At 32.8% G+C, this 72,089-nt stretch overlaps 5 protein-coding genes and 5 pseudogenes across 7 annotated transcripts; 9 read left to right on the top strand and 1 right to left on the bottom strand.

The window, feature by feature from the left end:
- Nucleotides 1-15,527: 15,527 nt before the first annotated feature.
- Nucleotides 15,528-18,214, top strand: LOC114721370 (WRKY transcription factor 6-like). The gene is given in 7 exon segments (XM_028907196.1): nt 15,528-15,990; nt 16,101-16,205; nt 16,328-16,480; nt 16,578-16,605; nt 16,608-16,912; nt 17,033-17,146; nt 17,356-18,214. Coding segments are annotated over 7 exon segments (1,605 nt in total). The 5' UTR covers nt 15,528-15,693; the 3' UTR covers nt 17,959-18,214.
- An 11,121-nt stretch (nt 18,215-29,335) lies between these two features.
- Nucleotides 29,336-34,079, top strand: LOC114721374 (aspartic proteinase A1-like). Of its 3 annotated transcripts, none has more exons than XM_028907200.1 (14): nt 29,336-29,396; nt 29,931-30,263; nt 30,642-30,702; nt 31,315-31,382; nt 31,519-31,631; nt 31,750-31,918; nt 32,030-32,069; nt 32,204-32,268; nt 32,490-32,609; nt 32,753-32,817; nt 32,920-33,067; nt 33,288-33,395; nt 33,651-33,739; nt 33,894-34,079. In XM_028907200.1, exons 2-14 carry the CDS (start codon nt 29,940-29,942, stop codon nt 33,976-33,978), a joined length of 1,455 nt encoding a protein of 484 aa, XP_028763033.1. In that variant the 5' UTR covers nt 29,336-29,396; nt 29,931-29,939; the 3' UTR covers nt 33,979-34,079. The 3 variants fall into 3 exon arrangements, with proteins under 3 accessions (XP_028763033.1, XP_028763032.1, XP_028763031.1); XM_028907199.1 differs by having other exon boundaries at nt 31,315-31,409; nt 33,663-33,739; XM_028907198.1 differs by having other exon boundaries at nt 31,315-31,409.
- Nucleotides 34,080-39,856: 5,777 nt separating this feature from the next.
- On the top strand, nt 39,857-41,222 carry LOC114721362 (mitogen-activated protein kinase kinase kinase 18-like; annotated as a pseudogene).
- A 2,595-nt stretch (nt 41,223-43,817) lies between these two features.
- On the top strand, nt 43,818-45,752 carry LOC114721372 (S-type anion channel SLAH1-like). Its single transcript, XM_028907197.1, has one exon. The coding sequence runs from the start codon at nt 44,761-44,763 to the stop codon at nt 45,667-45,669; it is 909 nt and encodes a 302-aa protein (XP_028763030.1). The 5' UTR covers nt 43,818-44,760; the 3' UTR covers nt 45,670-45,752.
- LOC114721373 (B-cell receptor-associated protein 31-like) lies at nt 45,667-51,727 on the bottom strand (annotated as a pseudogene).
- A 518-nt stretch (nt 51,728-52,245) lies between these two features.
- On the top strand, nt 52,246-53,483 carry LOC114721361 (probable F-box protein At4g22030; annotated as a pseudogene).
- Nucleotides 53,484-56,976: 3,493 nt separating this feature from the next.
- Nucleotides 56,977-58,221, top strand: LOC114721359 (probable F-box protein At4g22030). The gene has a single exon (XM_028907181.1). The coding sequence runs from the start codon at nt 56,977-56,979 to the stop codon at nt 58,219-58,221; it is 1,245 nt and encodes a 414-aa protein (XP_028763014.1).
- Nucleotides 58,222-62,333: 4,112 nt separating this feature from the next.
- On the top strand, nt 62,334-63,408 carry LOC114721358 (probable F-box protein At4g22030; annotated as a pseudogene).
- Nucleotides 63,409-65,231: 1,823 nt separating this feature from the next.
- LOC114721357 (probable F-box protein At4g22030) lies at nt 65,232-66,359 on the top strand. The gene has a single exon (XM_028907180.1). It carries the CDS (start codon nt 65,232-65,234, stop codon nt 66,357-66,359), a length of 1,128 nt encoding a protein of 375 aa, XP_028763013.1.
- A 3,167-nt stretch (nt 66,360-69,526) lies between these two features.
- On the top strand, nt 69,527-70,643 carry LOC114721376 (probable F-box protein At4g22030; annotated as a pseudogene).
- The last annotated feature ends 1,446 nt before the right edge of the window (nt 70,644-72,089 follow it).

Below are 72,089 nucleotides of genomic sequence, written 5' to 3'. Positions count from 1 at the left end.
TCATTGAGGTTAAACTTGTCGTATCTACTCATTCAACCTAAATGGTATTATATGAGTTAACATCAACGTAAACCTCAGATTCATAATTCAGAAAAATTAAATGAAGGGTATATATTCTCTCTCTCTATATATATATTTATATAATTGCATGTCGCTATCTATTTTAGACAGTAGATGGTTGGAGGTGGATAAGAGTCGACTAAGTTCGGTGCAAAATAGGGTGTAATTAATCCACCTGTGATCTTATCCATAAACTATGTATAAGTCGACGGTTTGATCCTATTTCTATGTAATTTTTGTTTTAAGAATGACAACACCTATTTATTAGTAATGATGTTTTAAGAATGACAACACTTATTTATTATAAATAACTTACTTAGCTAGTTTCTTTAATCTATTCAAATTAGTCAATTAGCCTTTATACGACTAAGGATCGGAGGTAGTATTATTAAGTACTATTACAGCATATGGGTCTTGTGCTTTTATATATATATATATATATATATATATGTAGAATCTAATTAAGACATGAGCCACATAATTTATCACTTATTAGGAAGATCAAATACAACTTGTAATATATTATATGAATTAATGATGTCGGTTTATATATATTTGAATTCCCCCTAGCTAATCTAACACTCTTCATTGCTTCTGGCTGCGGATAGAATCACTCCTTTCAGAAACTAATACATATCCGAAAAAGTAGAATATCAATAATTCCGCATTCTGAGGAGGATTTGCCAAAAAGGGGTTGGACTGATCAAGTTATTAGGGGTAGGGGGTTTAGAGTTTGTAGTGTGAAAGGAGTTAACATGTCTGAATGTGATGAAAGATAGCCAAACAACAAACAAACAAAAACAATCAAACAAAGTCAAAATTGGGGAAACAGATAGTGTAACTATTAAGATAATTAAAATCTTAACAATTTTGTTTATATAAACCATATGATAACGACTTGACTCTAGAGAGGCCGAGCTCTAGAAGCAAAAGGTAATTAATATCATTGAGGTTAAACTTGTCGTATCTACTCATTCAACCTAAATGGTATTATATGAGTTAACATCAACGTAAACCTTAGATTCATAATTCAAAACAATTAAATTAAGGGTATATATTCTATATATATATATTTATATATAATTGCATGTCACTATCTACCTTAGACAGTAGATGGTTGGAGACGGATAAGAGTCGAGTGAGTTCGGTGCAAAATATCATGTAATGAATCCACCTGTGATCTTATCCATAAACTATGTATGAGTAGACGGTTTGATCCTGTTTCTATGCAATTTTTGCCGTCATACTAGAAACTGGAAATGGACAAAGGCAAATTCATGTGTTGACCGTTCTGGATTTGAGGACCAACTGCGGGAAGAAAAGGGAGGGGGGGGGGGAAGAAACAGACAAGCAAGCTAATTGTAGTAGGTTTGATGACGAGGAGCAAAAGTCAGATAGCTATCTTTTTCGTGGCAACTTTTTTAATGTTTAATTCGCATTGATTAATTACCAAGTCATCGTAGATTGGCCAATTGTGAAATAATTAAACTCCAATGAGAATTAATAGCTAAATAAGTACTTATTAAATGTCTGTGTATGTGTGTATAATATATATATATATATATATATAAAGAAATAGCTCAATTTTTGGTGATATAAATGACATCTATATAAGTTTTTGCAATGTGAGAAAATCAAATATGACGACGAAAGAAATAAACATGGTCTGATGTCGACGAGCAAAAGTCAGATGGCTATCTTTTTCGTGGCGACTTTTTTTATGTTTAATTCGCATTGATTAATTACCAAGTCTGGAAACATGGTCTTATCGTAGATTGGCCAATTGTGAAATAATTAAACTCCAATGAGAATTAATGGCTAAATAAGTACTTATTAAATGTGTGTGTATATATATATATATATATATATATAAAGAAATAGCTCAATTTTGGTGATATAAATGATATCTATATAAGTTTTTGCAATGTGAGAAAATCAAATATGAAACTGGTCGTTCGATTGGCAAATCAGTGAACTGAATCTTAGTCCAATTTCAAATATATTAATTACAAAATCAGTCACAATTAAATATAATTGACAACTAATTTTTAAAAATTAAAAGAATTGTTAAGTTAGTTATTTATTAAAAAAATATGTGTCGGTTTTCTTAAAATATTCGTTATAATCGTTTGCAGATGTAACTATTGTCTTGATAAAAACCCTGCAACCAATCAGAAGAGTTTATTAAGAAAAAATAAATTTTGAAAAAAATAAAGTAAATTGAGGTTTTATATATAAAATCAAGATAAATTTTTTTTACTAGCTCTTACATTTAAAATTGGAAGAATATAATTTTTTTCTTGAAAAAAAAGGATGAAACTTATATATAATTTTTTGCTTCGACCCCAACAATTTCAATGCAGAATTGAAGTAGTCAAATAATCGGCTTTAATGTATGAGTCAATTATTTGTCATCATCATTGAAAGAAAAATTATATTAATATGGATAATAGAGCAGGGAATGCAGGTAGCTCATTCAAGTTTGGCCTATCTAACAGCTATCGGTGCCCAAAAAAAATTAAAATTAAAATTAATTAAAGTCAAAGTTTTCACATCGTCAAAAGTTGTCGCTGAAATTTCATTGTCCAAACTAATCGAACTAGTTACGAAATATGCATCAAACCCTTACTTAATTACATTTCTATCTGTGACTATATGTGTGTGTGAACACAGAAATATGAAAAAGTATGACTTTTTTTGTTTAGCCGGAAAAAAAAGCTAATTTCGATACAATTTTGAAACCGGACTCTGGATGAAAACTCTGTTTAAAATTGAACGTAAATAAGTTGAATTAAGAAAACTTAGTTCATGTGTTTGAACCTTCAAGAACTAAAAATAATTAAGCTGTATGCTTTATCCATAATTGGATTTCTTAAATGAAATCATTAATTAGGGGAGAAGAAAGAAAAGCTCTCTGCTCTCTGTCTGTGTGTGTGTGTGTGTGTGTGAATCATTTATGAAACTGATGTGGCTATTCTCTTGAACTTGCTAATTGCTATCATTCACCACAAAGACATATAGAATATTTTCAGCTTTCAAAATCATGATCGTGGAAGAGAATAATCAACCTCAATATAAAACTATGAAATTTCCTTTACTGAAAATTAGAATCGTATATGCAACTATTGCCTTGCCCAGTCATAATATGAAGGATGTTGTATGAATATCTTTGGCCAATTTTTTTTTTGGAAACATAATATATGTGCAAAATTTTAATTTTTTTCGTTAATTTTATAATCTAAAAAGCCACTAATTATTAGATAATTAATTATGACTTTAATTTTTTTCAAAAATAAGATAAAACCAAATGTCAATATCAAATAAATTAATTTTAGTTACACTTTTATGAAAAATTATAAAAATTTAAATTTAAATGTTTAATAATATATTTTGGCATTTATATTATTGCATATTGATAATTTAAGAAGAAACTAAAGATAGATTTTTTAAATTTAATAAAATACAAATCAATATATATATATATATAAGATATAAAGTCTAAAAATTTCGTACTTTTGATGAACTCAAAAAGGGGGGCCAATGCCACACGCGCGCACACATATATAACTAGTGAGCATATATGGTTGTTGAGTTTGAAATCTCAAATTTCAAATAACGTGCCATATGTACCATATATATATTAATAGTCAAATACTGTTCACCAAGCACGTTGTTTTATTCCTTGAGTGACATAAATATACGTTGAATATCTATGACGACTATGTTCATTGGTCCATCTTTTTAATTATTTCTCAACTTTTTGGCTTCAGAGATGTATATACAAAGTGCTCTTCATTTTCCTCGTCAACATTAGACAAAGGATGTTTTTTACGACTATTGGAGCTTTTATTTGTTTGGTAATAAGGTTGCCAAGTTTAACAAACATAATAATAATCATATATATAGATATATATATATGTGTGTGTGTGTGTGTGTCTCTGGCACGGTAATTTGTAGGGGGAAAAAGGATATGTAATATACATACATACATATATGTGATAGCTCTTTACAAGATTGAAGATTAATGTTGCACGTGCTTAATTAAATTACATGTAGTTTTCCCTTGTCACAATTATTCCTTGAGAATTGTACTTATCAAACAGGATTTAGGAAGACAACAGGGGAGTTGAGCATTTGTCACATATAATTTACATTAAAATCCATAAAAATGATACACATTCCTTGATTTTAAACATATATAAGAGTTAGTTAATCATTTTGTTTTGATTCTAAATATAAAACTTTAGTTAATAAGTTTGTTTTGATTCTAAATATAAGACTTTAATTACTTTAATTTGCCTCTCAAATTTATAAATTTTTCTCTCCAAACTATTTGTATTAATTACATATATTAAAGATGTTTATATCAATAGGGGTAGTTTCGAATAATGCAAATAATTTAAGGAGTTATTTTAAAAAAATTAAAACACATGTTTTATAAATAACTAATTTAACTGATTTTTTAATTTTTATAAATTAGTTATCCAAACCTTACACTTATAATAAAAGGAAAGGAGTAATTAAAAATCTTAAATAAACACATCACCACACAAACACTCACATATATGTATATATGTATTGGTTGAGTTTAATATGGAGATGTGTAGCTGGTAAAAAAAAAACAATGGAGATGTGTGAAAGCATCTTATAGATAACGCCCATCAGAATTATATATTCTATGAATAGTCAATGTTCACCCAAGCTGGCTGTCTTTTCCATTGTTGAATAGGAGACTAATATATAAATATATATATATATATATATATATATATATATATTCAAGGATAGATCCATCTTTTTAAATGTTAACTTTTTGCTTCCCATTCAGATATAAATGATCTCTATTTTTCCCAGTCAAGGTAAAAGAAAGGACGCTTTCCATTGTAGCTTTTTCCTTTGTTTGGTAAGGTTACCGGAAAATATCTATCCTCTCACTCTCATATGCGATATGCCCATAGATTCGCACATTCTATGTAACTTAGCACGATGTAATTTTGAGAAAATAAAAGCTAATAATCCATATTTAATATGAATGTTATATTCCCCCCAATTGAATATGATTTTTTTGACGAATATAGTAGTAACATAGTGTCAACCATAATCCTATCAATAAGAGCGCCAGCACCATTAATTATATAGTTATTACTTATCTAGTCCTATTTATAAGATAGAGAGAAGAAATTTTTTGGTCATATTTATAAAATAGAGATAGAAAATTTTCATATGAACGTATAATTTTATCTTTTATTTATTATTATGTTAAAATTGTCTTTATGAAATATAATATATATTAAATAGGGATAAGATTAGAAAGTTATTAAATTTCAATACAGAGTTTAAAGTTTTTTTAAGTTTGTATAAAATATGTTGAAAATAATTTATAAATAGGATCAAAGAAGTATATCAACAAAAACCCAAACGCTTGCCTATATTTTTATCAAATCACAACTATTTAAGTCGCTAAGAGATCTCTCAAAGAAATAAGCACAAAGATACATTATGATTTATATTATTTTTCGTGGAAAGTCTCGTTCACACACACACACCCACATATATATCTGAATATTATTATATTATTATCTTTCAATATTATTATTTTTTTTAAAAATACTTACAAGTTTAATATATATACTTATATGAGCGTACAATATTAATCTGCTATTTCAAAAATTAAGATCATAATAACTGCAAGAAAATAAAAATAATATATTATATTCGTTTAATGTCATTTTCCCCCTAATAAAAAGGCGTCGAAGAGACAAATTTAGGGTATGTTTAGCTCAATCAGAGGAAGGGGAGGGGAGGGATTTTAATGGAGGGAAGGGGAGGGTAGGGGAGTGAAAGGATTTTAATATTATCTTGTTTGGATTTATAAAAAAAGAGGGGAGGGGAGGGAAAAATATTTTAATATGGACAATTTTGCTCTTATTTTATTTAAGGTGTAGGCATAATGGTCACAACATGACAAAATATAAACATAATGGTTACAACATGACAAAATATGGGCATAATAGTCATAATATGACAAAATATTACTCTTTCCCTCCAAATCCTCTTAATTTTGGAGGGGAGGGGAGGGGAAATTTTAAAAAATTTTCCCTCCCCTCCTGAAATTTGTGTGTTGCCAAACAAGGGGAAATGATTAAAATCCCTCCCTCCCTCCCAAATCCCTCATACCAAACACACCCTTAGGGTATGTTTGGCTCAATGAGAGGAAGGGGAGGGGAGTGGAAGGATTTTAATATTATCTTGTTTAGATTTATAAAAAAAGAGGGGGAGGGGAGGGAAAAATATTTTAATATGAACAATTTTGCTTTATTTTATTTAAGGCATGGGCATAATTGTCACAACATGACAAAATATAGACATAATGGTTACAACATGACAAAATATAAGCATAATAGTCATAATATGACAAAATATTGCCTTTTCCCTCCAAATCCTCCCAATTTTGGAGGGGAGGTTGAGGAGGGGAGGGTAGGGGAAATTTTAAAAAATTTTCCCTCCCCTCCTAAAATTTGTGTGTTGCCAAACAAGGGAAAATGATTAAAATCCCTCCCCTTCCCTCCCCTCCCTCCCAAATCCCTCATACCAAACACACCCTTAAGCAAAAGAAAAACGTCGCAAAACGTTGAAATTTTACCTACAATGCAGGGGAACATGCAGAAAAAGTAAAACATAAAAACCTTTCGTGTTTTCTTTTAAATTTATTTTCTTTTTTATTTGGAAAAAAAAAGTGATGATTCGGTCTAATTAATCATGCATGGTTTGGTTTAATAAAAGTTTCCGGTCGTGCTGATCAAAACGTCGTTGTGTCCTGTATTAGTAAGCAAGGAGACGCAATTAATTAACTAAGGTCGTCGTGATTAATTATTAAAATTTGACTAAACTAATCTTCCAGGTGGATTAATGATGATGGAACACGAGTGTTTTTTTGACCAAGACACATGAGTTCAAAAATGTTTTACAACTAGTTTTCATTAAACAATTTTCCTTAATTAATGAGATTTTTTTTCCCTTTAAAAAATAGATGTAAATATTAATCTTTTATATATATATATATATATATATATATTCTATGCAATGAATAGATCTTAAGATTATCTTTCAACTTTCAGCGTCACAAGCCACACACACACAAAAACTGGCACACTTAGAATTGGTCCATGCAGAGACGTGATTAATTAATATAAAATATTTTTTCATTAGTGTAAAATACTTAATTTCATTTCTCTTGAATTCAGTATAAACTACAAACTCTTCTAATTAAACACATTATATTATTAGACCACAATTCTGACTCCAGTGATCGGAAACATTTTTTATAATATGTATTTTATTAATTTATAGGAATAATTAATCTGTAAGTCCTTATAGTTTCAACTAATTTTGAATTAGGTCCCTATAGTTTTTTTTTTCTTTATAAGGTCCTTATATCTTCACCTGTTTTTAATTAAGTCCTTATAGTTATTTTTTTTTATCAAGTCCTTATAAGTTTACCTTATTTTTAATTAAGTCCCTGAATTTTTTATTATTTATTTTATAAATTCTAATATTACTATTCTATTACCATAAAATAGTATATATTAGTTTATATTAGTTTATAAACTATAATATTCTAAAAATAATGAATTATTATAATAATTTTATTTTTTGCCAGCAAGAAAATATTAATTGTTCTAAAAAAATTTCCTGAATTAATTAATTATATTACATATTTTTATTATATAATAAGTAATTTAATTTCATTATCAATATTTTATATTTCAGTATTAATCTATTTAATTAAGTTTATATTTAATTAATAAATGAAAATTAAAACTACATGGACCTGATTAAATTTAGTGAAATTATAAAGATTTGATAAAAAGAAAAATAAATACAAGGATCTAATTCAAAACAGCTGAAAGTATAAGGATTTTATAAAAAGAAAAAAAACTATGGGGATCTAATTCAAAATTGGTTAAAACTATAAGAACTTACAGATTAATTAACCCTAATTTATATCTAAACTGTGATTTAACAGTTTTTTTCAACTCGGCTCATCAAAATGAAGATCTTTTAAAATTATAGAGGATTTGTTTTCACACTAGTTCAATTGGATACGCCACCTCATAGTTTAATATTAGCAGCTTTTTAATACTACAATACATTGATTAATATGTTCTACCTCCGGTCCTTCATATAAGACTTCATTTGATTTTTATTTTGATCCTAAATATAAGACCTCAATCCACTTTGTCTCTAATATTTATACTTTTTTTTTCAAGATAGTTCTTCTAACAATAATAATTCTATCCAATAAACTTAATTAGTAAGAATATTTTAGGAAAAACAATACTTATTTATCACAAATAACTAACTTAACTTCTTTCTTTAATTTTCTTAAATTAGTCAACTAGCTTTTATAATTAGGAGTGGAGGTAGTATATGTTTTCACGCACCGCTCTAATTCAGTTTATAAGTTAGAGAAAAAAGAAATTTTTTGGTTCTAACATGAGCATGTCATTCATTTTTTTGTGACTAATTTTTCGATTTACCGCTTATTAAATATTGGTGTATATTTGATAGGGACAAAGTTGGAAACTTATTAAGCTTGTAGATGAAATTAATATGTTTTAGTGTTTTGATTAATTCTAATAAAATATATGGAGGTGGCTTATAAATGGAATGAGAGTGGTATGTATAAAATTTGAAAAAGGCCCTGTGAAAATCATATGTCTCATTCCTTTGGGGTGAATATTTTTCCCATAATAACCTCAGAAGTTTATCAACAAATAATGAACTTAGCATCATGGGAAATTGGAAAAATTAAACTATTTTTTTTTACATATAAATTGCGGAAATTTGATCTATCTCCCATAATTATTGCAAGTTGCATGAAGCATATTGAAGTTCCAAGGTTTGAACTTTTTAAATACAACTTCAAAAAGAAGATTGTTTCATATAATATTTAAATAAGTTAGCTTAAGAAATCGGGTTATAAAATTCAAAGAAAAACACGATACATATATATTGTGCTGGAATTAAATTTACGTGCCCTACGTTGTATTGGTAACACCTAGGGAAGTTTTCGTAGAGAATTCGGTGGTCTTCAATGATATATAATATATATATTTATATATTTATATATAGTCCTCAAGTTGTTAGATTTGTATAAAAAATCAAGTCAACAATCAATTGCACCGATTCAGCGCTCATATGAGTATCGTGTGATCATTATTATAATAAAATTTATTGAATCACTTAAAATTTGAATGATTAAAATTTAAAATTTTTAATTTACAACTTTTTCCATGACAAGTTTATTTTTTGAAAGTATTGTTTATAAGATTATCTTTATTTTAAAATCCGATTTGATTAAAATAAAAAAATGTTTAAAATATAAACAATTTTTATATTGAATCTGAACCACGCAAAATCATTTTGGATCGTCTAGATTTAGATGATCACTCTATGCTCATCTTTTTTACTATGAGAACATAATAGAAACCTCCTTTGTTAATATAATTCATTGACAATATGCTGGCCTCTATCCTATTATCAGATAATGATTATTAATTATTAAAATTTTACTGTAATTTTGATATTTTCCTAGAGAAATAAACACCACTTTTGTTTTTGTTAGATACAAAATTTATGGATATGCGTATATGTTATGTTACTTTAATCTCTAGAATAAAGTCGCTTGTATTTATTCACTGCTGAGGTGGAAGCAGCCGGCTGAAGACTCTGTATTCAATTTCGCCGTGGGACCTATGGCACTGGAACGTGTTCGTTCGCCTTTCAGTTCCACCCTCATAAATACCCTTTGACTATGGATTCAATTTTTTTTTATGGAAAAATTTTAGGAAAGGGGTCGGGCTCACCCACGATCCTAGGCAGGCTCCTAACGCTTGATCCACTGGGGCCTGTCCCTATGAGTACGGGGTATGACAAGCAAGCCCTTTTTTTCTGACCCAAAGGTAGGAATCACCCAGCTTCACTACGCTTGTGGAGATACCTCCCCCAGCGCCGCGACTGGAGCCACAACAAAGTGGCACTCCCCAGGATCGAACCCCCTCCCTTTGGTGAGAGAGTCCGACCCCTTCGCCAGCTGAACCCACTATGGATTCAATTTGTTCTCGCTTTGGGTCTTCTCTACATAAAATATAATATTATTCTTTTACTTTTATTTATAACATATTTTTTATATATTTTATTATAATCAACAAAAAATTTTAAACCTCTTTAACAATTTAATAATTTTTTAACTTTATTCTTATTTAATATACACATTATTTTACTACTAATTTATTATCCAATAGATAAATTTTCCAGCTGGATGAATTTAACCACCATTAGTACTCAATATGCTATTTTCACTTTCATGCTTTTTTTAACCCAAAAAAAAAAAGTTAAATGTGAAGTGGATTCTATTTTTTCACCAAATTAAAATAGGTTTCAATTATATTAAATTCGTGTAGTAATAAAAGTCGTTTGGATTCATGCTTGCTTTTTAATTCATGGAAATCATTATATGCATTACATGATTATAAATCATAAATAATATAATATCATTTCACACAGCTTTAATCCAAGTAGCTAGAGGACATAAAACTTTTCTTTTGTTTTCAATATCAAATAATCACTTGCCACTATTAATTTATATATGTCAAATTTATACTCGTCACCTTTCAGACAATTGCCTCATGATCATTAGATATAAAAACTTACCGACATTGTAAACAATCCAATTCATTTTTCAAATTTTGAAATACACAAATAAACATGTCTAGTTAAAAGCTACATGTAAACCTAATTAATGAAAGAAATTAAAATATAAAAAAAAGGGAAAACACTGTAGTCATATTGACCCCAAGTCTTCATATATGCCACTCTAGTAACTTAAAAAATTAGATGCTTTGTATATGATAAAAAAGAACTAATCATATTCACATATTAACATTTTATTCAAATTTTGATTAGAGAACAATGAAATTCATCTATATCCTTTATGTAATGAGAAGATTCAAATCTATAATAAACCGATAGAGTATCATGAATTTGTACAATATTTTGTTAAAGAACTAGAATATGTACACACACTCTCTTAGTTCTATTTATAAGACACTTACAACATATCTTTATTAGAATCAATAGAAAAAATAAACCCCATTAACTTTGTCTTAAATTTTACTAAAATTAATATATATAATTTAAAGGTAAAATTGTATATTCATGTAGTAAATATAATGAGTTGATTTACATTTAGAACCAAAAAATATTCTCTATTTTTCCATGTGAATATGATCAAATGATTCTATTTATAGGAGGGTAATTATATACACACATTGTACTTTCTCGGGGTTTAAAATAGGAAGCCTATTTGAGCAGTCATTTGTTTTGATTCTAGATGTTCTTTTAATATCAGTTTTTTGTACATTTCTCATTTAATTTTTATCTAAACTATCCTCACTAATTTCAGAGTTTTTCTTATTATCTTTATCACCGAAATTTAAAAGATGGAAATTTTAGAGAAAATTATAAATATATTTAATATAGTACTTCTCTATTTTGTTCCCAGGTCACTTTCAACATGTGTTTCTGGCATTAAAAAAAAAGCCACTTTCAACATATTTAATCTAAACCAAGAAAAACTTCAAACCTTATTAATTTTAATTTTATTTAAAATGTAATAATTTTATAACTTTATTATTATTTAATATATGCATTTTTAATAAAGTAACAATCCATCCAATAATAAATACAGAGGAAGAAAAGTATGTTGATGTTAAAAGTTTAATAACATGATTTATAAATAAAATTTTTTATCTCTGTCTTATATAAATAGAACTAAGTGTGGGTCGAAACGTGAGTCACAAGTTTTCGCCAATCAAGTTATTTAGTATTAGAGTCCGTTTTGAAATAACTTATACCTAATTTTTTACTCATAATTTATAAAATACGAAATAAATATATAATGAGAATTTTATTTTAATTTACATTAAATATTCTTGTAAGCAACCTTGAGCTAGTTGTAGGAAGAAGATGGGGCGACAACAGGTGGAGTCAACACAATATGAAACGAGGCTTGCGAGGGGGATGCCGGTGAAGGGAGGTGGGACCCAGCACAGAGACAGGGTTGCTTGCTCCTCCGGTATTCGGTCACCTCACAGGAGGGCGGGGGAATGTCCGTCAAAAAGGTTGACTTGGGAGATTTACTCACAGTGAAGAGAGAGAAAGAGGGTTGAATTGGGTCACGTGGGACGCGCCGCACGATTCGGGGCGGTGGTTTTAATTTCTTCCTCTCATTCATGACGCGGTCAATCCCCTTTCTTCACGCTGTTTCATCCTTTCATTTCTGGTCCCATCCTCCGGTTTTTTCCAATTTTTTTTAAAAGAAAAACTCTAACTATTATTAAGCCTCGTTAATATTAAAAAATATAGTTAATTCATTAAATGTATTTTTAATTGAATTTTTTACAATTTTACCCAAAAAAATACAAGAAATTACATTTAAGGATTAATTATGTATAGACAAAATTGACAAATAAATATTAATTATTCTTCAAGTGACTTATATTTTAGACTAAGTCATTCTTCTAAAAGTGACTTACATTGTGAACGGGAGAGAGTATATTTATATATTCCTCTAGTCCTTAATTATAAGACATAATTTGAGAGTCAATGTTGTCTTATATGTAAAATCTATTTCATATATTTATTATTTTTTTAAATTAACCTATTAATATTTTCCTAACAATAATCAAGTAAGAGAGGAAGGAAAAGAATTAACAAAGATAATTATGATATTTTAAGAACAAAAAAGCATATCATATTAATTAATTTAACTAACATCCTTAATCTACTCAAATGAATTAATTACGTCTTACATTAAGTATAGGAGGACTATGTTAGTTGAATTAAGATATTCAACATTCCTTTAAATAAGCTCTCAAATTCAATCTACTTTTAAGATAAAAGCAGTTTTACCAATTATATCAAATTGGCTCAAATTCACATTAGTTGATGCTTGATAGATCACGATCAACGAGGTTGGTGAATCTAAGATAGGAGATATCTCTCAAAACTCAAATTAAATCACACACACACACACACACACTCTTGTTTTTAATCTACAAAGTTCAAATTTAAAACTCTCCTCTGCGTTTGTGCTATGATGTTGTGGGACAGAAAGTCGGAAATATGTATTAAAAGAAGTGGGAAAAAAAGAGAAAATATAATGCTCTTTCGATCCTTAATAAAAGACTTATTTAATTAATTTGATTAGATTAAGAAAATTAGCTAAGTTAATTATAAAAAAATAACATGTTTTTCCTAAAACACCATAATCATCTTTCTTAATATCCTCCCTCACTCTTTTGATTTTTTAATAATGATTATGGTTAAGGGAGTATCCATAGGGTAATTTAAGAAAAAATGATAAATATAAGAAACATACCTTATATTTAGAAATAAAATCAACTCAACAATCAGGTTTTATATTAAGGACCAGAGGAGTACATCCCAAAATTTTTTCAGAAAATTCCTCAAAAAATTTTCTAGCTAAGCTATTACAAAATTTATTGTCTAGTTAAGGTAACTAAAACTTGTTTAAAAATCAAAACGTAAGAATTTTTATTTAACTGTGTGTAAAATGGTTGGCAAAAAAAAAAATTTGTGTGCAAAATGTAAGACATTTGCAGATAATTAAATATATGTTACAAAGTAACATAGCTGAAAATGACTTGCATCGACTCAAAGATATGAATTCTTAGCACCTTGGGACAATAAATTTTACAATGGAAAATTTTTCAGTTGTTTTCCCAAACGTTTTCATCGCAAAACAGGGAGATCATTGTGTTTTTCTTTGAAAAAATTTACATACCCATTCCAAAACTTTTTTAATACATTGCCTCTTTTTTGAATCACTACATATGAGTAAATTATTAACCCAGAAAGACCTGCACTCATTTAAAAAAGATTACGGTTTCTTTACCTTTCTTCATTCGTAAGTCTGAAAGTTGAAACTTCATTTGATTGGAGCATATGTCAAACCATTTGAATTAATTATTGTTGTTGTTAATTTCTTATTATTTGCTTACATTGATGTTTTGTATATACTAAAACAATTGCCATTTTTCACGTACTAAAATAATAATTTATTTCTCAATACAAAAATTATATCGTGATTTCAGCCATATTTTACGTGTAGTAAGAATTGGAAAATTTATTTGAGCAACCCATCCCATCATCGCGTACATTTCCAATTTTTGATACAAACATACATTTTAAATTTCTTTCTTTTACTTGTTAACATGTTCAAAATAAAATATTTAAATACAAAATCATATATATATTATCACCGGTTAGGCGATTACATGTAACCCATCAATATACGAACTGAACAAAATAACAGCATTTCGGGGAACATCATATTTTTTCTGGTAAAAAAAAAGTATCATATTTTGTTAAAAAAATATTTTATCTTTCCATCTCTTAATTTTTAAATTTCATAATTGCTAGAGTACACAGGTCATATAACTTTATATCAATTTTCAGTTTAATTCCATAATTTTAAAAATTATTTTTTTCAGTCCTTTCATCCTAATTCTGTTTGTCTCAAATAATAAATTTTTATAATATTACTATTCTGAAAATTATACTTAACATTTCAACAATTAACAATATTTTATCAATATTTAAAATTTGGATAATAATTTTTTTGTTAGCGTTATTAGGATTAAATAATTAAAAGAACACTTTATAAAATTAAAAAGAATAAAATAGAATCTTATATAAAGTTAAACAACTAAAAAATACATTTTATCATTTTCTTTTAATTGCAGCATTTTTCTTAATGAAATGTTTTAAGGAAAAATTGGTAAAAAAATCTCTGTTTGAAAATTTAATTGGTTAAAAGGACCTGAATTTGAGCATGTGTAAATATGATCCATGAGAGCTACATATCTTCCGTTATATGCAAATGACTTCCGTATTGATAATTGTTGTACATTATTAGTGATATGTTGCACACAGTGAAAGATATATTGCATTCACGGATCATAGTTACACTTGCTCAAATTCAAATCCTTTCAACCAATTAAATTTTCAATAAGGAATTTTTTACCAATTTTTTCATGTTTTAATTGCAGCATTGAGCATGTATAAAGTTTGACCATTGTCAATTGAACTGGTGTAACATGAACGAGTTGATATAAAAAAAAAAAAAAGAGAAACTAATATTCAAAATGAATCGGTGATTCCCATTAATGGGAGCCCAAATGCCCCTCTCAGCACACAAGGATGAAAGAGAAATTAAAAGTGAAGAGGTTACCTTGTGAGGACATTTCAGAGACTGACGCACCATCTGACGCAATAATTTTTGCTTATAACGAGATATATCCCTTTCCCATTTGATCCTTCTTCTTCCCCAGCCCCTTCTTATACCCTTCGCCATTGCACTTTGTTAAAATCTTCATTTTCCCACACAAACACGACTCTTTTCGCAGGTTTCTCTCTAGCTATACCAGCTTATATATCTCTTCTCTTCATGATTGATCCTTGTTCTTTCTTCATGGAAAAAGGGTACCCTTGATTGTTCTTCGTTATTTTCTAGTCTTTTTCTCGTCATCCGAACAACCCCAAGTTATGAATTCTTCCTCCAGGCTAGCTAGCTCACCCAACAATAGGATGCTTCCTGGTTTGGGATTCCCAGTGAATCTCGGTTGCGTAACGGAATCTTCTGATCACAGTAATCGGAAGGTCCCCAATGAAGTTGATTTCTTCTCGTCTTACACGAGCAAGTCGTCGTCGTCGTCAGCAGCATCAGTACCGCCTGCTCGTGAAATTCATCATCATCAGGATGTTAGAACCCTTTCCAATATATCTGTTAAGAAGGAAATTCCTCAGACTCAACCAGTTTCTCGGTCTAATTTGGATGTGAATGTAAGTTCTCTCTCTCTCTCTCTCTCTCTCTTCCTTTTATATTCCTCAGTTTTCTTTTGATTCATTATTAGCTCCAATATCATTGATTTGTTTGTAATTTTGTTCTGTAGATTGGTTTGCAGCTCCATACTGGTAATACCAGGGGTGATCAATCTACGGCGGATGATCATGGCGTCTCGTCAGGTGCAGATGATAAGCGAGCCAAGAGCAACGAGGTATATAATTTTAATTAACTGTAGAAATAAAATGAATATTCTTTTTTTATTATTGAAAGTAATGAATTAAATATGAACTTATGTATATATATATATATATATATATATATATATATATATAGTTGAAACAGCTGCAAGAAGAGCTTCAGCGAATGAACACAGAAAACCAGAACCTGAAAGAGATGCTGAGTCACATGAGCAATAACTACACCGCCTTGCAAATGCATCTCGCTGCATTAATCCAACAGCGACAGCACAATCAACACGACCATCAGGTCATTATTCATACGAATCTGTCTCCAGTTACAGATTATATATGAAAACTAGACACAACATTTAACGTCGTCTTATTATTGTTTTGTGCTGATTTAGGTTGTTGGAAAAGGCACTGAGGAGAAAAACAGGTGGCGAGGCAGTTTCTTGAGGTTGGAGGTGGTAGTGGCGAAGCAGCACAGGAAGCCGATGAGGACGAAGTGTCCAATTCTTGTTCAGATGAAAGAACTCAATCTGCTTCACCTCATCAGAACAACAATATTAACGGTAAAAGTGAAATGGGTAGGGAAGAGAGTCCGGATTCAGAGTCGCAGAAAGCTTATAAGCTTCAGAAACTGAACCCTTCTTCAAATTCCATGGATCAATCCCCTTCAACAGAAGCCACCATGAGAAAAGCTCGCGTCTCAGTCCGTGCTAGATCAGAAGCCCCCATGGTGTGTTCATATATATATATATATATATATTATCATCCCCACCTGATGAACATTAATCTATCTGATATCAGTTTACAGTACTGAAAAATTCTAATTTCATTTTCTGATTGACTATTGTAGATCAGTGATGGTTGTCAATGGCGAAAATATGGACAAAAAATGGCCAAAGGAAACCCGTGTCCTCGCGCTTATTACAGGTGCACCATGGCTGTTGGTTGTCCTGTTCGCAAACAAGTAAGTTTCTCAATCCAACAAGCAACATCTCATATTACACGCACGTTATAAGAATAGTATCTTGTCGTGTTATATATGGGGTATAAAAATTGAGGAAAAACTGTCAAATGGCCTTTAAACTAGTGGACAAATAGCAGTTTGTGATTGTGAATTTGATCCCACTTAGCTTGTAACTTTGGCTCTATCTAAATAGTTGTTGTTGGTGACAGGTTCAGCGTTGTGCAGAGGACAGAAGCATATTGGTAACAACGTACGAGGGAAATCATAACCATCCATTGCCGCCGGCAGCTATGGCGATGGCTTCGACGACGAGTGCGGCTGCGGGCATGTTACTGTCTGGTTCAATGTCAAGTCCAGAAGGGATGATGAGGATGAACCCTATGTTAGCCAGAGCCATTCTTAACCCTACTTGTTCTCCAACCATGGCCACTCTTTCTGCTTCAGCTCCTTTCCCTACTGTCACATTGGATCTAACTCACACGGGCAGCAACAACGACAACAACGCAATAATGCAGTTTCATCGCCCTAATACGACACCGTTTCAGCTTGTTCAACCATTGTACAACCAGTCCAAGTTTTCTGGCCTTCAGTTGTCACAGGACAGGCCAATTCAGCAGCAGTCTTCCCCGTCTGAAACGGCCAGTAACGCCGCCGCCGCCGCAGCCATCACTGGTGACCCGAACTTCACGGCAGCTCTCGCGGCTGCAATCTCTTCCATCATCCAGGGTAATAATCAGAACAACAACGGCGGAAGTAGCAGCAATCCACATATCCTCAACAGTACTTCAATTAGCAGCTTTTCTGGGAATTAATTAAGTTGTAGGATCTCTGCTTTTCCCTTTTTTTTTTTTATTATGACAAATTTGATTTCATTTTTTCGTCATAGGGAGGAGATTAAAATCGTCTGAGGAACGAAAAACTGTTTCATTGTATTCTTTCTTTCATTGTTTCATTTGAAATAGTCTGTGTTCCAATTTTTCTTAGTGAATAGATAGAAGAAAAGGGGAAAAAAATAAAATGTTGCTCACGTATCATCTTTTATTTTAAATTTCTTTATCAGCTTTGATGCTTCAACTCTGAGAACAACTCAAAACTATTATTCAGTCAAATGTTATCAACATTTCTTTTCTTGTTTTAGATGGTGATGGATGAGCATATTTTACCAAAAAATAATAATTATTTAGGGAAAAAAATAGTTGGATATTTGAATTTTTCTGATTGGTCAAGGAAAACGGCGATTACTACCATTTTTGACGTTGACACGGAAAATGAATGATGGTGAGGTGAGAGGAGACTTTCCTAACAACTACGTTTGACTCGGAAATGGGCGAGGAATCGGATCCGGGTTGTGCTGTAGAGGTGGTGGCTATATTGATTGGTCAAAAGAAGAGATGTTGTTGACTTTTAGTGCACTTTCACACATGTCAGCCGAACCTTAATTACCGACATAAATGAATCACGTGAGGCATGTTTAAAAGTTGACAGTATATGCCACAAGTTTTACACTTAAACACGAGCTGTGTCTTTTCTTTTTCTTTTTTGGCAGCAACATGCACGCGGACTCACATACACATTAGGCAAGGAAAAAAAAAAAAGCCGAGAAAAAATAGCAAAAGTATAGGTTGTTGCCAGATTGATAGCTTGATAGTGACATGGTAATTAGCTCCATGTATATCTGATACTTAATATAAGAGTTAGTTAACTAATTTGAATAGATTAAATAAACTAGTTAGGTTAGTTATTTGTAATAAATAGGTATTGTTTTTCTTAAAATATCTTTACTAATGAAGTGTATTGACTATAACTATCATTATTATAAAAACTATTTTAGAAAAAAAGGATAAATATGAGAGATAAAGTAGATTGAAGTTTTATATTTATAATCAAAATAAAAGTCAAAAGAACTCTTATATTAAAAATATAGGTAGTAGTATTTAATTTTATTTCTAAAAATTGAAAATAATTTTTCTTCTCATCATAGATGATTATACAATGATTTTGATACTTTGTTGACGGCAAGTCTAATCTATTGATTTTTGAAATATGTTGTCAGAAAAATCCTTTGTAAACAAACCCAAATATATGCAATTCAATTTAGACAGTTAACACTTAAAAATGAAAGAGAAAAAAATAAGGCTTAATTATAAAAATATTTTGAAATTACTCATATGCCCTTCTATGACAAAATAAGTTATGAAACTTGTTATTATCAAATCAACACTTGTTATTCTTAGTTCACAATTTATTAATTAACTAAAATAATAGAGAGAAAAGTTATGAAACTTGTCATTTCCCAGTTTAATATTTGTTGCTGTCAATTTAATACTTATCATTTGCTGTTCTATTAAAAGATATATGGGTAATTTCATAATATTTTTAAAATACCAGTTCAGGCCTTACTTCTTTCCCTGTCATTTTCAAGTGTTAAGTGTCTAAATTGGGATTTTATATATTCAAGATTCTTTATAGGAGATTTTCCTTATATTATTATAATGCTATTTATAAGTTATTTCCAATACATTTTAGTGAAACAAAAAAAAAATCTTAAATCTCATTAATTCTAGAGAAATTTTCTTTAAAAAAAAAAACACTTAAATAACCTCAATTCTTACTATGGTAATTAGATCACATGACTTAAAGAAGGATTTTAAAATGGAAAAATTAATCTTTTGATTCTCTAACTATTAATTCGGATATGACTCAGTCCCTTAAGTATGACACATCGCAACTCAGTTACTCAACTTTTAACTCAGTTATAACATAGTACTTAATCTTTTCTCATTTAATAAATCAATCCTTAACACAGCTGACTCCCCTTTGAGTCATCACCCAGTAATCCTATATGGCAAAAGATGCTGCTGACTAAGTTCCAAATAAGCTCCACGTTTCATCACTCATCCCCCACCCTCTCCCCCGAGGTACGCCGGAAACAGCCCAAGCCTCCCAAGGCCGAGCTCTGGAATTGCAACATAAGAAAATACGTTGCGAGTCTTATAATTTTTTTTAATGAATGTGTCCTTTTAATTTATCTCACGATATGTTTTTACCACCACTACTTGCAAATTCTATGTATGCCACCTCTTGCTTCACGGACTTCATCAACACATTAAAAATGGGATCCCAAAATTATCTGAGGATCCCTATGTTCTTGCACACTACAAAGATGTGAATCTAGGAATTGTCCAGCGGCCACCACTCTGTCACACATATACATATATACTGCCGAGTTGGAGCTTGAACTGTTGGAGCGACAAAGTTCTTCGGTGTGATGTTGTTTTCTGAGGAAGCAGGGGAGAGAGTGGGTGATGGAGTGATGAAACGTGGAGCTTACATGGAACCTCGTCAGCAGCATCTTTTGCCATATAGGATTACTGGATGATGACTCAAAAGGGAGTTAACTGTGTTAAGGATTAATTTATTAAATGAAAAAAGATTAAGTATTGAGTTATAACTGAGTTAAAAGTTGAGAGATTGAGTCGCGATGTGCTATTCTTAAGGGGCTGAGTCATAACTAAATTAATAGTTAGAGGACTAAAAGATTAATTTTTCCTTTTAAAATTTTATGAAATAACTCTAATGCCACTTTTATTAAAAACCTAAAGAGACACTATAAAAAAAATGTTTTTAGCGACGAAATTTAATAACAGAATTTTTTATTTAGCAACGGATTAGTGACGAAATTTGTTCTATCACTAATTCCTTTGTTGCTAATTGGATTAGGGACGAAAACTTACCGACAGAAATTTTTTGTTACTAATCCGTCGCTAATTATTGATAAAAATTTTTATCACAAATTAGCGACGGAATTGACCTGATTTTTGAAAAAAAAAACTTAAAATGCCACACATGGGCTCTTTATTAGTCACCGCGTCATTGCTGGTGATGACCATCGACCACCTCCCCGTGTCCCTGCCACCTTTGACGACAACCGCCACATGTTGCTGCCACCTCACCTCTGCTGTCACATGTTACCGCCCTCTCACATGTCACTTTGTGCCACCACATGTCACCGCCACATAATTCCCTCCTCAAAGTGATTTCTCTATGGCTCGACCCCAGAATCTCATATGCGCGCGCATGTGGTTTTACCAGTTGAGCTGCAATGGACTTGTTGACTTATGTATAATTATATATATAATATTCTTTTGCACAAATAATTATATATACATATATATTATTAAAAACTAAAAATAAACTATATGATAATTTTAATCATAATTATTTTAATTACAAAATAATTTTTAAATATTTGTTTTACTATTTATTTTATAATGTTTTATTTTTTGAAAAAATATTTTTAATATAATTTTAATTTCCAATGACGCAAATTTTGAATTTTAAATCATAAATAGTTTTTCCATAAATATTTTTTTAAATTTATTTTTTAATTAATATTGATAAGATATAAAAGTTAATTATATACGTATTGTATTACATTATATTATGTTATCTATATGTGTTTTATATATTTATATATTTGATGAAAACTATTTATAATTACTCAAAAAATCTTGTTATTCAAAAAATAGCTACTATAATAAAATCTAATAAATTATTCTATATAAAAAATTAAATGCTTTAAATAGATTATGATAAATAATATTCTCCTACTTGTATATGTATCCTATGTAATTTATTTTCTTAAAATTCTTTGTATATACCATTTGTTTTTGCATTAAAGACCAAAATCAATCTATATCATGGGTATTAATTATATTATGATTAAATTTTATTGTTTAATGATTAAAATTCAAAATTCACTTCAATATTAGTTTGTGTTCATATAAATTCATTTTTTGGTTTTTAATTTCTACAATATATTATATCTTTTAATATATTGGACATATGATAAAATTATTTCTTTCTTATATCAATTTGTATAAGAAAGTTATTAATAATCAACAAGAATTGATTTTAACGAAATATAAACAAGTTTTCTAAGAAATTGACTTCCTATTCTCAGTATATATCTAACAATGATATGAATGATGATACCTTCATTAACAACAATTCCACAAATATATCAATTTATTTTACAATTAAAAATATATTAAAATCATTATATTCTTAATTATGCTATTATATAAATTGTTGTAAGATTATAATCTAAAATAATGAAATTTAAAATTAGTGACAGAATAGAATTACCTACGGAATTAGTGACGAAAACTTCTGTGACAAACAATTTAGCAATGGAAAAAATTCCATCTCTAAATATTTACTAACGGATGTTCTGACGGATTAGCAATAGAATTTAGCAAAGGACAAAAATTCCGTCGCTAAATTTAGTGATAGAATTTTTGTCGATACCGTCAAAAATTAGTGATGAAATAATTTTTCGTCGCTAATTCTGTCAGTAATGAGCTGTTTTTTGTAGTGAGATGAGAATTTTCTATCATTCTCACATTGTGTAAGATCTCTAAATGAGGAAAACTTGACATTTTATATTACAAAGTCAAAAAATTGATGAAGCAATGATGAGTTAGTTTTTACCTTAAATATTTCTCCTTTAATTATGATAGTTTCATCCTAATAGAAAGTTGTTACTTTAGAATTCAGACATGTTAACTATAACATGAAACATGTTAATTTTAAGATTGCATTGTGATTAAGTTTTATTCAAAGACTTATTACAAGTGTATTATGAGAACAGAAAGTTGCTAATTTATCATTGAATCGTGTTTAACTGTGAAATAGAACATATTAATTTTTATGGTTGTATTGTGATTCATTTTTATTCAAAGACTTATTGCAAATATGTTATGAAGACAAAATATTGTGAATTTAGAAGTGAAACATATTAACTGTGAAACGGAATATGTTAATTTTTAAGGTTGTGTTGTGATTAAGTTTTATTCAAAGATTTATTGCAAATATGGTATGGATATAGAATGTTGTTAATTTGAAATTGAAATGTCTTAATTACAAAATGAAACATGTTAATTTAGATTTTTTTTGTTTTTAATGAAAGGGTAATAGAATCATTTCATAAAATTTTAAAATCCCTCTTTGAGTCATATGACTTGATTAGAAGTTTGATAGATTTCATGACCCAAATAAGAATTTGGGTTAGTTAAGTGTCTTTCTAAGAGATTTTTTTATCTTAATTCTATCTTAAAATTTATAACTTTCTAATTTTATCCATATAATACATACACTCAATCATAAGAGTACCAAGTCTAATGGATGAAAAATTTATACACTTATATAAAAAATTTATTGATGTGACTAATAAATAAGATAAAAATATATTATGTTTGTGTGTGTATGAGTTAGTTGAAGGATGTATTGTTCCAAATATAATATCTTACTTTTCTTAGTCATTTTTTCCCACATTACCTCTATAGTTAAATTCTTATATGATGTATATGTTATTTCCTCCTATCTTTTTTTTTTTGCCAGCTCCTCCATAATCTCATAGTGTGATGAATTAATAAATTAATTAAAATTGGTTAATGGGAGCAATGTGTAAGAAATATATTTGACGTCGCTATCTCCTCCGTCTTTGGCCACAATGGTGGCAGCAGCAATCCTAACGGAATTTACGATCGGATGGAGGTTTAGGGGTAATTACTCATAAGTAACAGTGGATGAAGAATTTAGAATTTTCGGCTTTTATTTGGTACTTTTTTTTTTTTTGCATGGAGGATTAAGATTTGTGCATGGAAACTGAAAGTATTTTTTATTTTTTATTTTATTTCTTTATTTAATAAAACTAGATTTTATATTTAGGACTGGAGGTAATACCATACACTACAAAAAAAAAAAACAGCTAATTAGCGACGGAATTTGTGACAAAAACAAATTCCGTCATTAATTTCTGACAAAATTTGCGACCAAAAAAACTGTCACTAATTTTTGACAGAATTGTGACAGAAATTCCGTCACTAATTTTTTTGACGGATTAGCAACGGAATTTTTCTGTTGCTAATATTAGCAACGGTATTTCTGTCCATCACTAACTTCCGTCACTAATTCGTCAGAAAATCCGTCAGTAAATATTTAGCGATCAAATTAGTGACAGAATTTTTTCGTAGAAATTTCCGTGCTAAAAATTGTTTATTACAGAAGTTTTTGTCATTAATTCCGTTGCTAATTCTATTCCGTCGCTAATCTGTCACTAATTTTAAATTTTGTTATTTTAAATTATAATCTTACAATTAAGAATATAATGATTTAAAAACATTTTTAATTATAAAATAAATTGATATACTTGTGGAGTTGGTATTAATGAAGATATCGTTATCATTCATGTTATCATTATCTATATACTGAAAATAAAAAGATAATTTCTTAGAAAACTTGTTTATATTTTATTAAAATAAATTTCTCTTGATTATTAATAATAATTAAAAAATATAATAAGAATATAATAATTTCTTATACACACTGATATAAGAAAGAAATAATTTTATCATATGTAAAATATATTGAAATATATAATATATGATAGAAATTCAAAACGATTTAACAAATTTATAGGAATACAAATTAATATTGAAATGAATTTTAAATTCCAATCATTAAATAATAAAATTTAATCACGATACAATTAATACCCATGATATAGATTGATTTTAGTCTTCAATACAAAAACAAATGGTATATACAAAGAATTTTAAGAAAATAAATTACATAAGATATATATATACAAGTAGGAAAATACTGTTTATCATAATCTATTCAAATCATTTAATTTTTTATATAGAATATTTTATTTGATGTTATTATAGTAGTTATTTTTTGAATAAAAAGATTTTTTGACTAATTGTAAATGATTTTCTTCAAATATATAAAACACATATAGATGATATAATATAATATAATATAATACATATATCATTAAATTGTACATCTTATCAATGTTAATTAAAAAATAAATTTAAAAAATATTTATAAAAAAATTACATATGATTTAAAATTCAAAATTAGTGTCGTTAGAAATTAAAATTATATTAAAAATATTTTTTAAAAAATAAAACATAATAAAACAAATATTTAAAAATTATTTTTTCATTAAAATAGTTATGATTAAAATTATCATATATATTTTTAGATTTTAATAATATATAATTGTTTGTGTAAAATAATATTATATATATTTAATTTTACATAATAAGTTAACAGATTTATTGCAGCTCAACTGGTAAAGCCGTACGCGTGTATAGAGAAGGTCCCTGGGTTCAAGCCATGGAGAAGTCATTTTGAGGAGGGAATTATATGGTGGCAACATGTGACAGGCAAAGGTGACATGTGATATAGCAGCAGAGGTGAGGTGGCAGTACACGTGACAGGCAAAGGTGACATGTGATGTAGCAGTAGAGGTGAGGTGGCAACACACGTGACAGGCAGAGGTGAGGTGGCAGTGACACGTGAAGGTGGTCTCCAGTGATAACGTGGCAATTGGTAGAGGTGCCACGTGGTATTTTATTTTATTTTTTAAAAAATTGAGTTAACAATGGATTAGCGACGGAAAATTTCCGATAGTAATTAGCGATGTAATTTTCCGTCACTAATCAATTAGCGACGGAACAAATTCTGTCGTTAATCCGTTTACATCGCTAATCTATCACTAATTCGTCACTAATTCCATCACTAAATAAAAAATTCTTTCACTAAAAGCATGTTTTTTTTGTAGTGATAACAGAAGTTATCTCTTCATTCTTTGTATAAGGAATATATTCTGCTTACGATAAAGTTTTAACATCTTACAAAATACAATGTGTATAAAAAGAATACACAAAATTCATCTCTCAGTCTATATCATCGCTTCAATACTATTTCTTTTAATGTCCTTATTAGTTTCCTTTGCATCTCTTTCATATAAGCTTTCTCTGAATACACTAGCTCTGCTTCTTAATATAAGAATTAGATAACTAATTTCAAGATATTAAGAAAATTAGTTAAATAATTAGTTATTTTGTTACAAATGTGTGTTGGCCCGGCCAAAAAATTCTCTTTAATTATGTGCATTAGAACTACTCCTTAGTGACAACCTCTTACAATCAATAGGGATATTTTGAAAAAAAAAACGAAAGATAAAGTAGATTGGGGTCTTATAATAATTAAAACCAAATTTAACCTTTTAACTAGCTTTTATATTAAAAACCCAGAGATAGTATTAGATAATAATGCAAACAAAAATCGGTCTAATAAGTAAATGATTCACTCATAATTTATAATTGGTTGTGTGTTCAAATTGATTACTAATGTAAAGATTTTGTTTGTGAGCAATTTATCAGTGCTTTAGCCTAAATACATGCTCTAACCCTAACGGACACTTGAGATCTAACTCAACTCATCTAAGTAAATGCGTTGCAATCAAATTTAATTTGTAAACTGTTCGTAACATCAATCTCCTTGTTATTATTTTAACCTTCAAATAAAAAATTTGTCACATCTTGCGTGTTAATTATTAGTTTAAAAGTAATTAAGGGCAATGCCTTAAGTAGAACAAGTAAATTCACGTCAAACATTAAATCTAGGTTAAAGTATACACTTAGTCCTTTAATTTCGTATCAAGTTTCAATTTAGTCCCTTAACTTTAAAAAACATACATTTAGTCCTTTAACTCTAAAATTATTAGGTTTTAATGATGATTTTCTGTAACAATCATGGATGTTTTGAAAATTAAACTTAATATGTTAGCATTCGAAAATATTTTATCAATTTTTAAGATCTTAATGTTATCATTTTTTAAAAATTTTTTTAGGGTTAAAGGACTAAAAGTATGTTTTTTAAAGTTAAGGGAATAAATCAAAATCTTGTACAAAATTAAAAGGCCAAATGCATGCTTTAGTCTTAAATCTATTGATTTTGTTCTCTATAGTATATTTGTCAAATTTTTTTAATCATTATTACTAGCTATTACTACCACTTCTTATAAAAGAAGAAAAGGCTGAAAGTATTCGACTAAATATAATCAAACAAATGCAACGGATTCATTTTTGGATTCTCTGCATTTGAAACTACCGTTAAAAAATAACTTTGTAATAATATTTGTACCATCCAGATTGGGGTAGGATAATGTATATTCTGATTTTGTTACTTCCTTTTTTTTTTTTCCGTGTTATAATTTTTTTTTGCTATGCATACATATCCTTTTATTAAAATCAATTATATTTAAAGTATTATTGATATTAAATATAGATACCTCTCTTAATAAAAATTTAAATTTTAGTTTTACAAGTGACTAACTTTTGTGTTGATTTGTTTGAAAACTTGATTTGGTTTGGGCTTTGAGTCCCAATCTGCTTATTGGGCCATAATTGCTTTCTTATTCAGGCCCATATATTACAGACACAATAAAAAAATTAGTAAATTTGTTGATGCTTCAAATATACTTTTCTGATGCTTAATATAAGATCTAATTAAAGAATTGATATTGATTTATATATAAGACCTATTTCACATCATCATCAATTTTTTTTTAAATTAACTTTATTGATATTCCCTTAACAATAATTAAATAGGAGAAGGGGGAAGAAAATTAAAAAAGATGCTTGAGGTGTTTTTAAAAATCATATCATATTAACTAATTTAAATAATATTATTAATTGATTTAAATTAGTTAATTAGGTTTTACATTAGAGATCGAATTTTCCAACCTTCCAATATATATATATATATATATATATATGGATCTACCAAGAAACAATACATATGGAAAATACTTAGGTAAGTGTATGTACACAGACGAAATAAATCTTAAAATTATTCTTATTATTTTCTTAATTTCACGTCAGCAGTAAAAAAAAGCTTGATTTGAAATTAAAATTTTGATAAAAGTAAAGTATAATAATAAATATGAAGACGGCCCCGCTTTTTTTTTTTTTTTTTAATTTTAAAATTTACTTGATCAATTCAAGTTATAGAACTAAACAGCCATAACCTACTTTAAAATCAAAGAAGAATAAAAATTAGTTCGATAAAAGCATTAATTTTTGTTGTGAAAAAAAAAACATTAATAGAGTATATTGTGATTCTGAATGATTGAGTTTCGTATATAATGATTGAAACGAATCAATGTTAATTGTTGCTTGATACCCTCTTTGCCAACCTTATTGGGATCAATTGCTTGCAGCTAGAGAACACGACAACATAATAATAATAATAATAATAATAATAATAATAATAATAATAATAATAATAATAATAATAATAATAATAAAAGAATTCTCAATAATAAAAAAGGATCAAGGAATATATATATATGTGTGTGTGTGTGTGTGTGTGTACTACGGATAATATTTGGTTTCTGTTTCTCACTTCTTAAAAAAACATTTCATTATTTATTTACTCTAAAGAAACTAATTAAATCCAAACCATGCTATTCATCTGTTCACACTACTTTGCACATTTATTCATGGTTTCTTTTTTATTGGAACCAAAAGTCCACAAATATTAAAATGTGAGAGGAAACTTTTTAGTTTTTATGTCGTAACTGCAAGAGTGACCTTTGCATGCATATTTAAAATAGAGTAAAATATTTTTTCCTTTAATATTAATAATTATTTGTAATAGATTGATATTGTTTTTTTTTCAAAATATCTCTAATAATCATGTGCATTAGAACTAATAATTGGCAAAAAAATTTTAAGATATGTAATTACCATAGAAACTATTTTGAGAGAAAAATAGATAAATATTGGATACAAAGTGGATTGAGGTCTGGAGATAGTATATGACAAAATCTGATGTTTGATTATCTAATATCAAAATTTAAAATTAAGCATTAATTCAATGTGCAAATATACAAAAAAAATTTATACTCACAAAGCCAATGATTATATATATTGCACGTATAAATACTGTATAATAACTTTTGTATAAATAATTATACACAATGAAAAGGATTTTCGTTAATGCAAAAAGGATCTGAATATATAATTTGAAGCTGGTGAGTGAAACAAGCATTGAGAGGAAAGTGTGGGCAATGTGAAGGAGTGTCGTGCTAGCGAAAGCAACGTAAGCTTTCAGTTAATCCAACTTATTTTAGTGTCATATATTCCACGTCACCTCCATGCCCACTCATCACCGTCCGACGTCCGTTTCATGATGAAGCGGACGGCGGGGATTTCAGGATGACACCGAAAGAGCGCTTTTCTGTGGGTCCCACCTGCCCCTGCATGAAACATCACTCCCGGGTTTTCCCGGTCTTTAAATTCTCACCACTTCCTCACTTTCCCTTCCACTGCTCTTCATCTGTGCTCCGCCATTAATTCTCTCTTCTCAGCTTCAGCAATAATTGGTTAGTACATTTTTCTTTGTGGTTGTTTCTTTCTTCTCATCTTCTTTTTCTCTTATGATCATGAATTCCCAAGGCGAAATATGTTACATGCATCTTTTACTTTAACTTGGACTCTTCATACTGTTTTTTGTTTTTAATTTAAAAGTACACATGATAACTACATGAGATTACAAGCAGAATCGAACCCGCAGTCTCGGATAGCTTTATGGCATTAAACTAGTAAGATCAAACCTGAAACTTCACATTTATATATCCAGTTTTATGCCACTAGGCAGGTCCAGATTTATGCGGTCAGGTAGGTATCAACGACCTGAGATTACAAGTGAGAATGAACCTACAATTTCTTATTCACGTAGCAACTTTAGAAGAGAGATGAAACTCACTTCACGATGGACATTTATTTTGCATATACAAAGATTTCAACTTTATTTTTTATTTTGATTTGTTACTCTGCGATTTGAAGAAAAAGAATATTGTTGTACAGCTTTGGTTGTGATATATGTTTCTGAAGGTGGTGATGATGATGATTGACAGGACAGGGGAATGGAGATGGGAAGAAGCAATAGAAATGCGCATGTTGTGATGCTGTGTTTGTTTGCATGGCTTTGCGTGGGGCTGTGCGCTTCTGATTATAATGGGCTTCCAAGGATTGGGCTGAAGAAGATGAAAGTGGGCCGGGCTTTCCTCAGAAAGTACGGTCTTAGTGATATTGATGAAGCAGAAGGTGAAATTGTGGGACTCAAGAATTTCTTAGACGCTCAGTATTATGGTGATATCGCCATTGGTACCCCTCCTCAGAAGTTCGCTGTTCTTTTTGATACCGGCAGCTCCAATACCTGGGTCCCATCCGATAAATGTTTTACCTCTGTGAGTCTCTCTACCCCCCCCCCCCCAAAAAAAAAAATAAACACACACACACACATTCACACACGCAAACATACTTGGATCCTCAATCAATGACGAGAGCTCGTTGAGTAAAGGTAAAGAAACAAAGATTAATTTTTTGATGTGAAATGTCATATATGTCCTAGATAAAAATTGATAATGAAAAGAAGTAGTGTTCTTGCTGAGCAATGATGATTAGAGGATGTAATAATCATTATGCATCTTGATTTTCATTTTCATGCAACGGAAAAGGATTTCTCTGATAGGTGGGGCCTACGAATGTGGCTATTTGTATCTTAATTGTGCGTTGGATCAAACCATATGAATTGCCTGATTCTAGCACTTTGAATTTGTGTGCAGCTTTCATGCTACGTCCATGCCAAGTACAGGTCTAGCCAATCAACAACGTACAGGCCAAATGGTTTGTCTCCAAATCCTGCAATTCCCTGACTTCCCCGACTCCATCTCTTCGCCCTTTTTTAAGAATTTGTGGGTTTATTTGTATTGTGTATATATAGACGGAGTAATGTTTAGGTAATTGATCATAACTCCATTTTTGACTTGAAAAATCAAGTTTATTTAGAATGGAAAGTGAATGTTCATAGGAATCATACTGCTAATAAATTGTGAACAATAGAGTTGTGACTGATACAGTTTTATCTCCAATCATCTATAATTCGAGACTCATGCATTACACAAAGCTCCGGACACAGAGCTGTGAATAGTGCGGCTTCGTATAGTTTCTATTAATTTGTGAGGCCAGTTTGAAGTGGGAGCTGACTTTATCTGTAAATGCATGCTACAAACAAAAATTAGCACATTTGTTTAAATATATATATATATTGAAAATAATGGAATAAGTGAAAACGTAACACATCAGATGCAAACATTGATGGTGCTGATTTAATTCTGAGTTTTTTTGTATTCTAACATAGCAGTGTTTGGGCCACCGGACATTTTGAAAGTACAGAAGGGCTTGTCGGGAATTTTCCTCTTCCCATTTGACGCAAGAATTTTCCTTTCTCCATTGTAGGGACTCCTGCTGCAATTCGATATGGTAGTGGAGCCATTACTGGTTTCTTCAGTTATGACAATGTCCAAGTTGGTGGCTTAGTGGTAAAGAACCAGGTAATGGCTTTATCAGTGCCTTCTCTCTTATGTTTTCTCTGTTTTGATATGATTTTTCATTATACGTTAATTACTACGCTGATGAAGTCGACCTTTTGCTGCCAATCAGGATTTCATTGAAGCAACTAAGGAGCCTGGCTCTGCATTTGTGGCAGCCAAGTTTGATGGTTTGGTAGGACTTGGTTTCCAAGAGATATCTGTTGGAAATTCTGTTCCTCTGTGGTATGTTTTAACATTTAAATTTTGATTCATTAGATTTATTTTTACTGAAGCCAAAATTGACACTCAGTTCAGCCTCATTCATGAAAAGGCTTACTTACTAAACACTTGTCTGTTTCAGGTACAATATGATCAATCAAGGTCTGATTAAGGAACAAGTATTTTCATTCTGGCTCAATCGAAACACATCAGATGAGAGAGGGGGTGAGATTGTTTTTGGTGGTGTTGATGCTGCTCACTTCCACGGCAAGCACACTTATGTCCCTGTGACACGAAAAGGCTATTGGCAGGTTATTCATTAGCTTTTTCTTTTCTTTTTTCCGTTATTATCTTCTTGGCATTTGCCTGTATAATTTTTCCTTGTTCCTTTTGCTGATTGCAATTTTCTGTCCTGTTAACAGTTTGACATGGGTGATGTGCTTGTTGCTGGTAAACCAATGGGTATGTGTAGGAAATGAATCAGTAGAAATATATATATATCTATATATTTGCTTACGACTTAGTAGTGTTTCTATACATGGCATTTAATGTTGTAATTGATTGATGGTTCTGACTTTGTATATATTGTGAATCAGGATCATGTCCCGATGGCTGTGCAGCAATTGCAGATTCAGGGACTTCTTTAATCACAGGTCCCTCGGTATGATCAAACTACTTATATAGTTGTTCCTTTTCATCACTTCATTTCAGAATTTAGTTTTCCATATGAAGTGTGGATGTTTCAGAAAAAAGTCATCCGAGGTCTTGCAATTGTCTGAAGCTCAAATGTCTTAAATGCACTTCCAAGGGAAATGCTTTGACAAATGCTTGTGAGCAGCTGGTTTCTGTTATCATTTATCACAAATGGTTTTGTTCTCATAGGATGCAATTAATGCGATCAATGAAGCCATTGGGGCTTATGGAGATGGAGTTGCTAGCCAAGAATGCAAGACTGTTGTTAATCACCATGGATCAACAATCCTGGACTTGCTTTTAGCTAAAGTATTCAGATTCCAGTTCATTCCTTCACAGCCTGGTTTCGCTTATCAGAACTTTAAATAAATTTTGTTAATCTATTAAAAAGAAGGATCTTATCATTTTGCAGAGGATGAATCTTGATATGGATTTTATGTTTACTCATGTAGGCACAACCAGAGAAGATATGTTCCCAAATTGGATTGTGCGCGTTTGATGGGACTCGTGGAGTTAGGTAAAGCTCAAAACTCAAAAGATAGTACCCTTTAGGGAAGTTGCATCATTTTATTTTTAATATGATTGATATTATATTGAAGAGTCTATATATTGTTTTCAGCATGGATATTGAGAGTGTGGTGGATAAGAATGAAAGAAAATCTGCTGGTCATGTTACTTGTTCTACCTGTGAGATGGCTGTTGCTTGGATGCAAAACCAGCTGAGGCACGATCAGACACAGGATCAGATACTAAGCAATCTCAATAAGGTCAATTCTACTTAAGTAGTAAACATCCGGCGATTTATTTGTTGATAAAACACAACGGTTCTAGTGGGATAAGGCCTGTTGTTATTGTTATTGGTGATAATGTGTATGATCATGAGATTATGTCTAGTTTTCTTTTAAAGTTTTGTGCTGTTAATTTCTTGAGGAAAAGTGAATGAAGTTGAGTTTGGACTGAGTTTTATACCTTGTGGTGATATTGCAGGCCTGTGTTAAACTGGGACAAGCACTTGTTGACTGTGGAAAGATCCCTTCAATGCCTACTGTTTCCTTCACTATTGGCGGAAAAACTTTTGACCTTTCTCCCAATGATGTAATATTCCCTGAATGTTGTCTCTTTCACATGTATAAACAGAACAGATATTTAAAACTAAAACTTTTACTATCAAATCGCATTCATCACTACAAGATGGAAGCCCCTCATCATCCTTGTTTTTCCCGATGAGAAAATGAATCATCAGTAAATAAAACAGAGAATGAGGCAAAGCTTCTAGTCTCATTGTCTTCAGTTTCTTTCCTTACCAAAATTTCTCTGTTGTACTAACAAATCCCTATTGTTTGTATTCAGTACATTCTCAAGGATGAAGAAGGTGCTCAAGTTCAATGCATCAGTGGTTTCACTGCTTTGGACGTGCCTCCTCCTCGTGGCCCTATCTGGTACATACCCCATGACTGTGCCCTATCTACATTCTGTTAATTTTGTCTTCAAACTACCACAAAAAATTAACTCTCTTGAAAACACATGAACACGATGCTGATACTAAGAATTTGATCAGATTCTGACATGATGATTGATCTCTGCATAATGCAGGATTCTTGGGGATGTTTTCATGGGTCCCTATCACACAGTGTTTGATTATGGTAACTTGAGGGTGGGATTTGCCAGAGCTGCATGAAGAATATATAAATATATATATATATATATATATAATATGTTCATGAGGTGTCTTGTGAACTGCTAATGTTTCAGTTGATATTGGTTTATGTGTGTATCTAAGCCATGTATGTGTGATTAATATCCATTGGATACAAGAAACATCATTAAATTAAGGGGTAATAAAAAAATACAACTATTTTGAGTTGGGATTACTTGAAAGGCGTCTAACTATATTTTTTTGTTGATGAAGTTAATGGCGATGCTTGAAATCTGAGCAACTTTGGAATATTCCCTTCTCTAAGAGAAGATTCTGAGAAATAAATTACTGCTTCTTTAAATAACATTGCATCGTCCATCGTTAATGGCTTAAAATAGGACAAACGCTCCATATTATGGTTGTAACTAAAGAACACATTGTTCCCAATATTCTACAAGAACAAGATCTGGCTGAAAATAGGACAAAACACTCCATGTGAATTTAAACTGAGTTTGATCCCATACACGTTTGACTGTGTCCATCTTTCTTTCAAAATCAGGTTGGCAAGCCAATATTTATTTCTTTGTGAAAAAATGATTGTTTTGTGCTATAAATATGACAAAATTAACACTAATTTAATATAAAATACTAAATTCATCTGAACCACTCTTTTGAGGTTAATTTAATGTTTAATTGAAGGAGCAAAGACAAAACAATTCACTAAATATAATGGTACTTCTTCCTGTTCCTAGCACCTCCCATTGCCTTGTTAAAACTGTCAAAACTAAAAAAAAGGTGATTAAGTCATTAAACTTGTTTGAAAATAAGTATTTTTAATTTACTCATGCAAAACCTTGAATTACATCTTAAGAGGTGAAAAAGAAAACTATATCAAACTTTAAATAGGAGCAATATTAAAATATGTAATTGATACCTCTTTTTTGTTGTTGGACATTTAATACCTCTTTTGATGGCTTATGATAATGGTCATTCAATTCTTCTAAAACGTATCTTATGATAATACCGAGTGTTTGGATCTACTAGTAAAAGGATTGTTTCCTCTTAACCAGAGGTCTCAAGTTTGAGTCCTGAAAATGCATCCATGTAGGTGGTAAAGCCTAACCACTCAAAAATATTCTTCTCGACTCAAGTCCGAATTAGTTTGTGTTCACAGAGTTTTTCAAATGGCTTGAGACACCAGATACTCTAAGGCAAAAAAAAAAAAAAAAGGAAAAAAGAAAGTGCCTTGTGATAGTTACTAGAATAGTAATACCTTCGGTTCTAATTACAAGATCTTGTTTATAGATTACAAATAAGGTTTTATAATCAAAACTAGGGGTAGTATAATATTGAGAAGTGTGGAGTTACAGTATCATTGAAATCCTACATAAACATTTAGAATCTTTTGATATCATCCAAACAATAGCCGGGGTGCAAAGTTGTCCCGAATATAGTTGGAAAGGAGCTGAAATGTTGAAGAATAGTTCCTAACCTTGCTGGATAAGTCATCAAAAGGCAAAGCAAGCAAGGTCCTGTTTCTGGAGAATCAAATGACCAGTGATGATAATATATAAAATTATATTTCACTTTTCAAAGCCATTTTCATTTTTTTTCCAAAAAAAATAAAAATAAAGCAGTAGATTATGCTTTTGCTTTTGCATGTTACAACACGCTCCCTTAGTTGTTGTCGTTATTTGAATTGAAAGAGGCTAAATGAAGGATATGAGATTGAACCCAGGGGACGTGCGTGTTTTTCTTTCTTTAGTACTGATTGATGAATAATGCGTGTTTTGTTGCATAGTCATCGGAAAAAGGACAAAGAAATTCATACGGCACTTTGCGTTTATGGACGACACGTGATGGCATTTTCTTTGGATTCCATTTTCAACCTCCAAATCCTCCCGCTCAAGTCAAGTTCAGTGCTGATTAATATCCAAATATTCATGTTTAAATCCATAAGCATAATTAATAAGATATTACTCGTCTGATCCTAAATATAAGAATTTACAGTACAAAATATGTCTTACATTTAGAATCGGAAGAATATTTATTTAAGGCTAATATCATCATTTGTTTTTATAGTTTGATCTAATTTTGTGTTTTAGTTCTTATAATTTTAAATCGCCGGTTTTGATTTCTATGACATCATAATTTTTTTAATCAAGAATTTAATGAATGATCTCTATGTTTTTAACAAATTTTGGTTCTAATCCTTATACTTAAAATCAAACTAGGTTTTTTTTTTTTTTATGAAATTACAAGGACCAGAATCAACCATATGAAACTATAAAGACTAAAAATTGAATAAAATTACAAGAACTAACAATAATATTAACACACTTGTTTACTATTGCTTCTATTAAATGCTGAAGATTGTGACATCTTCATATAATTAATGATTATATGTGATTGAAAAATTTGACTTAATAAATATGCTTAATGTAAGTATTTTTTTAATAAAATAGAGTTAATTAATACAAAAGAGATTTTTTTTTGGTTTTTTGTTTTTGGGGGGGGGTGTTTACAGGGTAATTAATGTGAAAGAGGTTAATTAGCTGTATTTGCTTCTTCCGACTCCGCTCCAACTGTCCCCAGTTTCTTTACACTGATCATCACAAGCCCACACGCTTTCGCTTTTTCCAAAGTGCTCCTCCTCTTCTATAAAGTATTTTTATCATGTTTTGCATAGGCAAAGAATAATTTTAAATTATATTAACTCTTTTTTAAAATATTATCTTTGATTTTTAATATAAATATTAATCTAATTTTTAATTTATTCTAAAATATAAGACTCTAATTTATTTTGTCTTTTATATTTATTTATTTATTTCAAAGTAGTTTTTGTAGTAATTGTATATGTTAAATGTTTTATTAATAGTAGTTCTACCTAATAAACATGATTAACAATAATATTTTAGGAAAGACAGCACCTATTTATTACAAATAACTAATTTAACTTTTTTAATCTACTCAAATTAATCAACTGACTTTTATATTGAAGATAATATAACAACTTTTTAATCTTATCCAAATTTAATATATACGTTTTTTCTTTAAAAAAAGGTATTTATACTGTAATAAATGCAATACAAAATAATATATTCATCTTAAAAATTTAATCAGCTGAATTCTGAAAAGGACTAAAAAGAATAGTCCCTACAAAGTAAGACGGATTTCACAATCTGCTTATTGCTACTGATTCCGCATAGGCCTACAAATACTCTGTTCTAGTTTATAAATTTTGGAGAATGATTTCTTTCTATTTATAAGACAAATTATAAAATTTTAAGGAGAATTTAACACTTTTTCTTCCTCATACAATATCCCATTACAATGTGAATCATCCATTGAAATCTGGTAATTCCTGAACAGTAAATTTTATTTATTAGTGTGAAAACGAAAACAAATGATTTTTTCTTTTTAAAAAAGAGAAGAGCCCATAGAACTATCCAAGTTTCAGCGTGCTATGAGCCGTTGAAAATTGACAAACAATTGACTTAGAAGTGGATGCCTTTATTGTTAAGGAGCTACAAAAGCAGTGAATAGGATATATGGACACATCATTGAACTAACCTCGTAGTCACAAAACTAGACATGTTTTTGTTTTTGTGGACTACGTACATTGCATTTTAATTAATAATGATCCATCTTGAACGTGCAGAAATAATTAGGCAGTCAAAAGTCAAACATGCACGAAGTTTAATTACAATCACTTTTTGCCTAATTCCATCCCTCATTTATCGATATATCTAGTGAATTGAATCCTCCCTCTTTTTAACTCTTGTCAATATGCTATCATCTGCATTGCTTTCCTTCTCCTAACAACAACAGCATTCTCTTATTGCAGCCACCAGAATTGCGTACAAGTACACGATCATTCTTTCAAGTCAAACAACTCTGAGCATATATATACATATATATATATATTAAAATACATTTTTGCTAATGCAAGTCAACTAACACCCTGTCACATTCGCTTCAAATAATCTAACTTATGCATCCTATGCCACATTATTGTGTGGTATTTCTTTTTAGGATACGAAAATGTAGAAGGTGGCTGATAAGTTTGTTTTGATTTTAAACGTAAGATCTTAATCTTATTAGTCTCTCTTGTAATTTTTCTAAACTATTCTGATTATATATACAATTAATTGGGGTGATTTCTAATGTAAATAATTGAAAGAAAATGTATCTTAGAAAAATCAATAACTCAACCTAATTTTTTTCCAAGATATGAATATCTAATTTCTACTTTCAAGATAAGAAGGAGTAAGGATTTTGATTTCTTGCAATAATGCTTTTTAGGCTTAGTGTTCAAATGTGCCATATTAGTGTTCAAATATAAGATCTACTCATGTAATTTGGATAGACTAAAACCAGTTAAATTAGTTAGTCGTCAATATATAGGTTGGCTTTTCTAAAATATCATCTTGAATTATTGATATTAAAACTATTTATTAAGCAAACTCTCTTAACATGTGCAATCAATATGAACAATTTGGTTCGATGAAAAAGGTATGAATAGTTTGGGAAAAATAGTAACTATTATGGGACAAAATGGATTGATGTTTTACATTTAAAACCAAACTCAATCCCTCAACTAATTCTTATATTAAAAACTAGATGCAATATTTTTTTATTTAAAGAGGTAGACACTAATAACTTGAAATTACAAACGAGCTCGAGCTTGTAATCTCTTCGACTCTTCCTTGCAGAAGAACTTTCATGCCATTAGCATTAGGTTATAAGGAGCGAGTACTACTTGCAAACTATTATTGAGCACCCACTATCAAAGCTATTATTATTTACACGAGTATTCTCGGCTCCTTCACAAATCCATATCCTGCACAGTAAAAAAATTATACTTCCTGTAGTTTTAAATATAAGATCTATCTTGTAGTGTAAATTACACTATAAAATAAGTTTTATATTTAGGATTGGAGGAGTAGTTGATGGGGGACAATGAATCCTCTTTGATATATATACAAAGCTGTATGATTTTTAATATAGGAGTTAAATAACTAATTTGATAAAATAAAAAAATTAGTCAAGTTAATTAATTGTAACAGACGTGTGTAAAAGTAAACCATCCTCATTCATGTGCATTGAAACCATCCTTTGATAAGAATCCTTACAATCAATAGGGATATATAAGGGGGAAAAAGCGATAAATTTGAAAAATAAAATGAATTGAAACATTACATTAGAAATTAAACTTAACTTTCTAATTAGCTCTTATACTAAAGATGTAGAATGCGCCATTAAATCATTAAATCTTGTGGTGCATTGCATATAGTTGTGCACTTTATCACTCCACGAACCAGCCCCTGCGCCCCAGTTACCAATCCACGCATCCGCACATGCCTCCATGTGCACCATCTCCTGTATATTCATAAACGACTCCAGTTTTAAAACCCAAAAGTCAACTTTAAAAAATGAGCACAGCATTTAAACAACATTGATAAATTAAATTTCATATTTTTTAAACGAGTCAAATAATAAACTTTTAGTTTTTTTTTAGGATACTTTACATTAACTTAATTAGGCGCGTCTTAAACTTCGAAAACAATAATAATAATAATATCATCATTTTAATTTGCTGAACAAGTAGGTTCGTTCTTCGTCTACGTACGTGCCTTGTGAATGTATTAATTTCCCCAACTTCGTTAAGCAATGTACATTGCCGGCCAATTAACTAAAAAAGGTTGCTAGCCCCACATACTTCTTTTTGAAACGTGGATCACTCCCAGCACAGTTGTGTGAGAAGATGTGAACACAACCTAAAACTAAAGACTCCTAGATTCTTAAATCTCACAACTTTGTACTGCCCACATCGCTTTGCTTCAACCCAACCACACCAAACCAAACTTTTATTTAAACCTTTCCACATATATATATGGGTAACGCAGAAGTGTGGTTCCTAACAGAAAAAGCCTAAACCTTCATATTTTATAGAGCTCCGAACTCCAAGCTATATAGAGCCTCTTCTATGGACTGGTCTAGGGGTCCAACCGTTGGCCAGGGTGCCACCGCCACTGTCTCGATTGCCCATGATTGCCGGTCCGGTCACTTGTTAGCGGTTAAGTCGGCTAAGCTCCACCGCTCGGAGTTGCTTCAAAGGGAACAGAAAATTCTGTCCACATTGAAATCTCCTTACATAGTAGCATACCAAGGTTATGATGTTACGTTAGAGAGTAGTGTACTATGGTACAATCTGATCATGGAGTATGCACCTTATGGAACGCTCGCCGACACGGCTCGCCGGCGAGAGGGACTAGAAGAGGCGGTGGTTCGAACCTATGCGCGCCAAATCTTGCTAGGGCTGGGTCATCTTCATTCTAATGGCATGGTGCATTGTGATGTTAAAGGTAAGAATGTTTTGCTGACGGAGGAAGGGGCTAAAATTGCAGACTTTGGTTGTGCTCGGGGTGTCGGAGGCAGGGAGTCACGACGGAATGGTTGCTGGGACACCAGTGTTCATGGCGCCGGAGGTGGCGCGTGGGGAGCAACAGGGGTTCGCCGCCGACGTGTGGTCTCTGGGATGTACTGTGCTGGAGATGATCACCGGGAAAGCTCCCTGGCAGGACGTATCCGACCCAGTAAGTGCGGTTTATCGAATCGGGTTCTCAGGCCAAGTGCCGGAGATTCCCGGGTTCATGTCGGAGCAAGGGAGGGACTTTGTGAGCAAGTGTCTGAAGAGAGACCCAAATGAACGATGGTCCGTGGGCGAGCTCCTCAGACATGATTTTGTGGAAGAATCAATTTCGTCCATGAAAGAATTTGGAACCTCGAAGTCGGATACTCCAACTGGCGTAATGGATGGATCCATCTGGGACTCGTGGGAGCCCACCCAAGATCCGACCCGTGCTCGCTCCTGCAATTCTGGCAGGGACAGGATTCGCAGGCTGTGCACAGAAGCTACGACGTCGTTTGACGGCATCGAGCCCAACTGGGGATGGGAAGAACAGGATTGGCTCACGGTGAGAAATAATAGCAATGAGACAAAACAGAATTACAATGTTAACCTTGGAAATGATACCAGCCTGGTGCATTGTTATGAACCCAAAACGGTAATCACCACTGGGTTGTTTCTGTGTAATACTAATGAGAATTGTAAGGCTTGCTGTTACAGCAGAAAATGCAATGGTTGTAACAAAGGATTATCATTGTTAGGTTATTATGAGTGTTCATGTGTAAGAATCATTGTTTGTGAGAGGAAAATTGAATCTGAAAATAAGGAAATAATTTTTCATGATTTGCTTGGAGAGAGGCATTATGGGCTATAATGGTTTCACATGTGGCCAACATAAATGATAATAGGTGAGTAGCTCAAATTTTGAGGCAATATTTGTATACATCATGATGATGATGATGATTATTTAGGAAAGCTAGGCTCTCTTGAGCAGCTGTGACTTTCTATTTGGTTCATGAGAAACTAGATCACAATTGATTTAACCCCAAATATAAATATCTTAAGATGAGATATTAAAGTTTGCTAGCATAAACAAGAAAGATACAAACATTAACAAAATGTGTTCTAGTTTCAACCTATGAATCCCAAATGTTCAATTGAACGGATTTACATTATTGTTAACCTTGTGTTGTTTGGAAACTCTATTCTTCAAATATTTTTCATAAAAAAGGATCTAGGAGAGGGGAAGTTAAATGATTTTTCGGTTAATTAAATATATATACATGTATAGTTTAAATAACATATTTTGTGCTAGGCTAAGTAAGTTTTTCTTTTTTTTTTTTGCGATAAAAATTTTAAAAAAGGGGTTGGGCTCACCTATGATCCAAGGACAGAACACTTAACACTTGATTTACTGGGACCTATCCCTATAGGCACAGGAACATGACAAGCAAGCCTTTTTTTTTTCTGGCCCAATAGGTAGGATTCTTCTAGCTTTACTATGCTATAGAGATGCCTCTCCTAATGCCGTGACTGGAGCCACCACAAAGTGGCACTTCTCAGGATCAAATCCCCTCTTTTTGGTGAGAGAGTCCGATTCCTTCACCAGCTGAATCCATGGACAAAGATAGTGAATTATTATTTGAGTGTGTTTTATCACCTCACTTTTCTATTTTTTTTTTAAAACCCACCTCCATTTATTTTGTGAAAGTAGATAATCTGGCCCAGCCCATTGAGTACCTCTCGTCCTCTATAATAAGCAAGCATTTTTCATAAATTTTTTTTTAACAAAAAAGGCATTGGCATGATTATAATTTCCATCTCATCCAACCCACTATTTCTTTTTATTTTATTATTTGCCCCATTAGGTTTGGTGATAGGGTATTGCGTAGCCTCTCTCACAAAATTTGATTTTTTTTATTTGCATGGGATATCCTGAGAGGCATTAGGAAAAAAATTATTCCATCATCACCTAACTCACTTCACTTCATCTTTTTAAATTATGTCAACTCTAAAATCATTGCCTAAATTGGTTAACTTCAGCTTTTAGAATGATCTCAATGAACACATTTCCTTTGATTCATTGCTTTCTCAGAAAGATAAGTACAGCTATTTCTCTCTTTTTGTTTAAAAAAAAAAAACTATATTCTGATTAGATTAAAAGCATTCTATGAATTTATTTTTGCTACCAAAAATACCTAGATTAGCTGGGTCTCAAGAACTCGTTACGGTTAAAATATATCTTAAGATTCAAAAAGTACTGACATAAGTATTTACGTATCAGTCATTAATAAGATCCCCATACTAGTACAGAACCTCAAACCTATATTTTTATTGAGGTATGAGTAGTATTCTTACCAGCTAAACTAAGCTTTGCGGGGCATTTTATGACTAAAATTTTAATTAAACTACATTTATGTAAAAGACTTCATCTTTAAAAAATGATTTTTAGCAAATATTGTGTGTAATTTATTTTTTCATTTTTTTAAAAAATGAAATTGCCTATACGCCAATCGGCCAATGAGTAAAAGGTCCCAAATAGTGAGTTTGACATCAAAAGAAGGGTAGGTCAACGGAATAGTCAAGAGTTGCTTAAAATGCAATCTGAGTCAGTTTTGGACTGTTGGCAATATGTCAATTAGAGTGCTAGACAACTAATTAGCTGCCTATGAAAGGACATGAAACATCAGATATGATGCCTATTAACTGATAAGGTGGAATCCACAACCAGAAAACCTGTGCTAAGTTGGGAAAAGCAGAGAGAGAGAGAGAGAGATCATGATCATCAGCAATTTTAGGCCACTGCACGTGGAAAGAGGCTAAAGAAAAAGATAAAAATATATATGTAATGAATGAATGAAAATATAGATAAATGAATGCATCAACATCACTGCTTTTATTTGTTGTTCTTCCTTTTGCTCTCTAACCCTTCCAACCATCCATTTTGTCCACTACTTTAATTCAACATTTTATTCTGATTTCCCCCTTAAATATTCTGATATCTATGTAACTTAATGTTTAAAAATAAATAAATATGTCAGAAGGAATGAAGCTCACCTGTAGGTACAAGTCTCATTTCTTCCCTTCCTTTCCTCCAATCATGGGAGAATATTCAAACTGAAAAATAATATCTTTCAAATAAGAGAGTTGTCAAATATAATTTGTAGATTTTTTTTTCCTAATAAAACAAGCCGAGTCTATTGCATATATCAGCATACTGTGTAGCAAAAACATTTCATATTTTCTTCTAATACTTGAAAGATAAAAGTGGAGGTGTACCAAAAAGGCATATCTAAACCGCTTACAACCACCGAATGTTTATGCACATCATCGAATAAACTTTAACCATGTGCTATACAGTGAGCCACGTCCAGTTACATAGCACCTAAATCTATATTCATTCAGCCCTGGAGATTTTTGATTTTGTCCACAGAAACTTTAGATCCACAAGAAAGCAAGACAGCGAGATAATTTCCACAGAAGTTCTTGCATGCTCGCTGGATGTGTCCTAGTACAAGTAAAACATGATTGATTGAAGTACTTCAACGTAGAGAATGGATCGGCAAAGCTTATATTGTCCAATAGTGGAAGTCATATTTATAATACGGAAGAGGGTCTCAAATAAAGGAAGTGACATAATTGAAATCTATAGCATAATAAGAAAGTTCAGATTCCGAAGTTAAAGTATCTGCGAGCTATAAGAGGTAATGATAACAAAACATGAATGCGTTCAAGACTGACTGTCTTTCCACTGTCTTATTTCTGAGGCACTTCACAAGCTTTTGACATCAAATGGTCCAAATCCATCGCTATTTATCTTTGCTGAAAATGACAATGGGAAATAACTGCTTCAATGTTATTGTCACCGAAGGTGCTCAGGATCCCTTTATGACTTCACACCTACCAATGATAAACTCACCTAACCCATTTTTTGAGAGAGATTAGGGCTATGGACCACCAAGAAACCACCTAAGACTCATCCAAAAACTGCAGATGAATCCCACAAAAGCAGTCACTTACACAAGCTCCTAGAACTGAGACTCAAACAGTGTACAACATGAGTAATATTTTCAGATTCGAGTTTCATCAGATAACTTTGGATCTTTCATTTGAGTTTATCACCACATCTAGAACCTAATTGTGACATCTGAGTAAGTATTATGTTTTATTATCCTAACCTACGTGGGAGGGGACAGTGACACAGACAGACAAGAATTTTCTTTAGGAGACCAACTTGATATCTTTTCACGTGTCCCTGAAAGCGTTCCAGCCACCTCCTAAATCAATTTGTCTCGCACCTAGATATGCTCCATCTATCCTCTACTTTGAATGTATAGATATCCTGCAGTGAGAAAATAAGATAAACAATTCATCTTATAGACAAAGCCTCTCCTATCAACACTATAAATCATATGATGGGTGACTCTGCAATCAAACCTTCTGTTCAGATTGTGATAGGTCCAGCCGTCAACACCAGCACGCATAGCCAAACCCACCAAAATGACAACGGCAAACCATCAAAGTCACAAATCTTAACGCAACTTCATGCAGGCTACTTCTCCATATGCATTTCCCTCAGTGCACAAGCTCTATTATGGAAGAGTTTGAGTGAAAACAAGATGGACTCACAAGCTCTCTGGCATGCATTTAATGTACTACCTTCCATTGCTTTTCTCCTGCTATGGGGTCTCTCTGTATCCATTGCAGCTTCTCTATCTTTTCTTTACATTCTCAGGTGCTCCTTTCACTTTGATCTAGTGAAGACCGAGTTCTTACATCACATAGGAGGGAACTACATGTATGCTCCTTGGATTTCTTGGCTTCTCATTCTTGAATCTGCACCCATGACTGTTCCTAGATTTTTCTATCAGGGTCTATGCTGGATACTTTCAGTTCCAATATTGGTGCTGGATGTGAAACTCTATGGACAATGGTTTACAACCGATAAACGGTTCCTGTCAGTGGTAGGAAACCCAGTAAGCCAGATATCAGTGATAGGAAACTTAGTGGCTGCTCAAGTCATGGCAGGGACGGGTTGGAAAGAGAGTGCAGTCTCAATGTTCTCACTTGGATTTGCACATTACCTGATTCTGTTTGTAACACTGTATCAGCATCTAACCAGTAGCAATCGGTTTCCCACAGTGCAGAGGCCAGCGTACTTTCTGTTCTTTGCAGCTCCAAGCATGGCAAGTCTAGCTTGGAAGTCCATATCAGGGATTTTTGACACCCCATCAAAGATGCTATTTTTTCTATCTTTGTTCCTCTTTGTGTCTCTGGTAGGTTCCCAGCTGATTCAGATTCCACATTTGAATTGTAAATGATTTGTTTATTCTTCCTCTTGCATTGTAACATGGTAATCTCTCTGTCTCAAAACAGGCTTGCAGGCCAGCTCTCTTCAAGAAATCAATGAGAAGGTTGACTGTTACATGGTGGGTTTACTCATTCCCTTTGACCTTCATTGGTCTAGCCTCTGTTGAATATGCGCTTGAGGTAAAAGGTAGCACAGTTTGTGGGTTAATGTTGGCAATATGCGTGCTTTCCGTGTTGGTTTTCACTGGCTTGATGCTGATCACTGTACTCAAAATTGAGAGGCTGCTATATAAAAATGTTTCAATTATCTGTTGCTAATAATAATAGAAAGTAAGAAATCTAAAGCTTAATCTTCTTCTTACTCATAATAAATTAAAAAGAGCAAAATAATAAACTCAGAAGCAAGAAGATGAAATAACTTTGAGAAGAGAAAAGAGAACAACGCCATGAGCTTCAAATTGATCTATATAAGCCGTAATTTTCTTCTTCTGGTTGAAAGGAAAATAAAAGGAAGTCAACCAATGCAACAGAGTTAGAAGATAGCCGAGGTACATTAGTTGACTCCAAAACTTTCGTGTTCTTCATTAATCCTGTTAACCAAACACTGCATCAATTAAAATAAATGAGTGGGAAAAGCATATAGCACCACTCGGATATCAACAACTTTCAATTATTTTACTTAGGTTAATGCATATTTCAGCTACCAAGAAAAAATAAGTCAAAGCGGGTAAATGACTTTAATCAAATGATGAAAAGATTAAGATGGCTGTATCTGTGTAACAAAAAAAGTTCAACAGTTAGGAAGAGAGAACCCTCCTAGGAGGGAGCCCAACAAAACGGGACAATGATAAATGCAGAATGAGTTAAGTGGAAAATGGACCCCTTGAAGTAATTCCCCCGGAAATGATGGGAAAGATAGAGGGAGAGCAAGGCGGACCCCAACTTTATGGGACTCATGGGCAGGGGCGAGACCTATTGCTATCTACCTTTCTCTATCATTATTTCAGCGAATCCTTACTTTAGAAATCCAGGTTTGACCTTTGGCATAACATACATATATACCACCAGGCACTATTTCTAGTCACTTTCTCCCTTCAATGAGAAGTGGTGAGACATAAGTAAATCACCTATACATCTTTGATTAAAAGATATCAACTCACCTTTACATCTGGCCAACACACACACTCACACAGATAGTACAAGACAACACTACGTTTTATCTTATCAATTGAAAAGAATACAATTTACCAGGACAAAATTGATGCAAATTCTCTCCAGCCCGTCAATGAAGCTAAAATTTGAAAACCTATTTCTCAAGGAACATCTTTACAAGGATTTATAGCAGGCAATTTGGCAAACCACCTTCATAATGACATACATGGAGAGGCCATGCCTGTCTGAAATGTTTCTTACATATTCTTCTTACTAGCTGAGCGTGACAATTTCTGGTAGTCCAAGGATTGCAGTTGGCCACGCAGCTCTTGTTTTTCCATGAGCAAGCGATCATATTCAACAAGGAATCCCTCAGATTGCTTCCTCAGAGCGACTGCATTGACCTCTGCAACATTTGCATTTTTTATGTTTTTCTGAAGTTCAAATTCCAGCCCTTCTAGTTCAGCTCCCAATCCGGCTTTTCTTTTTCCAAGGCTTTGATTTCTTCAGCTTTTCGAGCTTTAAATTCTTGGGCTTCTTTCTTCAATTCCTGGGATTCTTTATTCATAGCTTCCATGTTCTTTCTTTGGATTAGGAGTTCTTTTATATAATGATGTAACCTGTCTACCATAAGCGCAATAAAAAGGACAGCACCTGCAAATAAAAGATCAAAGCAAAATGATGCTCAAATGCCAACAAGACACTGTCTAAACGATCAATTACTAAGAAACAACAGGATCTGAAACTCAAATTAGGATGGCTTAAATGCATGTGTTAATTATCAGATATTCATCCTTTTGTGCACTCTTTTCCAGGGTTTTTTTATGGGTTTTGTAGTAAAATAACTTGGAAAAAAATAACGGAAAATGTGTGTGCTAGAACTTAGGATTATAAAATGTCAAAATATATGATTTTTGGTCCGAGTGTATTGAATCTGTGCAGACTTATGCCCTTATGGCAGTTACAATACGTTGAAAGGATTGAAGCATTTGAAGATTGAAGGATGTGAATAGTGCCTGGACAATTTTAACACCCCTCAGTATTTTGACCATAACTTTCATCATGGTCAAAAACTATTGAGGTGATTTAACTTGTATTAGGAAACTAAGGACCCGTTTGGTACGCTGGAATTGGAGCAGGTGGATATGGAAATGGAATTCAATTCCATCACATAGTTTGTTTGGTACAAAAAGAAGGCATGGAAATGGGCTCCATGTGGAAGCCAAATTGATGGAATTGGCTTCCATCATAAAACTGATGGAATTGTAAACAATTCCATGGAATTCTCCTTTTACCCTTCTCTATCATCTTCTACAAAACATTCACCCTCCTCGTTTTTGCTGGTGAATGACAATGGTAGCAGCCACCTTTGGCAACGACAACGGCAGCCACCTTCGGCAACGGCGACGGCGGCCAGATGCAAGCAACGCCTGCTTTCTGCCCTTCAAGTTTCTGCCATGATGATGGTTAACGATTTGATGGCTTTGATCTTGTCTGCCACCGCCCTCATCTCCTTCCCTCACGCTTCATGGCTTCACTCGGTGGTGTAAAAGTTTCTAGATCTACATAATCCAGGACTGGAAACTTGTTAAAGCCTTCGACTTTTTCTTTCAGTGTCTTAAATTTAACTACTTTCAATTTGCGTCTAACTATTTGCCAGTGAAGATGAGCCTCAAGTTTTTCACGAAGATTTGCATATTGAGAACCAAATATTTAGGTTCTATTTCTGCATATTCAATTCAATAGATTCTATGGTCATAGAAGCCTTTTGCTTCTGATGCATAAGAAAGGAATATAGATGCGCCTTTCAACTTCTTCCATTCGAATATTGGCATTTTTTTTGTTTCATTTTATTTTCAGATCTGGTTCTCAATTGATTGTAGTGGCTAACGGCGGTGTTAGTGGCTGGGGTTGAAGTTGAGGCGGGTTGTTGTACTGTTAGGTCCTTTAGATTGAAAAATATATCAAGGGCAGTATAGTCTTTTAATACAAAAGGTACTCATTTTAATTAAAAAATTATATATCATTTCCATGACATACCAAACCCACTTTTAAACCCCATTTCCATATATATTTCTATTTCCATATCCATATCCATCTCCATTTCCATTTCCATCAAAACTAATTCCAGCGTACCAAACGGGCCCTAAGACAAAGCTACAATTTTCATGTTTCAATTTTATTCTAAAGTCATCGTGGTCAAAATGGCGCTCTAGACATAAAATGTTGACCGGCTAGAGCAGCCATTAACTTTCAGTTACAGGAAACTAACTATTATGGCTTATTTTTGGATGATTCAGAGCCTTGCATGAAAATTCTTGACTAAAATATCAGTTTCCTGGTTTTATTTAGGATTTATTTTGTATTTCTTTTGTTATTTTCCTAAATTAGCTGGGTCTGGATATTATTTCTTACGAAAGTTTTTCTATGTTTTGAGTGGTATACATATGAACTTTGAACCTATAAATTATTTAGGATGTTGGGACACATGTTGAGATAAGAGAGCATTGTTTTGAGTACCAAGGAGGTGCAAGAAGAGCTGAAGGGCTCGAATTTCAGGACTGAGAGCTTCAAAATGGTTTTTCTAGTTCTCTTTTTGTTGCTTTTATACTTGGATGGCTACACGCCAAGTTTATACCTCTGTGTTGTCTACAGCCAATTGTGGCTATGATTTTTGTTCTAGGATACGTTTGATCCTACTCATGAACTAGATTTTGCTACCAAGCATATATTTTCTCATATGAGAAGTGGATAATAAATATACCAAAAAATAAAAGCCAAACAGTGAAGTAAAGTAAATGTAGGAATAAGAACAACTAATGGCGCAATTTTTCCCCAAAAAAAAAAAAGTGCAAAACAGGGGCAGTTGATTGTAAGATTTCAGGCAATAGGATCAAGAAACAAATGAATTAAAATTAGTTGAAAAACGAACAAGATTAATTGGACTGGCCCTTGTGAACTATTATATGTATTTACATTTACAACAAATTGAGTCCCTATTTTCACGCCCTCTTTCTTCACGCATGATAAGAAGGGTGAAATGGGGCATTTTGGGGTCTTCTTCCTTAGGAAAATGGGTACTTTAGCTTGTTAGGCAATGGCTAGATGCCATGTCAGCTGTTTAGAGATCTCGTGACATGATCTAGCCTCACTTGGAGGGACTCGTTTATAGCTTTTCAACAACCTTCTAACAGAAGGATCAAGCTACATGGTTCGGTTCTGAGTCTTGGGGACCAAGAGTCATATTTAACAGTTGAAGGATCGCACAAGGGCCTAAGTTGAAAGTGTTTCTGTGAATTTTAACACAAATGATATACAAATGTAATTCCCTATGCTTGAAGAATCAAGAAAAAGAAGAAAATAACATGCTTTTCTATCTTTATCCTATTATGGTCAAATAGATTTAAGCAATAATGTGGAAGGGCCTGGAAGCGGAAAAGTTAATATAGAGGTGACACCATGAAGACATTTACTTGCAAAAAGATTGAACAGAGATTAACAGAATGTCAAGTCTAGTTTAGACTGGCCGATTGAACCTTGTTTTTAGTTGCCTCCTTGTTTTTTCCCCTTTTATCAATTCCTTTCAAGGGCAGCGTCCGTTCTACCACGTGAAAGGCAAAGTGAAAGAATAAAACTTAGCTCAAGTTGCTCATATCCAATTAAGTCAAATTCTCCAATTATACTTTGACATGTGTAATTTTTATCATTAATAATGGTCCAACAAAATTTTGAAATGTTATTAATGTGAATTTTTATTTTAAGAAAAGTCCACGTGGCAAGATTTGATTGGGAAACTTGACCTAATGGATGTAAATAACTTGACTATTGTCCAAAGTGAAATCATTGTAAACTTCATCAGCATTACTGGATTTACCAGCTGATAATTTCAAAACAAAACACACACAAAAAAAAAAAATCAACTCATGAAACATGTCATTGAATTTCCGATTAAAAGTTAAAACCATAACGAAAAATGAGCCCCAGCTACAACTCAATACAATGAATAAACTAATAATGAAACAAATGCACATGGTTTTAGAAATGAATCATATTACACCCCTCAAGCCTCAAACTTCACTCAATGTCGTCTACTCCCTAAACCCCATTTTGATGAAAGTCAATATCAAGTTAACAACCTAAAGATTATCTGTATCATCATCTCAAAGTATGATTTTATTTTTCCAGTTTCATCCCTTCAAATGTACAAAAAATGATCGATAAGATATTTCAAGGATAAGTAATCTATGGGTTCAAGCAAAATGATGCTTGTGGCAAGTGGAGTGGCACAAGTCATTCTGAGCATCACATTGCTATTAACACCGCCTTTTAAGAATGATTCAGTGAAAACTGACACAGAAGAAATCAAGGAAGAAATACCCATAAGAGTAGCTTCAAGAAGGTGCTTAGCCATAAGAACCTGATCGGTGTGATTGACAGCACCGTCCTCGATTCTTCGTTTCTGAATCTTCAGAATGCTGAAGACAGTAGACAACAGCATCACAAGAACCGTGCCTCCAAGGGTCTTCATCATCATTGGTCCCCGACCGCGCTTGACCCGATCCAAGCTCATGATCACCAGCTTCCTCAAGGGGGATTTGAAAAGAAGCAACATTATAATCACCGCCTCCAAGAAAATCGCAGTGAACAGTAATTCAATCATCTCTTGAAGCAACAAAATTCGGAGAGATTGATTGACGGTTTGCGATGAAGGGTCGATAGAGAAAGGTTCTTTTGTCTTAGAGGACCCGAAAAGGAAGCAATGACTAATGCGTCACATTCACAGAATCAAATGGCAACTTAGAAAAAGAACTTGGCAACGACGTAATAGAGAAAGATACCAGAGAGACTTCCAAAGCCCAAGAATTGAAGATGAAGAAGGCGATAGCCGGTCTTTTCTCTTGCCCCTTCTCATAACCATATCCATGAGCACGGCGGGTTGGGATGAGGAGCTCGCCGCTGCCGCCGTTTGCGTGCTATTTTATTACATTTTTCACTATATTTTGATTAAATTCTTTGACACTGGGCCAGACCCAATTCACACATTCATGGAATCAGTCAAATGTGGCCCGATTCAATAGATGGCCCATGAATAGAATTTTGAATGAGACGTTGAGCCATGAGTAGAATCTTAGTACGTCCTATTATTGGAAGTATATTTAAAAAGCAGTTATTTATTCAGATGAATTACCACAGCATTTGAAATTTTGAATAGAACCAGTCTATCTTGAAAATTTTCAAAAGCGTATATTTTAGTTCAAGCCCTGTGACTCCCTCAACACATTGAAGCAGACAAAGGCTGAAATGTCCGCTTCGAAGGCCTCGTTCACACTGACTTTTTCTTGCCTCCTCTATATATATGTATCCCCTCTCATCCTTCCCATTAACCTCAACCTTCAACTACAAACCAGTTACAAAACCCTTTCCAACTCAGTCTCATGTCTTCTCTGCACATCGCAAATCTATCTTCTTCTTCTTCTTCTTCGAGCAGAGTTAACGCCGCCATTAGTGTCCCTAAGCTCCCACGAGTTTCTCTCCCATTTCCAAAAATACCCACATCTTCAACTACGAGGCTGGTTCGTGAATCCGATAAGGGATCCTTATACACAATATCTCCAGCTGATAAAGATCTCGCCAACGCACAAATCCTCCAAGATTTTTCACTTCTTGACGAGTCCAAGGCCACTATTCAGCTTTATGCAATCTTAGAGGCTATCTCAGACAGAATTGAAATGCACAATAACATGGGGGAGCAGCGAAACAACTGGAACTCTCTTCTTTTTGAACTCTGTGAATATGATGACCCTTTCTGCGACGACCATGGTTGGTCTCAACACTGCCATTGACAATACTGCATTCAAATTATCGTCCGCTCTTTTGTTCACTGCCGCCACAGGGATGCTTCTCATCATGAACAAGATTCAGCCCTCACAACTCACTGAGGAACAACGAAACGCCACTAAATTGTTCAAGCAGCTTCAGACTGAAATCCAAACCACGTTAGCTATTGGAAATCCAACTGAGGAAGCCGTCCACAGTGCAATGGAGAGGGTTTTGGCACTTGACAAGGCTTATCCACTTCCTCTCTTGGGAGCTATGCTTGAGAAATTCCCATCAGAGTTTAAGCCTGCGGTTTGGTGGCCAAAAACTAAGACAAATGACGACTTCGAAGCACAAGTATTCAGATCGCAGAAGAAAACCAATAATGGATGGACTCCAGAACTGGAAACACAGATGTGGCAGCTTCTTGAAGTGGTTAAAAGAAAAGATATGGAGGACTATGACAGACTAGGAAACTTGGCTCTCAAGATCAACAAAACCTTAGCCACATCAGGTCCCTTGCTCACTGGGATTGCAGCTTTAGGGTCTGCATTAGCCAGCCATGGTTCGTCTTGGCCAGGCATTGCGGCCGTCGTGGCAGGGTCGTTGGCGGCTTCTGTGAATTCTTTGGAGCATGGAGGCCAAGTGGGGATGGTGTTTGAAATGTACAGAAACTGTGGAGGATTCTTCAAGTTGCTGCAAGAGAGCATAGAAACAACGCTTGAAGAGAAAGACTGCGAGAAAAGAGAGAATGGCGAGCTTTTTGAAATGAAGGTGGCAACGAAATTGGGAAGAAGCGTTTCCCAACTCAGACGACTTGTCTCAAAATTTGTTGCCTATGAGTCGGAAGGAATAGCCATGGATGAATTTGCCAGTAAACTTTTTTGAAGACTAACTTCAGTAATTAATTCGTTGATTCAATTTAATTATTTTATTTTGTATAGGATCATTCATTTATTGTTTGTGTATAATCTGCTGGTTAATATAAGAAATACTCTTAGTTGGACACAATATTGCACTTGTGGAAAAACTACCACTTGGAAATTGCAAATAAAATCTAGTTTTAAGATTTGCAACTTATGGAATGGGTCCGTAATGGAATGGCATAATCATTCACTAATTATACTCAAAATTCTCAACAATGCTTACTATATCAGGTTTTTAATATAAGATTCATTTGACTTTATTTTAGTTCTAAATATAAGACCCCAATTCATTTTATCTCTCATATTTGTTTATTTTTCTTAAATAGTCCTTATAGTAATAGTAGTTCTAGCTATTGCATTTGATTGGTAAGGATATTGTAGGAAAGACAACACCTATTTATTACAAATAACTAATTTAACTAGTTTTCTTAATCTATTTAAATTAGTCAACTAATTTTATATTAAAAAAAAAGTGGTAAAAGATATCTTATTGTCTTGTAGGTCAATTAGTTGTGGCAGAATTGTAACCTAATTGGATTGAACTCATTTTGGGCCCAACAAAATAAAATTTGTCAACTTGAGAGAGAGAATTGTTTTTGAATATAAATATGGAATTCCTTAACTCAAAATAGGAGTACAAATCAAAGAAACACACAGCATCTACAATTCATCAACCTCTGCCTCCTAAATAAAAGGAGGAGGGTGATCAAGGAGGCAAAAGTTACCATCGGTCCTATGAGCATATTTGGCTAGTTGGTCTGCTATGGTTACATCTTCTCTGTACACGTGTGTGATCACAACCTACCACTCTCTATGGAGTAGCAGTCTAAGTAAATTTACAACATCATCAAAAAGGTGAGTTATCTTACAACCTCTAAGAGCAAAACTAACGGCATCAAAATAATCAGACACCAAATAACTAAATCTCGCAACCTTTAGACCAACATATATATTAAGACCGCGTATGAATCCAATTAATTCAGCAACCGCCGGGGAACAGTCGTTAGTTTACAACTGAAGCCAATCGGTCTTATGTGATTCCAATCCCAAGCATATAGCCCTTACAACCACTTCTGCCACCCTTCAAAACTGAAACATCCATTGTCAGTTTGATGCCACCCTCCTTGTGTAGTATTGAAGGACCTCCTGTTGAGTGACCAGAGTGACCCTAAGCTCTATAGTTTAGATCCTGATCCACTCAGGCCTTGAAGAAATTGGAGTTGGCATTTAGGTTTCCGTCCCTAGTTTCATCGCCAAACAGCTTGTTACACCTAGACACTCAAATGTCCCAACATACGTAGCCAAAACGCATAGACCATGGAACCTTTTTAATACTCCTTCAGCTCTTAATATAAGAATTATTTAACTAATTTGATTAGATTTAAAAAGTTAGGTAAGTTAGTCAATTATGAGAAATATAACATGTTTTTGTTATATATAAAAAAAAGGAAATATATCATTTTTTCCCTTAAAATATCACAATCATCTGCCTTAATATCCTTCCTTCCTCTCCTACTTGATTATGGTTAAGGAAATATCGATAAGGATAATTTTAAAAAAAATTTAATAAATATGAAAAGTATGTCTTATATTTAGAACTATGATCAGCTGGACAATTAAGTCATATATTAAGAACCGGAAGAAAATAAGGCATCCCTGCATCATGATTCAAATTCCATTTCATCCAATCTGCTCCTTCAAGCGAAACACAGAGAGAGAGAGAGAGAGAGAGAGAGAGAGATTTAGCGCTGGCTGGATTTGTGAGAGGGGGTGAAACTGTGAAAGTTGTTTTGTTTTTTCTAATAAGAAACAATTATTAACCATGGATAAAACATTAGTTAAAATTAGTTAGAGACAATAAATATATGAAAACTGTAATTTTTTAAAAAAATATCTTCATTTATGAGGAAGAGTATAAAGAAGAAAATATGAAAATTATTAAAATAAAAAGATTGTAGAAGAGAGACACTATGTAGTGGAAGAATGCTTCAGGGTCATGTAATAATAAATGTATTAATATTAAAATGAGTAATTAAATGAGATAAAATGAAAAATTAATTAAAAAAATTTGAGACATATCCTAAATGCCTCTTACGAATGAGTTATAGGTGATAGTTGTTGGTAAAAAAGAGTTATAAGTGATAGTTGTTTTTTATAAAAATAAAAAGAGTATAGTAAACTCGTAGAATAAAAATTTCGTGATTAATTACATGACATTACACCGTTGAAAATGACTGCAAAGTTTTAAAGAAAAAAACAGAGAAGAGAAGCTTCTAAGCGGACTTGATTAAATAAAGGAAGGCACAATTTTTTTTGAGCAAAATAAGGGCTTTTTTACCTAGAAACTATAAACAGTAAATAAAATTACTCAGATGTTAGATTTTCAAAAATATTTATCAAGATGCTCTATTTAAAGAAGTTCATGCTTACTTCAAATTTATACAGAATTCATGGGAAGAACGAGTTCCATCTCATTGCTAATGTGACATCATTTTTTTAGACTACAAAATGAAATGGTTCCCAGCCTCAAGGATGTCTTCAGTACCGCGTTGCATTTTCATTTTGCGTGCCTTTCATGGGTGGAAGGAAGGATAAATGACTCTTGGGCCTACAAATTAATTGAGTGAGAAAAAAGTGTCTCAATCCACCCAACAAAATTTTTAACAATCTCTTCATATGTATAATGTTAAAGCAACATTACATCTTACTTGCACGTCACTATCTTGTTCAGATCTTTGTTAGTGAATTAATTAATCAGTAATTAGATCGTGGGTGCATACTTTATTTTATGTGGATTTTATATTTTACATTGAGATATTGATTTGTAGAGTACTACCTCCGGTTCTAATTACAAGAGCCAGTTGACTAATTTGAGGAGATCAAGGAAGTAAGTTGAGTTAGTTATTTGTCCTAAATAGGTGTTGTCTTTTCTAAAATATCTTTGCTAATCAAGTATATTTGTCTAGAACTATCATTGTTAGAAGGCTTATTTTAGAAAAAAAAATATATAAAAATGAGAGACAAAATGGATTGAGATCTTATATTCAGGATCAAAATAAAAGTCAAACATGATCTTATATTAAGAACCGGAGGTAGCAGGTAGTAAATTAAATAGAACAAGTCTATCTTCAAATTTTATATTGACACGGGCAAATTCTGAAATTCAAGAGCTGACACCTTTGAGCTTGAAAGGTATACATATAATATAATATAATATGTGAAGAGTATAGAAAATGTCAGCCAGAAGAGGCTAAGTCCACTTTTTAATTCGTCAAGAGTCAATGTTTTCTTCTTCTCTGACTTTTCTCTTCCCTCTCTTCTCATCTCTATATATATGTGACCTCTCGCCTTCCCATTTTTCATTCAAAATCTTAACCTCCAAATTGTAACACACCAGCGAGGAAAGCCTTCAGAATTATTCTCATGTCTTCTCTGCACATCTCAACGCTTTCTTCTTCTTCTTCTTCCTTGAGCAGAGTTCACGCCGCCATTAGTGTCCCCAAACTCCCACGATTTCCAATCTCACTTCCAAAAATACCCACATCATCGTCTGCCAAAGTGGTTCAGGAACTCGATGGCTCCAAACAAACAATAGTTCCATCACAGAAGTTTCAGGATTCTTGCGATCCAAACAGGTCCAAGGCCATCATTGAACTATATGCAAGCTTGGAGGCTGTGGCAGACAGAGTTGAAATGCACAAAAACATTGGCGAGCAGCGAAACAACTGGAACTCTCTTCTTTTTAACTCTGTGAATATGATGACCCTTTCTGCTTCAACCATGGTTGGTCTCAACACTGCCATTGACAATACTGCGTTCAAATTATCGTCCGCTCTTTTGTTTACAGCCGCCACAGGGATGCTTCTCATCATGAACAAGATTCAGCCCTCACAACTCACTGAGGAACAACGAAACGCCACTAGGTTGTTCAAACAGCTTCAGAAGGAAATCCAAACCACACTAGCAATTGGAAATCCAACTGAGGAAGACGTACACAGTGCCATGGAGAGGGTGTTGGCACTTGACAAGGCTTACCCTCTTCCTCTCTTGGGAGCTATGCTTGAGAAATTCCCATCAAAGTTTGAGCCTGCTGTTTGGTGGCCCAAAACGAAGACAAACAACGACTTCGAAGCACAAGTATTCAGATCGCAGAAGAAAACCAATAATGGATGGACTCCAGAACTGGAAACACAGATGTGGCAGCTTCTTGAAGTGGTTAAAAGAAAAGATATGGAGGACTATGACAGACTAGGAAACTTGGCTCTCAAGATCAACAAAACCTTGGCCATATCAGGTCCCTTGCTCACTGGGATTGCAGCTTTAGGTTCTGCACTACCCAGCCATGGTTCGTCTTGGCCAGGCATTGCGGCGGCCATGGCTGGGTCGTTGGCGGCATCTTTGAACGCATTGGAGCATGGAGGCCAGGTGGGGATGGTGTTTGAAATGTACAGAAACTGCGGTGGATTCTTCAAGTTGCTGCAAGAGACCATAGAAACAACACTTGAAGAGAAAGACTGCGAGAAAAGAGAGAACGGCGAGGTTTTTGAAATGAAGGTGGCCATGAAATTGGGAAGAAGCGTTTCGCAGCTCAGACAAGTTGCCTCTAAATTTGCTGCCTATGAGTCAGAAGGAATTAACATGGATGAATTTGCAAGCAAACTTTGTTGAAGACTAACGTTTTTCAGTTCGTCGATTCGATTTAACTATTTTAACTTTGGATAGGAACATTCATTATTTCTTCATTATGTATAGTCCCCCAACATGTATACAAGCAATATTCTTACTTTGACACAGAAAATATTGCAATTTTACACAGAAGAATTTCCCTTAGCACATGGAGAATTGAATCAAACTTTTGATGGTACAGAAACCACCACTTTGAAATTGCATAGCGTAGCATTTAAGGTTTGTAACTTATGGAAGGGATCCGTAATAGATATATCATTCAACGTATTGGACTCAACATTTTCAACAATGAATTAGATGGTATCTTAACCTGGTTGACTCGGTAAATTTGATCCAGCTCAAACAAGTTGGATTCAGCTCATTTTGAGCCCAAAAGAAATAAAAATGCAACTTACAAAAAGTGAAAAAACCGAAAGAAAATCTAATGCTGGCTGGATCTGCGAGGGGGGCGAGAGTCTTGAAAAATGCAACGCACAAAAAAATGAAAAAAACCCTAAGAAAATCTAATGCTGGCTGGATCTACGAGGGGGTGAGAGTCTTTAAAAAAAAAAAAACCAATTTAAATTCAGTTTGTGTCAAGATTTCGCCTTAAAAAAAGAAAAAAAAAACCGACTGATTGTTAATATTTTGATTTATCATATCACGTAAAAGATAATTCTTCTTTGTCATTGAATCAAAGTTTTTTTTTCCTTGTACTAATTAACTAACTACCTGCACGGTGTTTACTATGTCCAATCCTAATTATAAGAGCTAGTTGACTAATTTAAGGAAAGAAGTTAAGTTAGTTATTTATAATAAATAGGTGTTGTCTTTCCTAAAATATCATTCCTAAACAAGTGTATTGGTTAGAACTATCATTGTTATAAGGACTACCTTGGAAAAAAATGCATAAATATGAGAGACAAAGTGGATTGGAATCTTATATTTATGACTAAAATAAAAGTCAAATAATGTCTTATATTAAGGACCGGAGGTAGTATATATATTTAAATTAACGACTCAGTGGGAGAAATATCACAAATAAAATAGCCCGACTTTAGCTCCAATGGAGCCTTACTTAATCCAAGGGCATCTGAAAACATGACCTACAGAATTGTAAAGAACAAAGAATATTACAAATAAATTTAGTGAAACACAAAAAACAAACAAATCGCCGATCTTATGTCTAACAAATTCACAATATCTATACTACCTTACTTCTAAATATAATACTCTTCCGGTTCTAAATATAAAACCCTTATACACGCTAGTATAAGGGCCATATATTTAGGACCGAAGGAGTATCTACTTAATGCAAATTGCATCACTAAGTGGATTTTAAACTACCTCTGTGACAAATCCTTATTTTATATATATTGTCATGATTTAATTTTTGAGTTTTAGGACACTTTTATGGCTTAAATCATGATTATTTGGTTTAATTGAGTGCTTATGGCATTTTAGGAATTATGTGCTTAATTGCTATTAATTGATAATAATTATGTGATTTTTAATTCCTAAATATTTGTGTCCTTGGGATATATGATATTACATTTAGTTGAATTATTTTTCAGGTGATAATTAAGAACTTGGATAAGTTAAATCACTTTGTGTTAGAGAAGAAAAGAGTTTCCAAGAGAACCAAAATTTCATGGATTTTCTATTCCATAAAGATTTCAATTCCTTTTCATTTTACCTACACTTATCCCCAAACACTCTTTTAGTTAACCCTGCATCTATCTCCTATTTTCCCGAACCAAACAAGGCCTTAGTTTTGGACCTCCATTTCCCTTCAATATTTGACCGAAAAGAGACGGGGGAGAGTCAGAGGGTGCAGCGGCAAAAATTCTCCCATATCCTTCCATTCTCACTCTCGCCAAAATCCTTCCTCTCCCATCAATCCAAAACCACCAATTCTTCATCTTCATTAATGCTTCCCTCCATCTCTTCATTCTCGCCAAATCCCTTCACTCATACTCGGCCAATTCCTTTTCTCCATCAATCCGAATCCATCCATCCATCCATCATCATCATCGTCTCTTTCATCTTCCCTCATGTTTTCTGCTATTGTTGAAGCAGACGGTGGAGCTTTAGTGATGCAGAGGCTTGGCTAAATCCTTCAATCCTCTAGAGCAGTGTTTACGGCTTGAACTTGGAGCCTCAAATGGTAGTTTCCGCTCTTCCAATCTTTATTTCTTTTATTGTATTAGTGATTCTTAAGTTTCAGGATGAATTTTATAATGTTTGGTATATTTATATTGAGATTGGTTGTAGTTGTTTGATCTTTGATTAGCATTTTACATTGTGCTGTGATTAGCTTTAATTTCTTTACATTGTATGAGTCAGACTATGTTTTGAAATTATTGTGAATATTTAGTGCTAATTCAAGGAGGCTTGGTTATTGGGTTAAAAATGTTAATTGCTTTTCTTTGATTCTCCTTATAGCTAATTATGCTAAAACAGTTTAATTGTAAGTAATTAATTTTCAAGGTGACTTGATTTTAATTATTCTAATTAAACCAAATCTAAAAGGTGGCCCTTAAAGTCTTTTGAAATTAGCTAACTCCCAAGTTAATTGAAGTAATGATAACATAAATTATTGTGCTAGAGGATTGCTATTCTATTGTTATCGCTTTTTAATTCTCTTCGTTTATTTCATCCGTATCCATTTTATAAACTAAAAATCCAAAAATTATTTATTCATGCATCCTTTTAAATTTTGCCAATTAGTTAGTTAAAAAGAAAATCAATTCTTTTCTAAGTCAATCTTCTATATTTTACATACTTAGTTACTTAGGAATTTTTAGAGGCTCTCTAAAATGAACACGACCTGAATCATGTACTAAATTGCATTAATTCGGTTGATTTTGAAGTAAACCTAAGGCGACTAACAGTTCGTTCTTCACTTTGGTCCTTAATAAAAGATCCAGTTGACTAATTTAAAAAAATTAAAGAAATTAATAAATTACTTAATTATAGTATATATTACATAATCTCTCTAGAATATTTATTTGTATCATTAAATTATATGTTAATTTATAAGTGAGAAAAATTAATTTTAAAAAAATAAATATAAATAGTTAAAAGTAGTTTAGTAACTTTTTTAATTTGTTCAAATTAATTATTTGAGTTTTATATAAGAATTGGAGGTAGTATTTAGTATGGAAGGAGGTAGTATAATTTTAAACCATGTCTTGTATCAAAAAATAATTTTAAACCATGTCAGATGTTTCAGTTGGAACAGGGGGGATCTCAAATTTGCTTGCTGACCACCTAGCTAGCAAGTAAAATATTGATGACATAGACCACTTAAGAGTCTACATGTGTGTGTTACAAAAGATTACATTTAACTTACATACAAATCACTACTTGGTTCAGATATCAATCTAATGAATAAAATATTAATACTGTGGGTCCATATTTTATTTTATGTAGATTTTATGCTGTAAATTGAGATAAACACAAACACACACACACACACATTCGTAGTTTGAATGATGCATATTTATAACTAGTATTTTTAGGATTAGAAAATCTGACCGGCCCCGTTGCCGCCGGAGAAAGAAGACTGCTTGAGCCGTATGAAAACGGGTTTTAATGATTTTAATTTGGAGTAACAAGCATATCTGAGTTTTCCTTAATATCTGAAATTTTCGGTTGATTCACAAATCCTTCGATCCCACATTAATTGCACAATTACGTACTGAGTTACTCTCTTTTCCTGACATTAACACACATCGTTTTATGAAGAAGAAGAAAGGAGGAGGAGGAAGGAAGGGGAAAAAAGTGTACTTGCATGTGATAGGATTCCTTTTTTTCATGTTGCATGTGATAAGCTTCCGCGTTTTCGGGACATTGCTTATAATCTCGCAGCTTTGTTTGAGCTTGACATTATAGATTATACATATAATATTAGAGTACATATAGAGAAAAGAAAATATCAGCCAGAAAAGGCCAAGTCCACTTTCGATGCGTCAAGAGTCAATGTTTTCTTCGTGTCTGCCCTTTTTCCAGCCTCTTTCATTTCTCTCTATATATTCGTTCTCCCCATTTTTCATTCAACATCTCAACCTCCACCTATAACACCCCAAAGAGAAAACCTTCCAAATTGTCCAATGTCTTCTTTACCATTCTCAATTGTATCTTCTTCGTCTTCTTCTTTTTCTCATAATAGGATTCATGCTTATGCTTCCAACAGTATGCCAGAATTCGCACGAGTTTCAATCCCACTTCCAAAAATGCTCACATCATCAACTTCCAACCTGCTGGTTCAGCAGTTCAATGGCCCCATCCAAACAATAGTCCCATCACAAAAAGATGTAATCTTCACCACATCGCAAACTTTTCAGCATTATTCTTGCGACCCAAACAGGTCCAAGGCCATGATTCAACTGCATGCCATCTTGGTGGCCGTAGCTGAAAAGATCGAAATGCACAAAAGTATTGGAGATCAGCGAAACATTTGGAACTGCCTTCTTTTGAACTCCGTCAACATGATGATCCTTTCTGCCTCAGCCATGGTTGCTCTCAACACAGCCATTCACAACACTGCACTCAAATTAACGTCCACTCTTTTGTTCACTGCCGCCACAGGGATGCTAATCATCATGAAAGTTTCAGCCCTCACAAATGGCCCGGGAACAACGAAATGCGACCAATTTGTTCAAGCAGCTTCGCAGTTATATCCAAGCCAAGTTAACTCTTGGAAATCCAACTCAGGAAGACGTTAACAGCGCAATGGAGAGGGTTATGGCACTTGACAAAGCTTATCCTTCCAAGTCTGAGTGCCCAATGAAAGTTCCGGAACTAGAAAAGGAGATGAGGGAGAATATAGGAGTGGAGAAGAGAAGAGATATGGAGGACGACGTCTATGAGAGGCTACGAAACTTGGCTCTCATGATCAACAAAACCTTAGCCATATTAGGTCCTTTGCTCACTGGGATTGCAGCTTTAGGCTCTGCTTTTGTGAGCCATGACTCGTCTTGGCCAGGCATTGTGGCGGCCATGGCAGGGTCATTGGCGACGTCTGTTAATGCATTGGAGCGTGTAGGCCAAGTGGGGATGGTAGTTTTAGCTCTTCCAATTTTTATTTCTTTCATTGTATTAGTGATTCCTAAGTTTCAGGATGAATTTTATAATGTTTGGTATATTTATATCGAGATTGGTTGTAGTTGTTGGATCTTTGATTAGCATTTTATGTTGTGCTATGATTAGCTTTAATTTCTTTACATTGTATGAGTCAGACTGTGTTTTGAAATTATTGTGAATATTTAGTGATAATTCAAGGAAGCTTGGTCATTAGGTTGAAAATGTTAATTGCTTTTCTTTGACTTTCCTTATAGCTAATTGTGCTAAAATAGTTTAATTGTAAGTAATTAATTTTCAAGGTGACTTGATTTTAATTATTCTAATTAAACCAAGTCTAAAAGGTGACCCTTAAAGTCTTTTGAAATTAACTAACTCCCAAGTTAATTGAAGTAATAATAACATAAATTATTGTGCTAGAGGATTGCTATTCTATTGTTATCACTTTTTAATTCTCTTCATTTATTTCATCCGTATCCATTTTATAAACTAAAAATCCAAAAATTATTTACTCATGCATCCTTTTAAATTTTGCCAATTAGTTAGTTAAAAACAAAATCAATTCTTTTCTAAGTCAACTCTCTATATTTTACATACGTAGTCACTTAGGAATTTTTAGAGGCTCCCTAAAATGAACATAACCTGGATTATGTATTATATTGTATTAATTCGATTGATTTTGAAGTAAACCTAAGGCGATTAACAGTTCGTTCTTCACTCTTGTCCTTAATAAAAGATCCAGTTGACTAATTTGAAAAAAATTAAAGAAATTAATAAATTACTTAAATATAGTATATATTACATAATCTCTCTAAAATATTTATGTGGATCATTAAATTATATGTTAATTTATAAGTGAGAAAAATTAATTTAAAAAAATAAATATAAATACTTAAAAGTAGTTTAGTAACTTTTTTAATTTGCTCAAATTAATTATTTGAGTTTTATATAAGAATTGGAGGTAGTATTTAGTATGGAAGGAGGTAGTATAATTTTAAACCATGTCTTGTATCAAAAAAATAATTTTAAACCATGTCAGATGTTTCAGTTGGAACAGGGGGGATCTCAAATTTGCTTGCTGACGACCTAGCTAGCAAGTAAAATATTGATGACATAGACCACTTAGAGTCTATATGTGTGTGTTACAAAACATTACATTTAACTTACATACAAATCACTACTTGGTTCAGATATCTATCTAATGAATAAAATATTAATTAGATTGTGGGTCCATATTTTATTTTATGTAGATTTTATGCTGTAAATTGAGATAAACACATACACACACACACATTCGTAGTTTGAATGATGCATATTTATAACTAGTATTTTTAGGATTAAACAATCTGACCGGTCCAGTTGCCGCCGGAGAAAGAAGACTGCTTGAGCCATATGAAAACGGCTTTTAATGATTTTAATTTGGAGTAACAAGCATATCTGAGTTTTCCTTAATATCTGAAATTTTCGGTTGATTCACAAATACTTCGATCCCACATTAATTCCACAATTACGTACTGACTTACTCTCCTTACCTTACATTAAAACACATCGTTTTATGAAGAAGAAGAAAGGAGGAGGAGGAAGGAAGGGGAAAAAATTGTACTTGCATGTGATAGGATCCCTTTTTTTCATGTTGCATGTGATAAGCTTCCGCGTTTCCGGGACATTGCTTATAATCTCGCAGCTTTGTTTGAGCTTGACATTATAGATTATACATATAATATGAGAGTACATATAGAGAAAAGAGAATATCAGCCAGAAAAGGCCAAGTCCACTTTTCGATGCGTCAAGAGTCAATGTTTTCTTCGTGTCTGCCTTTTCTCCAGCCTCTTTCCTTTCTCTCTATATATTCGTTCTCCCCATTTTTCATTCAACATCTCAACCTCCACCTATAACACCCCAAAGAGAAAACCTTCCAAATTGTCCCAATGTCTTCTTTACCATTCTCAATTGTATCTTCTTCATCTTCTTCTTTTTCTCATAATAGGATTCATGCTTATGCTTCCAACAGTATGCCCGAATTCACACGAGTTCCAATCCCACTTCCAAAAATGCTCACACCATCGTCTTCCAACCTGCTGGTTCAGCAGTTCAATGGCCCCATCCAAACAACAGTCCCATCACAAAAGGATGTAATCTTCACCACATCGCAAACTTTTCAGCATTATTCTTGCGACCCAAACAGGTCCAAGGCCATGATTCAACTACATGCAATCTTGGTGGCCGTAGCTGACAGGATCGAAATGCACAAAAGTATTGAAGATCAACGAAACATTTGGAACTGCCTTCTTTTGAACTCCATCAATATGATGATCCTTTCTGCCTCAGCCATGGTTGCTCTCAACACAGCCATTCACAACACTGCACTCAAATTAACGTCCACTGTTTTGTTCACTGCCGCCACAGGGATGCTAATCATCATGAACAAGTTTCAGCCCTCACAAATGGCCCAGGAACAACGAAATGGAACCAATTTGTTCAAGCAGCTTCGCAGTTATATCCAAGCCAAATTAACTCTTGGAAATCCAACTCAGGAAGACGTTAACAGTGCAATGGAGAGGGTTATGGCACTTGACAAAGCTTATCCTTCCAAGTTTGAGTACCAAATGAAAGTTCCGGAGCTAGAAAAGGAGATGAGGGAGAATATAGAAGTGGAGAAGAGAAGAGATATGGGCGACGACGTCTATGAGAGGCTACGAAACTTGGCTCTCGTGATCAACAAAACCTTAGCCATATTAGGTCCTTTGCTCACTGGGATTGCAGCTTTGGGCTCTGCGTTTGTGAGCCATGGTTCGTCTTGGCCAGGCATTGTGGCGGCCATGGCAGGGTCATTGGCGACGTCTGTTAATGCATTGGAGCGTGTAGGCCAAGTGGGGATGGTCTATGAAATGTACAGAAGCTTTGGTGGATTGTTCAAGTTCTTGCAAGAGATCATCGAAACAACACGTGAGAAGAAAGACGACAGCGCCAGGAAAAAGACGACAGCACATCATGAAATGAAGGTGGCTATGGAATTAGGGAGGAGCGTTAAAATTAATCTGATGATTGGTATCTGATAGCTCTGGCAAAAATTATCTCTCTCTCTGTTTTTTTATAAGGATTATTTCATTCTTTATGTATAGTTTCTTGACATATAGTAAAGATTCTTAATATGCTTAAACATTATACAAATTTGCATTAATATAGAGAAAAGTTTTTATTTTTGACTGAAAACCATGTCAAATTTTTTAAATTAAATTTTGAGGTCTGAAAAGGGCGCTTTCTTTTTACCCCCTTCTTTTGTCCTGAAGGGACTTGACTTTGATTTTAGCTTTTGCTAGACTATGATTTGGAGGTAAGGCTTGATAGAGAACATGTCGCAAGAGGCAAGAGTCAACGTTTAGTATTTGGTAAGGGGTGTTCATCAGCCACGCCCAAATGCTCAATGCCCTAAGCCTGGTGGAATTATGCTAGCTCAGCACAAAAAAATAGCCCAAAAATACTTGGGAACTTGCAAGCTGGGCCAAATGTTGGGTAGGGCTAAGCATCATGCAAGATATGCATCCATGCCCATTTGGTCCTGCCCAAACTGTGTGTAAATATATATATATATATATATGATATACATGTATTTATTATATAATTGTATATATATAACATACATAAATGGTATTATTATATATTTGGAGGCTGTAGTTGTTAATATGCTTGATCATGGATATTGTTTTAAAACTCATTGTGTTGTGTTGGATTATGTAATCAAGTGGAAATATGGAATGATAGATAGATATATGACTTGTAATATCATTTTTACATTTCTTCTCTTAAAATATTTAAAGTTCAAAGTAAAATATTGTTCATCACTTTTAATTGAGAGTTTCACATATCATGACAAGGCAACCATTCCTGGGCAAGAGAACCCATCTTCCCTAACCTAACCTAGCCCAAAATTGCTCGGGCTCTAAGTTGAGCAACGGATTGCAAAATACTACTTCCGATCATTAATATAAGATCTCATTTGACTTTTATTTTGGTTAAATATAAAACCTCAATCCGCTTTATCTCTCATATTTATTTTTTTTTCTAAAGTAATCCTTTAATAATAGTAGTTTTAGCCAACACACTTGATTAGCAAGATATTTTAAGAAAGATAACACATATTTATTACAAATAACTAACTTAATTTATTTTTTTAATCTTCTTAAATTAGTCAACTAGCTCTTATAGTTAGGACTGGAGATAATATAACGAGTTTATCATTCAAGCTAGGTATCAAGTAAGAAGGAGTATTGTATAGGGTGATCAAAATAAAGAAAAAAATCAAAAGTAATTATGATATCAACAAAAAATGACGTTTAATAAGAAAGTTATAAAATGAGATCTCGTGGTAATATATTTGAATATTTAGCTTTTGATAAAGCCCAACCACGAATGTAACAACTACCGTTCTACAGAAAAGTATTTTTTTAAGCTTAAAAATAAAAATAAACATATGAAAATGAATCTAAATAATTTATGTTATAAAACTAACGGATATGATTGTAACTTTGTAAGAGCAGGAGAAAATTTAGAACGGGGGAGGAGCCCTCTCATTCACTTTGATTCGAATTGAAATGGGCTTCGTCGAAGCCTCCAATTATTAAAAACTACTACCTCTTTGTTTAATTTTTATTTTAATTCTAAATATAAGACCTCAATTTATTTTATTTTTTATATTTATCTATTTTTTTAAGATGATTCTTATAATAATAGTAGTTTTAACTAACACACTTCATTAGCAATAATATTTTGGAAAAGACAACATTTATTTGCTACAAATAACTAATTTAATTAATTTTTTTAATTTACTCAAATTAGTCAACTAATTTTTATATTAAAGATGGAGGTAGTAATAAATATATTACTCCTCCTGTTCTTAATATAAGATTTAATTTAAAAGTTGATGTTGGTCTTATATATAAAATATATTTCACATGTTTATTAATTTTTTTCTAAGTTAACTAATTTAACTAACATTCTTAATTTACTCAAATTAATTAATTAGATATTAAATTAGGGATGAGAAGAGTATTTTATTATTTTCACTAACATGATATTGCACATTTCTCCAATTCTAAGTGCATTTTATTACACCTGAATGTTCTTGCAAATAACTATCTATATTTACATGCACCCTTCAAATGAAAGGCATGTAAATATTCCTTTGACTTATGAGGTTTGAAAATATGACACAATGCCTTGTTTTTTTATTTTTTTATTTTGTCTTCTTTGCTTCTAATAGGATTTGACTTAGATTTTAGCATTCCGTCTGGATATTAATTTTACAAAATATGTGATGCATAGGATACAAAATGAGTGGTTAAAATAAAGAATGACATCATAAATTATTTGGCATAAAACATACTTACCATTCTTGCGCATTGCCATAAGACTGATGCTATATGATAATGAATATTTGGCATAAAAACCATTAAAACATTAAAAATATAGGTTTGTGTGATTTTTAACATGAATATGGTTTTTGGTGTAAAAAAAATTTCTAATTTTAAATTATTTACTTTTCCTAAAATATAAGATAGACCTTTTTCTATATGTATAAATATAAATATAAGTATATAACAAGATTACATTTCACTCACATACACGTCACTATTTCCTCTGTTCTTTTTAATGAACTTATTAATTAATTAAATTCATTTGTAATTAGATTGTGGGCCCATACTTTATTATTTTATATTGCATATGGACCTATCTGACGCATTGATTTGCGCAGTCTATAGTTAATTAATAATAGAACGAGTCTATCTTCAAAATTTTCAACGAACGTATATATTGAAACGGACAAATCTAATTAAAAAGCTGACATTTTTGAGATTGAAAGGTATAACTACATCAAATATATTAGAGTATATAGAAAATGTCAGCCAGAAAAGGTCAATAGTCAATATTTTCTTCTCCTCAGACTTTTCTCGATCTTCTCTCTTCCTACCGCTATATATATGACCCCTCGTCCTTCCCATTTCTCATTCAAATCTCAACCTCCAACCGGAACACACCGAAGAGAAAACCTTCCAAATTATTCAAATGTCTTCTCTACAGATCTCAACTCTTTCTTCTTCTTCTTCTTCTTTAAGCAGAGTTAACGCCGCCATTAGTGTGCCAAAACTCCACGAGCTCCAATCTCACTTCCAAAAATACCCACCAAATCTTCAACTACGAAGCTGGTTCGTGAATCCGATAATGGATCCTTATACACAATATCTCCAGCAGATAAAGATGTCGGCAACACACAAATGCTCCAACATTTTTCCAAACCTGACGAGTCCAAGGCCACCATTCGATTATATGCAATCTTAGAGGCTGTCTCCGACAGAATTGAAATGCACAACAACATGGGCGAGCAACGAAACAACTGGACCTCTCTTCTTTTGAACTCTGTGAATATGATGACTCTTCCTGCTACAACCATGGTTGGTCTCAACACTGCCATTGACAATACTGCATTTAGATTATCGTCCACTCTTTTGTTCACAGCCGCCACAGGGATGCTTCTCATCATGAACAAGATTCAGCCCTCACAACTCACTGAGGAACAACGAAACGCCACTAGGTTGTTCAAACAGCTTCAGAAGGAAATCCAAACGACGTTAACTCTTGGAAATCCAACTGAGGAAGACGTCCACAGTGCAATGGAGAGGGTTTTGGCACTTGACAAGGCTTATCCACTTCCTCTCTTGGGAGCCATGCTTGAGAAATTCCCTTCAAAGTTCGAGCCTGCTGTTTGGTGGCCTAAAAGTAACAAGACGAATGACTTCCAAAAGCAAGTCGCCAGATCGCAGGAGAAAACGAATAATGGATGGACTCCAGAACTGGAAACGGAGATGTGGCAGCTTCTTGAAGTGATGAAGAGAAGAGACATGGAGGACTATGAGAGACTAGGAAATTTGGCTCTCAACGTCAACAAACCTTAGCCACATCAGGTCCCTTGCTCACTGGCATTGCAGCTTTAGGTTCTGCATTAGCCAGCCACGGTTCGTCTTGGCCAGGTATTGCGGCCGTCATGGCTGGGTCGTTGGCGACGTCTGTGAATGCATTGGAGCATGGAGGCCAAGTGGGGATGGTGTTTGAAATGTACAGAAACTGTGGTGGTTTCTTCAAGTTGCTGCAAGAGAGCATAGAAACAACGCTTGAAGAGAAAGATTGCGAGAAAAGAGAGAACGGCGAGCTCTTTGAAATGAAGGTGGCAACGAAATTGGGGAGAAGCGTTTCGCAACTCAGACGACTTGCCTCAAAATTTGTTGCCTATGAGTCGGAAGGAATGGCCATGGATGAATTTGCCAGCAAACTTTTCTGAAGACTAACTTTTTTCAGTTCGTCGATCCTAACTTTAGATAGGACACAGAAGCATTCTTTTATTCTTTATTATGTAAAGTCTCCCGAAATACAAGAAATAATATTCTTATTTTGACACAAAAAATATTGCATTTGTACGCAGAACTTTTCCTTAGCTTACGGTAGAATTGAATTAAACTTTTAATGATATAGGAATCACCACTTGGAAATTGCAAGTTTAGTATTTAAACTTTGTAACCAATAAAATGGATCCGTATTAAGACTCGGAACTTTCATCAATGAATTGGAAGATATCTGGTGAGCTCAGTAAATTTGATCTTGGATTTGTGGCCAGTGGAAAAAAAAAACAGCTTATTACCAACAAAATTAATTAGTGGCAGAAATTATTCTGTCACTATTTGCTGACGAATTAGTGATATAAATTCTGTTACTAAATTTAGTGACAGGAATTTTTCTGTCGCTAATCCGTCTCGTAAATCTTTAGTGATGGAATTTTCAGATCAGAAATTTTCATCACTAATTTTTGTTGTAAATTTTTAGCGATGAAAATATTGGTAATTAGCAACAGAATAATTACATCATTAGTGATGGAATTGAAATTGTGTTAATAATCCAATGAGTAACAGAACAATAAGCAATAGAACAAAATTTGTCGCCAATTTAATTTTATGACTAAATAAAATTTTGTCGTTAATCATGTATTTTTTTTAATAGTAGAGAGTGGGGGGTAAGAGTTAGGGGTGTTGATGAAGCCCAGTTGCCCGCTATGCCTGCCCAATCCCGCAAAAAAATGCCCAGCCTGCCCTAAAAAATTGGCCAAAAGAACTATTGGGCATGTTCGGGCTGGGCAAATTGTTGGGCAAGGCTGGACATCGGGTACGGTATGCTGCCCTGCCCATTTGGCCCTGCCTGCAAAAATATATATTATTTTATTTATATATTTATTTTATTTGCCTCATATTTCTTTTCCGAATCAAACTCACTGTTGCATCAATATTCAGTGTTCATTATACTTATTTATTTTTGAATGATTATGAGAGTTAGAAACTAGAAAAACAACTAAGCTTAATAAAATATACAAACATTTTTTTTCATAGTCCACTCCTCCTAGCTACTGCAAAAAATAGTTTCATAATATATTATTAGCAATAACACAATTAAGGCCAAGTTGTCATTTTAATATAAAGTTACATTAGATTATTTAGGGGGACATAAATAATTAGTTAATTAATATAGCATATTGACTTGTTGGGCATGAAAGCCCACCCTGCCCAGCCCGTATTTTCCCAGCCCAAATTCAATAGGGCTTTTCATAGGCAGGCCGAGCAACGGGCTGCATTTTCCAGCCCATTCATTCTTCAGGCTGGGCATCAGGCAAGGGTCCTGTCCTGCCCAGCCCTACCCATGTGAAGCCCTAGTGAGAGTTGTTGCTTATTTTTTGAATTTCAATCACA

The sequence above is a fragment of the Neltuma alba genome, unplaced genomic scaffold (genome assembly GCF_004799145.2).
Source record: "Neltuma alba isolate B1F8T4 unplaced genomic scaffold, ASM479914v2 tig00012032_pilon, whole genome shotgun sequence".
Taxonomy (NCBI): Eukaryota; Viridiplantae; Streptophyta; class Magnoliopsida; order Fabales; family Fabaceae; genus Neltuma; species Neltuma alba.
Note: the sequence above shows the minus strand (reverse complement) of the source record. Positions and strands in the feature narration are given on the sequence as shown.

Coding starts and splice junctions, on each gene's coding strand:
- LOC114721359 (XM_028907181.1), top strand. CDS start 56,977: ATGTCTTCTCTGCACATCTCAACGCTTTCTTCTTCTTCTTCTTCCTTG.
- LOC114721372 (XM_028907197.1), top strand. CDS start 44,761: ATGATGGGTGACTCTGCAATCAAACCTTCTGTTCAGATTGTGATAGGT.
- LOC114721374 (XM_028907198.1), top strand. CDS start 29,940: ATGGAGATGGGAAGAAGCAATAGAAATGCGCATGTTGTGATGCTGTGT. Junction 30,264..30,641: donor CCGATAAATGTTTTACCTCT/GTGAGTCTCTCT, acceptor ATTTGTGTGCAG/CTTTCATGCTACGTCCATGC. Junction 31,919..32,029: donor CACGAAAAGGCTATTGGCAG/GTTATTCATTAG, acceptor TCCTGTTAACAG/TTTGACATGGGTGATGTGCT.
- LOC114721357 (XM_028907180.1), top strand. CDS start 65,232: ATGTCTTCTTTACCATTCTCAATTGTATCTTCTTCATCTTCTTCTTTT.